This window comes from Osmia lignaria, chromosome 15, assembly GCF_051020975.1.
Source record: "Osmia lignaria lignaria isolate PbOS001 chromosome 15, iyOsmLign1, whole genome shotgun sequence".
NCBI lineage: Eukaryota > Metazoa > Arthropoda > Insecta > Hymenoptera > Megachilidae > Osmia > Osmia lignaria.
In genome coordinates, this window is record NC_135046.1 from 211083 (window position 1) to 283171 (window position 72089).

Genomic DNA, 72089 nt, shown 5'->3' on the forward strand with positions numbered 1-72089 from the left:
CGAGTAGCGCGGAGGGAAGGTGGGATAAGGAGGGGACCGCGATAAACTATCGAGCAAATGATGATCAGTCTTATGCATAATTTCTCGACGGTGTACCGAGAGATCGTACTTGAGATCCGATAAAAATTACATGATATAATGTGGACGGTTGATTCGTAGCCTGCAGCTGATCGGCATTGATTCGTATCGTGGCGTTTTTATCGAAGGCCTGGCCACGAAACACGATTACTCGATGGATCGTGTCTTTAAAGCCACTCTGCCGACCATGTTCCCTTCCCCGTGGACACACCGACCCCTGTAACGTACCCCATAAAAATCCTTGAACGAGATAAGAAGCTTGTTAATCGATGCAACCGTGAACCGAACGAACGACTGACGTGCAGATTGGAAAACTCTGCGACCGAATAATCATCGAGATGATGGATCATCTTCGTGGTTATGCGAACCTTATTTCTTATACGGGTTAAAAATAAGGATAAATAGTAGGTTTTTTAAAGAAGATTCTATCATTTTTAGCAGCAGTTGTATGGTTAGCAAAGTATTTTGCTTTTTGACATTTAGAAACAAAGATGCCTCGGGTTTATTGATAAAATTAGCTGCCATTAACTTCGCACAATTTTTAATATTACAAAGAAGAAAATTGTTTTACGCATCTTTGCAATTACCCGAGAACGTAATAAGCGTTCACGATTATCGATTTTTCTGAGACGTTGTAGTACCCGTTCACGTAATTTATTTAATGCCACAAGAAAAGTATACACGCAGACTATAGACGTTCCTTAATCTATATCGTTAGAGCATCAATTATCGTGTAATAGATTTTAGACTTTCTCGAACGATTTTGCCGTTTAGTTACGGTACTGATTGAAAATTATTAACAGGAAATGTCTTTGATGCTTCTGGCTAAGTGTAACCAGATTTTATGCTGCTTTTAAATTAACGATGGATATTCTATGCGCTTGTTAAATATTTCTTTTAAATAATTATCGGATAATTTAAATTTGTAAAAAATTTAATTATTAGAAATTCGTATATTTAATTATAATTTTCTGAGAACTGCAGTAATTTTTCGAAAGGGGTTGAAATATTTCAAGGAACACAAGGGTATAAAAAGAGAACAGGGATCCTTGTCAGAGCGGTGTCTGACGGAATCCATTTATCCGTGTGAAAATACGATGAAACCGTTATCGGTTTCAGGATAGCGGGCGCTTGTTCCCCGTGCTCGATTTTAAGGAAGTCCTCCATTTCAACTAACGAGGCTCGGATACGGTCATGAAATGCATAAACTGACTCGTCACGGTGCACACGAATATTAGCGATTTTGAGATAATAATCGTTAAACGTCCTATCCGGCGTAAATCGACGCTTTAAATGTTTTATCAATTCCGGGACGGTTTCAAACCTCAACCCGTGAACACTATCGCGAGCTTCTCCTCTCAGGTTGGAGATTACGAGGCGCAAAAACCCGCGCGTTGACGTCGTTGGGAGACTTTCCGCATTGTATTCTACTTCCGTTAGAAAGTCTCCAAACTGAGAGGAGAAGCTCGCGATAGTGTTTACATTACGCCCGGGCGTAACAATATATTCTTGTATGTGCGTAATAATAAAAATACTATAGTCTTTTCTATTATTTTTTAAGACCAAATATATAAGATTTTAAATTGCAAGGAAATTTAGAACTACTCAAACAATTTTGCATTCTAAATATTAAATTTGTAAAAGATTAATTATTTAAATTATTATATAGTAAATTTTATATTTAACATTTTATTTGATATTATTTCTAATATACCGTTGTTACATAAATATTTGGTGTTAAGACCATGTATAACTAACCGTAATACGCCACAAGAGTGGAAGAAATTTATAAGAATGAGCGTGCCCCAAGGAAGCAGGTGTGGCGGCCGACCGCGAACCAAGGCCCAAGTCACCGAGGCGCCGGCCCGCAAAGCGACCCGGCCACGCCGCGTCCAGACGCCGGCAAGGCGGCCACCCAGTGCGGAGCTGACACCGGCAAAGCGGACGCCAGCACCGTTGGCACCCGGCGACCGTCCGCCGAAATCACCGGCCAAAAGGTTGGCGGAAGCAGCAGCTTTGACCGCAGCACCGGATTTGGGGAACCCAGCACCAGCGACACGCAAACCGGCCCCAATATCGGCGGAGGCAGTGGCAGACGCGGCCTGGGCCAGTCACTGCAAATCACCATCACCGCAGCCACAGCCGACCAGGACACTGGCCGCCGCCTGCACGGTGGATCACGCGGACAGAACGGACCAGGCGGACACCATCCCGTACACCTTGGCGGATGGAACAGTAGTCCAGATCTACACCCGCATAAAACGACATCGTTTTACCCGCAATGGGCGCAGATGGACACTAAACTTGGACGACAAGGGAAGGGTCATCCGCTGCGTCTGCACAGAGGTAATTTTCCTGGCCATCCACATATTTTGCGTGACCAGCCGAATACGCCTGGTCTCCCCGGAGGAGGAGGGATCGCAGTCTTCCTTTGGACTGCACAGCGGTCCACCGATTCCACCTCCGCCACCGTCGATAGGAACGATATCCGCAGGATCATCCGCTCCGCCTTCTCCGCCACCACCTCCGACACCTTTCGGCGGAGTACCTCCACTGCCGCCTCCGCCACCTGGAAGCATACCTGCTGCACCACCGCCACCTCCGCTCATTGGAATACCTGGAGCACCTCCTCCGCCTCCGCTTCCGGCAGGAACCGTACCGACAGCATCTTGTCCTTTACCTATACCTCCGGAGGTTGGAACCCTGCAAGCAGAGCGTGTATGAGAAAAGAACCTCTATGTCCCGAGGTACCTATGAAACCTCTCTATTGGACGAGGATCCCGGTACCAGTGGTGCCCACGGAACGTGGCTCCATCGGCGCTGGATTGACTGTTCGCAGTTGCCTTGTCGATTCCGAGGAAGCAAACCTACAAAACCAGGATGGCCGGCATCGCTTGGGTATATCGCCTGAAGAAGAACCAGGTAGTCAACGAGCTACGTAGACGACACCAGCCAACGCTGGGAACGTGGGTCCAGCTCCGGACCAGTCTAGTAGACTACGTCCGAGAACACCAGGACGAGTTTCCAGACAAACCACAAGACAAGCCGGGATACAAGGAGGAAGTCGACCGTACCCGAGATTGCGAAGAGTTCCACGCGGAGATGGCGCGGGAATGGCTCCGGACACACCTGGGGAACCGTGCGGCCACGGCCACATCAACACCAAACCGCGGGGAAGAGACGAACGCCGTGACAACGGCGTCTCCAGCAGGTCCATCCGCTCCACCAGAGCCAGCCGTCCGACACCACGAAGACCGGGTAAAGACGATGGAAATCATGAGAAAATGGAACTGCCATTTTGACGGACGAGACCCGCATGCGTTCCTGGAGCAGCTAGAAGAACTACAAGATGCGTACGGCCTAACCGACCACCAAATGCGTTCGGGCTTCACTCAATTATTACGAGGCGAAGCCCAAAAATGGTACAGAAACGCAGCGAACAAAGTATGCTCGTGGCCGAACCTCCAGGAACAGCTACGAAAATTCTTCGTACCAGCCGGGGAAAAGAGGCTATTGGACCAGCAAATCGCCGGTCGCAAACAAGGTCCGGACGAGCCACTGAGGCTCTTCATTAACGAAATAACCACGTTAATGCGCCGCAGAGGAGAACACATCGAGGCAGAGCTCCTAGACGTGATCTACTTCAATATGAAGCCGTCGTTTCAGCTCTACATCAACCGAGCTGAAATTAAAGAAGTCAGCGACCTGATCACCAGAGCAGAAACTGTGGCCGAGCTCATGGCCGCAGAACAAGCCAGCAAAACAAAAGGCGAGGAGCAACGTGCTGCCAGGACGATCGCTTGAATCTAGCTGGCAGTTTTTTCATTTAAGTATCGTGTGGCCTTAGCGGCTTCCTTAAACAGCTCATCATGTGCATCCTCCGCACCTATATCCATTAGAAATTGCGACAGTTTGGAAGTTTGGAATGATGCTGCAAAATTGTTTATACATAAACTTCTTTATATAATTACATTCACACTCGCCAAATTTATCTAGTATGTATATATGTATTGTCATGATATTACGATATTATTGTGATATTACCTGTAATGCTTTCATTCGCTGTAAATTCATTCGCAGACGATCTTTCTATTTCTCTTTCTTCGTTATTACAAAACAAGGATATTTTATTTAATAAAATATCGAATGTCATTCTTTTCTGTATATCATTTAACAGACGATTTTTTACACGTGCATCAATGAGCATTGCAAGAATAATAGGCTCACAAGTATAAGTAAACTCGAACCTTTGTTTAAAAATTGTCGTTATATTTGTAACGAAATCTTGAAATAACTCATTAGAATGCTCTGTCGAATTGGATTGCATTGTTTTTTCTATGCCAATTATAATCGGCAAATACAATGGAAAAGTTGGATATTTTTCGACACTCATTATTTCGGTAGCTTCTTTAAATAGTTCCAATACTTCGACATAGTACTTTAATATCTCCCACTCTCGACTTGTTGAATTATCAGGCATTCCTTGTTCAGAAAGAATAATACTTAAAGGAAGCCTAAGTTCCATTAAATGTTTCAGCATAATATGTTGTGAATTCCAGCGGGTGTCTACATCTCCAATAAGCTGAAGTGGAACTTTATCTGGGTAATGCATCTCCTGTGCTTTCACAAGTTTTACCCGTGCGGTAGTAGATCGATGAAAAAAAGAAACGATACCTCTTAATTTTTTACACAATTCCTCAAGAATCGTAGTGTTTTTCACTACATCTTTAATAACCAGCTGAAAATGTTTGATAATTAGTACCTTGATTTTCTCGAGTTAATGGGATACGAACCCATTGCTCGGTAAGTCTTATAGCTTTTACCATATTCGCAGCATTATCCGTGATAAAGTAACAACTAATTTTATTTGAATCAATGCCCCATTCGTTCAAGGACTCTGTGAGTAATTGATTTAAATTTTGGCTTGTATGAGATTCCGTGAAATGGTGAATGCCGAGCGTATGTTTTTTCAGCACTTCAAAATTCTTATCGCAATAGTGAATTATTAATGAAATATATCCATCTATTGCACGGGAAGTCCATCCATTCGTTGAAAATGATACGATCTTCACATCGTCCTAAATAAATAAATAAGCAAATAAGCACATACGTATAAATATATATTTAGTGAACTAGAATAAATGTGATTTTATTAACAAAAAAATTAAAAAATTTAAGCCACTTCACTTGAAAGCAACATAAAAAGATAATTAAATGTAAAATGATAAAATCATACCCATTTTAAGTCGTTTAAAATGCTTCCCTTTATATTCTGTTTTCCCTTTAGGTACATTTGCGGTACGATATTTCGAGAGAACGTTGTTCGGGATGGTATCTCGTTCAGCAATTTTTACAAAATTTTTAAAGCCTTCATCGTCGACAATGCTGTATGGTTGAAAATCCAATATTATCATTTTTGCAATAGCATTTGTTAATGATTGCGCTCTCCGCGAATTTTTATCTAATATGGCTTTCGCAAAACTATTTTCTTCAGTCATTTCTCTTGGTGTCGTTTCCGGAGATGTATACTCGGATTCAAATACGTCTAGGTGTTTCTGTTTTATATGTCTCATAAGAGACGTACTACTCCCACATTTCGTTTTAAATGTACTATCACAGATTAAACAAATACTTCATGTTTGATCAATTTTCTTAAAATATTTCCATACATTACTTCCGTTACGGCGAACGCGTTTAAAATTGGTAATACTGTGACGGGTTACCGCCGGGGGTTTGCCGGCTCAGTCGGTAAGTCCGGGGTTCAGGCGAATGAATGAATAAAAGTCGGTGGTTAGTGGGTAAAATAATAATTATATTTCGTTAACTAAAGTACAAACTAACTTAAGACCACGGCCCTGGGGTTCTATCAATTTAAATGGCTTAACGGCTACGGCGACGCGGTACTTATATCTACGGTTCCTTATGTCTATGGTTACGGCGCGGTACTTAAAGCTAACGGTAATGTTATCGGCGGTCGCGAGACGGTTACGGCGCGGCACGGTTACGGCGCGGCACGGTTACTGCGCGGTTTCTACGGTTCGGAGCGGCGGAGGTAGCGGGATGTGCAGGGTAAGGTGTTCGATGCCTTCATGGGTGGACGGCCGTAGACGCAACCCGTCCTGCACCCAGGCAGTGAGAAGACCGTGATCCGCTGGAAGCCGTAGAGACGTATACGCTCGGTCCGGCGGTCGGGAAGCCGCCGAGAGAGAACTCTCTCGGCCGTGGCCAAAGACAGCGGACTGTATCGGAGGACGGCCGTAGACACAACCCGTCCTGCTGAACGCTGCTGGAGGAGTGTTTGGTTTTCCAAAAATGAAGCTGATCGTATCTCGTTGTCGCTCGTCGCGAGACTCGCTTCGGAGGATAGATCTGTTTTCTATCGCCCCGCGGCCCGGTACATCAATGCCCGCGCGGCCGGCTGCCCCGCCAGTTCGCGGTGCGTGCGGTCACCACCTAACGGTGGCGCCGGTACTAGCTCGCGCTGGCGGAGCCCGTGGTTTCGCGGCCTCGTATTCCTTACAATACTTTCATTAACAATATCACCTTCCACTTCATAAATTTCTTCATTTTCAATCACGATGTCGTTATCACTTGTCATTATGGAACGTTTTCTAATACTGTTACTGAGCAGCAGCATAGCTTTCGAACATTCGCGAATAAAAAAAAAACACTGCTCATTAATTATTATTTATTGTTTCGGAGCATGGTCTCGTTTGCTTTGGCCCGCTCGCATCTCGCCACGAGGAGCGAGTGAGAAAGATTGGCATAGAAAAAACAATGCAATCCATTTCGACAGAGCATTCTAATGAGTTATTTCAAGATTTCGTTACAAATATAACGACAATTTTTAAACAAAGGTTCGAGTTTACTTATACTTGTGAGCCTATTATTCTTGCAATGCTCATTGATGCACGTGTAAAAAATCGTCTGTTAAATGATATACAGAAAAGAATGACATTCGATATTTTATTAAATAAAATATCCTTGTTTTGTAATAACGAAGAAAGAGAAATAGAAAGATCGTCTGCGAATGAATTTACAGCGAATGAAAGCATTACAGGTAATATCACAATAATATCGTAATATCATGACAATACATATATACATACTAGATAAATTTGGCGAGTGTGAATGTAATTATATAAAGAAGTTTATGTATAAACAATTTTGCAGCATCATTCCAAACTTCCAAACTGTCGCAATTTCTAATGGATATAGGTGCGGAGGATGCACATGATGAGCTGTTTAAGGAAGCCGCTAAGGCCACACGATACTTAAATGAAAAAACTGTGCCAGCTAGATTCAAGCGATCGTCCTGGCAGCACGTTGCTCCTCGCCTTTTGTTTTGCTGGCTTGTTCTGCGGCCATGAGCTCGGCCACAGTTTCTGCTCTGGTGATCAGGTCGCTGACTTCTTTAATTTCAGCTCGGTTGATGTAGAGCTGAAACGACGGCTTCATATTGAAGTAGATCACGTCTAGGAGCTCTGCCTCGATGTGTTCTCCTCTGCGGCGCATTAACGTGGTTATTTCGTTAATGAAGAGCCTCAGTGGCTCGTCCGGACCTTGTTTGCGACCGGCGATTTGCTGGTCCAATAGCCTCTTTTCCCCGGCTGGTACGAAGAATTTTCGTAGCTGTTCCTGGAGGTTCGGCCACGAGCATACTTTGTTCGCTGCGTTTCTGTACCATTTTTGGGCTTCGCCTCGTAATAATTGAGTGAAGCCCGAACGCATTTGGTGGTCGGTTAGGCCGTACGCATCTTGTAGTTCTTCTAGCTGCTCCAGGAACGCATGCGGGTCTCGTCCGTCAAAATGGCAGTTCCATTTTCTCATGATTTCCATCGTCTTTACCCGGTCTTCGTGGTGTCGGACGGCTGGCTCTGGTGGAGCGGATGGACCTGCTGGAGACGCCGTTGTCACGGCGTTCGTCTCTTCCCCGCGGTTTGGTGTTGATGTGGCCGTGGCCGCACGGTTCCCCAGGTGTGTCCGGAGCCATTCCCGCGCCATCTCCGCGTGGAACTCTTCGCAATCTCGGGTACGGTCGACTTCCTCCTTGTATCCCGGCTTGTCTTGTGGTTTGTCTGGAAACTCGTCCTGGTGTTCTCGGACGTAGTCTACTAGACTGGTCCGGAGCTGGACCCACGTTCCCAGCGTTGGCTGGTGTCGTCTACGTAGCTCGTTGACTACCTGGTTCTTCTTCAGGCGATATACCCAAGCGATGCCGGCCATCCTGGTTTTGTAGGTTTGCTTCCTCGGAATCGACAAGGCAACTGCGAACAGTCAATCCAGCGCCGATGGAGCCACGTTCCGTGGGCACCACTGGTACCGGGATCCTCGTCCAATAGAGAGGTTTCATAGGTACCTCGGGACATAGAGGTTCTTTTCTCATACACGCTCTGCTTGCAGGGTTCCAACCTCTGGAGGTATAGGTAAAGGACAAGATGCTGTCGGTACGGTTCCTGCCGGAAGCGGAGGCGGAGGAGGTGCTCCAGGTATTCCAATGAGCGGAGGTGGCGGTGGTGCAGCAGGTATGCTTCCAGGTGGCGGAGGCGGCAGTGGAGGTACTCCGCCGAAAGGTGTCGGAGGTGGTGGCGGAGAAGGCGGAGCGGATGATCCTGCGGATATCGTTCCTATCGACGGTGGCGGAGGTGGAATCGGTGGACCGCTGTGCAGTCCAAAGGAAGACTGCGATCCCTCCTCCTCCGGGGAGACCAGGCGTATTCGGCTGGTCACGCAAAATATGTGGATGGCCAGGAAAATTACCTCTGTGCAGACGCAGCGGATGACCCTTCCCTTGTCGTCCAAGTTTAGTGTCCATCTGCGCCCATTGCGGGTAAAACGATGTCGTTTTATGCGGGTGTAGATCTGGACTACTGTTCCATCCGCCAAGGTGTACGGGATGGTGTCCGCCTGGTCCGTTCTGTCCGCGTGATCCACCGTGCAGGCGGCGGCCAGTGTCCTGGTCGGCTGTGGCTGCGGTGATGGTGATTTGCAGTGACTGGCCCAGGCCGCGTCTGCCACTGCCTCCGCCGATATTGGGGCCGGTTTGCGTGTCGCTGGTGCTGGGTTCCCCAAATCCGGTGCTGCGGTCAAAGCTGCTGCTTCCGCCAACCTTTTGGCCGGTGATTTCGGCGGACGGTCGCCGGGTGCCAACGGTGCTGGCGTCCGCTTTGCCGGTGTCAGCTCCGCACTGGGTGGCCGCCTTGCCGGCGTCTGGACGCGGCGTGGCCGGGTCGCCTTGCGGGCCGGCGCCTCGGTGACCTGGGCCTTGGTTCGCGGTCGGCCGCCACACCTGCTTCCTTGGGGCACGCTCATTCTTATAAATTTCTTCCACTCTTGTGGCGTATTACGGTTAGTTATACATGGTCTTAACACCAAATATTTATGTAACAACGGTATATTAGAAATAATATCAAATAAAATGTTAAATATAAAATTTACTATATAATAATTTAAATAATTAATCTTTTACAAATTTAATATTTAGAATGCAAAATTGTTTGAGTAGTTCTAAATTTCCTTGCAATTTAAAATCTTATATATTTGGTCTTAAAAAATAATAGAAAAGACTATAGTATTTTTATTATTACGCACATACAAGAATATATTGTTACGCCCGGGCGTAATGTAAACACTATCGCGAGCTTCTCCTCTCAGTTTGGAGACTTTCTAACGGAAGTAGAATACAATGCGGAAAGTCTCCCAACGACGTCAACGCGCGGGTTTTTGCGCCTCGTAATCTCCAACCTGAGAGGAGAAGCTCGCGATAGTGTTCACGGGTTGAGGTTTGAAACCGTCCCGGAATTGATAAAACATTTAAAGCGTCGATTTACGCCGGATAGGACGTTTAACGATTATTATCTCAAAATCGCTAATATTCGTGTGCACCGTGACGAGTCAGTTTATGCATTTCATGACCGTATCCGAGCCTCGTTAGTTGAAATGGAGGACTTCCTTAAAATCGAGCACGGGGAACAAGCGCCCGCTATCCTGAAACCGATAACGGTTTCATCGTATTTTCACACGGATAAATGGATTCCGTCAGACACCGCTCTGACAAGGATCCCTGTTCTCTTTTTATACCCTTGTGTTCCTTGAAATATTTCAACCCCTTTCGAAAAATTACTGCAGTTCTCAGAAAATTATAATTAAATATACGAATTTCTAATAATTAAATTTTTTACAAATTTAAATTATCCGATAATTATTTAAAAGAAATATTTAACAAGCGCATAGAATATCCATCGTTAATTTAAAAGCAGCATAAAATCTGGTTACACTTAGCCAGAAGCATCAAAGACATTTCCTGTTAATAATTTTCAATCAGTACCGTAACTAAACGGCAAAATCGTTCGAGAAAGTCTAAAATCTATTACACGATAATTGATGCTCTAACGATATAGATTAAGGAACGTCTATAGTCTGCGTGTATACTTTTCTTGTGGCATTAAATAAATTACGTGAACGGGTACTACAACGTCTCAGAAAAATCGATAATCGTGAACGCTTATTACGTTCTCGGGTAATTGCAAAGATGCGTAAAACAATTTTCTTCTTTGTAATATTAAAAATTGTGCGAAGTTAATGGCAGCTAATTTTATCAATAAACCCGAGGCATCTTTGTTTCTAAATGTCAAAAAGCAAAATACTTTGCTAACCATACAACTGCTGCTAAAAATGATAGAATCTTCTTTAAAAAACCTACTATTTATCCTTATTTTTAACCCGTATAAGAAATAAGGTTCGCATAACCACGAAGATGATCCATCATCTCGATGATTATTCGGTCGCAGAGTTTTCCAATCTGCACGTCAGTCGTTCGTTCGGTTCACGGTTGCATCGATTAACAAGCTTCTTATCTCGTTCAAGGATTTTTATGGGGTACGTTACAGGGGTCGGTGTGTCCACGGGGAAGGGAACATGGTCGGCAGAGTGGCTTTAAAGACACGATCCATCGAGTAATCGTGTTTCGTGGCCAGGCCTTCGATAAAAACGCCACGATACGAATCAATGCCGATCAGCTGCAGGCTACGAATCAACCGTCCACATTATATCATGTAATTTTTATCGGATCTCAAGTACGATCTCTCGGTACACCGTCGAGAAATTATGCATAAGACTGATCATCATTTGCTCGATAGTTTATCGCGGTCCCCTCCTTATCCCACCTTCCCTCCGCGCTACTCGGTGCCAGGCAAAATTGCTAATTTCTCTCCTCTTCCCTATTAAACTGGGCTTAAAGGGCTATTCTAGCGTAATTGCTTCAAAATATTGTCTTTTTTGTATTTTTAAAAAATAATTTTTGCTCTTTACGATGAAATTCAAAAAAATTCTTAAAATAAAAGAACTGATAAACCATGGAAAAATTTTTTAATTTAAATATAATCAATCGTTAAACTTGCGAACAAAGTAGCAGCGTTTGTTTGTCGAAAAAGAAATTGTATTTCAATGTAGGAAACCAGTGAAGATATACGCCGTGATACTTTTCGACCGCGTAATCCCTCGTTTCGGATGTTAAAGCGGTGTTTCGCGTGTGTTATTAGGGGCGATTATCACCGAGACAGGGCAACGGTGAACTCCGGCCGCGTCTTGGAATCGTTAGCCACGTAATACGAGGGCTCACTTGTTATTAATAACAATTCGACCCTGGACCAGACCTACTTTTCCACACTGCTGCTCGTAAAATTATGCTTTCCTTCCTTTTTCTTTTTCGTTCGGGAGGATGAAGCGCAGTTCATATCCGCGAAACCCTGGCTGATTTTCAGGGTGAATTTAGAATGGAATTAATTTAACAAAATGGCTAATTTTTTAACCCGATATTCTCCTAAGCGAAGAAATTGCAAATATTATTTCATTTCTCATCGTTTCCCAATTCTACCTTGTTTCTTGGCAAACGATAAGAAACGTAGCGATATCTCTCCGTACGTTTTAATTCAACAAATTTCCGACGGCATTAAGGGAAACCCCGTGGACATGGTGGTAAAAAGTTGCAACGATTACACCGTACCGAAACGCAGCCTGGTGGCAAGAACGCGGCATCAGAAGGAAAGCCATGGTTTTTCTTAAATATCCCCGTATTCGGCTGTCTTCCAAACGGATAAAAAGCTGCAGCTTTGGCTACGCGGGTCTGTTCGACGTCTCGTTGGTACGGTACTTGAGCTACATCGAGTGTACCGTGTGTCGATCGACACACGTGTCGAAGACGAGACGTCGAACGAAGCGAAGCCCCACTGGAGCCAATGAATAATACACAGCCTCGGCACAATTAGCCTTGCCGTTTTCAATTTAATTGGCGAATTATCAACCCTTCAGGGAACGACGACTCGTTCCCGCAAGAAAGGACTCCCTCGTTCCCTGTTCACCGCTACGAACCGCGGGGAGGACTACGACTCGCAGCAGGTAGCGAGACGCGCAAAGAAACAACGCGAACAGCACTCTTTCGCTGTCTCCGCCAGTTTATCAAGCCGATTTCATCGATATTATGATAATATAGCTAAGATTATCAAAGGAAATCGATGAATCGAACATTTCATAGCTACGCGTTCTATTTTTCAATGAAAATTGTTATTTTCTATTCTTTAATATTTCAACATGAATTTCTTTCTGAACGTACGAGAAGATGATCCGAATGCAATATTTGATCTCTAACAGCTGCACAAATGATTAATAAACGGTGCATGAACTCTTGAAGCGATTAGTATTCATTGAACGCGATATTTACCGTACTACCGTCGTCAATCAACCTAAGCACAATGAGTATTCTGATTACTTAATGGCTTCATACACGAACACTACTGACCTACTCGTTGCAAAATCTTCGACCGTTCGAATAAGTAAAAACAAAAGACGTTTGTTGAATAAAGAAATGTCATTTTTGAACATGGAATCAAGTGGACACGATGAGAACCCTCGTTCTATGCAGTCACATACATTCTTTCAATTGGCGCCGCTTGTTTGAAATTGTTTACGATTAAGTCGCGTTCACACAAAAACTTACGCGACTGTTTAAAAAAAATTCCTTTCTTTTTGCTCTACTAGTCTAATTATGCATAGGATGATAATCAACTGTGCATTCCTGACCTTTCATTTGATGGTATTAACCCTCGTTAATTATACCAGATCTACGATTACCATCGAATCGCACTTTTTTTCATTTAAACACGGTAAATCTATCGTTTCAGATAATCTAGATTCAATTTCAAGCATATGTACATTCTTAAATGGAATAATTCCTAGCGTCCTTGGTCTCTGGAACTGAAACTCGACGAATTTGGATAGGTGGAAGACGGGACGAGAGCGAAGTGTTAAATGCTTTCTCGGGACAGTTTAATCAGAAGTTCAGCCTAATCAGAGGTTCGCGCTCCGGCCGAAAGCCGCGTTTGCACGGACGCTCGTCTACAGTTGTACGCGAACGTTAATCGTGACGGTATGCGACGTCGTCGACGACGACGACGACGAACAGAGCCGCCCACACGGTCACTTGACCTCCCTACGCCCCCGTATCTCCATAGTTAACCTTATCAACTCGATTCAACTCGACCTAACCGGTGTCGGGCCGATGCGGCTCCAAAGCAGACGAGCTGCTTACCTACATTCGCGTTTCTCTCCTATCACCAGCCGTAATATTACCTGTAATCCTGAACAAATACTCGTCGATCGTGTTACGTTATTGCAAAGCGAAAGACAAAATTTCTCGCAATAATTTAATGTAGAATTCACGGAGCAAGCGAGCGGTAAGGCTAATATTTCAGAATGAAATCGCATTTTAACAAAGAAATCCGAGTCCCCTTGTTTCTACCAACCGTGAAATATCGCGACAACTTCGACATCGAGCTTGGTCGAGTTTGTACGCGTTCGAAGTAACGGCGCAAGGTTCCCGTCTGTCTCGTTATTATTTAATTTAATTTTTATTTAATTTAATATATATATACACGGGCATTGGCCCTTTTTTACGGGTAGATACATTTAGTATTGAATTGTTCAACCATTTACATTTAGTGCGGACACGCTGTTGCTGATCTTTGCGAAGCTGGTACAGTGTACAGAAAGAGATAGGTAAAGACAGACAAGAAGAGAAGAAAAACATATGTATAATATTGTAGTGGTTAATACTAGTGAAATCGTAGTGCCATATAACGTATGCGCTGAAGTTGAGGTGTTAGAAAGAGACTGATGCTTGCTTAAAGTGGGTTCGAAGCTTGTTTCTGGTTATTTCGGTTGAGTCTAGGAAAATGTCTACTATTGAAATATAACGGTTTACTGTAGCGCAAGCCCTGGCGATGGTGTCATGGTGCCCAAACCTCGATGTGTACAGTGGTGTATGGAAGAGATGCATGGATCGAGTAGGTCTGGATGGAGTGAAGAAATTGACTAGTTCTATTAGAGACGAACAGTCAAGGCAACCAGTGAGTAAGTTCTGAATGAATAATATGTCTGATATAGTACGCCTTTCATTGAGAGAGATGAATCCAAAGCTTCTCATTATGTGGGAGTAATTATGTTCGTCCCATCTCATGGGGCAGTTAGTTCTGCTGGAGAGAAATCTCAGGAATTTGTGCTGGACCTTTTCGAGCATAGTACCGTGTAAGTGCAACCTGGGAGCCCAGATGATGGAGGCATACTCCAGGTTGGGTAGTACGAGTGCATTATATAACCCACACAAGGTGTCGGGCCTGCGAAAGAGGCTACAAGTGCGTTTGAGATAGCCTAGCATTTTAGAGGCTGAGGCTGAGATGTGTTTGATGTGTTCGTCGAAAGTCAGTAGGTTGTCGAAAAAAACGCCAAGATCTTTGACACAAGCTGTTTCGACGAGAGGTGAATTGTTCAACGTGTAATTGTAAAGAATAGGCCTCGTACCCCGGTAAAATCTGATGTAGGAGCATTTGTTGGTGTTGAGACTCATAAAATTGTCTGTGCACCAAGATTCGAGGCGATGTATGTCGTCCTGTAGAAGTTCTGAATGAGAGGCGTTGGTTATCACTCTGAACAGTTTGAGGTCGTCTGCAAATAGTAAAAATCTGCAATCTCTGAGCACGAAACGAATGTCATCTATGAAAATGATGAAGAGTAGTGGACTGAGATGGGAGCCCTGCGGGACGCCTGAGGTTACTTGAATAGGTCTAGAAAGACAATTCTGGTATCTTACTAGTTGTTTACGTCCAGTGAGGTAGCTGAAGAACCATTGAAAAAGTGTGCCAGAGATGCCTACTCGTGCTAATTTATCAATGAGTAGGAAGTGATTGACCCTATCAAAGGCCTTCGAGAAGTCCGTGTAAATAGCATCGACCTGTAGGTTTTCCTCCATGCTACGAGCTAAGAAACTAGCGTAGCATGCAAGGTTGGTTGTGGTTGATCTGCCTGCAAAGAAACCATGCTGTTCAGGAGCGAGGTGTCGATAAATGAGATTGGTTAATTTCTTGCAAACAATAGCCTCAAAAATCTTTGATGTAGTATTAAGTAGAGATATAGGTCGATAATTAGTAACGCTCGTTTTGTCACCTGATTTGAAGATAGGAGTGATCAGGCTGAGTTTCCAGCGTGATGGGAACCTGCCAGCTTTTAGGGATAGGTTGAAGATGAGCCATAAAGGCCTAGCTAAAATGAAGTTGCACTGTTTGAACACCATCGCAGGGAGTCCGTCTTCTCCTGTGCTCTTGTTTATGTCAAGTTTGTTAATTTCAATTAGCACATCTCCTGGACTGATGTCAAGAGAGAAGATTTCGCTTTCGCATGAGTACAATTCGTTCAGATCGTGATGAGTAGCTGGAAAATTAGTGTAGTTTGATTCAAAAAAATCAGCGAACATATCGGAGATAGTAGCAGCGTCCCCAGCCTCAGAGCCATTAAATGTCATAGTGCCAGGTATCTCGTTTTCTTTCCTATAAGCATTGACATAAGACCAAAAGGCCTTTAAGTTGTGGTCAATTCTACGTTCACAATTGCGTATGTAAGATTCGTGGCAGTGTCTGGCTAGCTTGCGACGTTCGGCTCTGAGCTTGCAGAAGTGCAGATAGTCAGTGTAGCAGAGACTCCTCTTGTAGAACGCATGAGCTGATTTTTTGGACCTCGTAAGTTGGATTAGCTCCCGAGTGAACCATGGTGGGAAGTTTGTTTTGAAAACTGTCCTGGTAGGTACGTAGAGTTCGACTGCGCGGTTAAGTTGAGCATACAGAAAATCGGTCGCCCCATCAACCGTCGTATTCGTCATGTTGAGATCTCAATTGATGTTACCCAGAAAAGATCTCATGCCCAAGAAATCAGCGCGTCTAAAATCTCGCTTAATAACCGGTCGGGGAGGTGGAGGAAGATGAAAGGATATGTGAAGGGTGAGGTGGAGTGGGGGATGGTATGGGTCAGTGGGCAGGAGAGATTCATCAGGAGTGCGGACAGGGGTGTTAGGGATATTTGAGAAGAGGAGATCAAGTAGTGAGCCAGAGGAATTGTGGTTAAAATTCAGCTGAGATACATTACAAAAATCCATCAGTTCAGCTAGAGAGTTGTAGATACTGATGGATCTATAATCAGAGGAAGAGGGGTGGTAAGTGGGGGGGAGAGGAGGTAGAGGATAGTGAGGGGGGCGACCAAGGGAGGAAAGGGAGATTGAAGTCACCAGTTAAGAGAAGGATAGCAGTTGGGAATCTAGGGACAATCGAGAAGATACTTTCAAAGTGACTAAGATAGGAAGAAGTGGGAGAGGAGGGGGGGATGTAAACAGTAGATATGATGATGGGATGGGCACTGGAGGGAGGAGAGACCCTTACGAAAAGGTGCTCGAGGTGTAGTTCAGGAGGAATTAATCTAAAACTAGGGAGATGGGAGCAGACGGCAATGAGAACTCCACCTCCCCGAAGGTGCGGACTAGTTACATTGCTTCTGTCGCATCTAAATATAGTGTACCCACCCAATCCGAGTTCACTCGAAAGAATCCCGTCATGAAGCCACGTTTTAGTAAGAACTATAATATCATAATTTACAGAGCTGACAGCAATAGTAGTATGTAGTTCATTTAATTTGGTTCGAAGTCCACGCACATTTTGATAGTAAACCTTTAAATTGACATCTAGTTTTTTATCATCGTGTTTCCTTGGGGCCTGGTACGTGAGTCGACTATACGGGGAATCCCGTTTACGTAGCGGATGGATTTGCTGACGTCCCCTTGGTTATGGAGTGATTGAAGTCGAAGCCGCAGGTCTTGAAGGTAGGCCTGTTCAGCCGGTGTTTTGTCTTCGGTAATCTTAATGGTCAGTGGACCATTATATTTGGCCTTGTTAGTCAATACTTTTTTCGCTACTGTAGAATTAGCCAGGAAGACTTTAAGTGGTCTGCAGTGGGTGGGGTTACTCCTCCCAAGCCTAACGGTGGAAATGTTGGAATAGTCGATAGAGTGGACCTTGGTCAAGATTTCAGCAGCGGCCTCATTGTCGTGGGCTTGTTGCGATTGTTGGTTGGGTGTGCCAGTTACGTGTGACTCGGGGATCCCATGAATGATGAGGTTCCTAGAATGATTATCTCGTTTCACGCGAGTAATTCATTTTTATGTGTGTCGAAGTTTAACACGGTAATTCACGTGCGCCTCGTATGGTACACATTTCAAGCTGTTGCTTGGAAAGTGTAAAAAATTATTATACATCGAGAAATTATTTTTCTACCCTATGCAAATTAGACAAGGACGGTGTTCGCGGAACGGTCGTTGATCCTTGAGGATCAGGACAAAGTGCAAAGGGCGTCGAAAGGGCTCGGGGTATCAATCTAATAGTAATGGGCATTGATGCCGAGCGGAAGATTTTGAAATATACATTATGCGGGGATTATGTTTATGCATGCGGGAAAGGCGGTGAGAGCATTTTTCTTTTGATATGCCTTTCGCGCCCGCCGCGAGAAGCATCTCCGGTGCCGTTGGATGAGATTTGAATAAAAGTATCTGGGCCGAGTCACCAGCTGCAATTCGGGGAGCAATTCGCCAGCTGCTTTTTACAACTGCGTGCTCTCATTAAATATGTATAGATTCGCGCCCCGAGCATGTTCCCCCGATTCGGCAGCCTCCTCGATTTCTTTCTCTCTTCTCCTCTTCTTACGCTTCTGTCGATAATAGAAGCCGCGCGACGATTACGAAAAGCATATGTTTTAAAGATTGCACGCAGCCAGCCAAATATATCGTGACTGCTATCATTTCTCCGACGGTAACTCCAATTCCGTCCGATAAATCACTGACAGAAAATTGTCGTTTCTCTTATTTTATCCGAAGACACGAGAAAAATTGGAGTTAACCGAAACGAGTACCATTAAATTGATCTTCGTTAATTATCTTCGACAAAGGAGAGTACAATGAAGTTTTATTACCTCCTTCGTGTACGCCGATAAACCTGACGATGTTCGATCTCGGATTTCGAATAACTGCGAATAATCAACCGTGTGATCGAAGCTTTTTCATCGGGTATCGAACGTTTTCGAGTTCGATTAACTTCGCTAACCGGTCAGTCAATCGCTAGGTAACGAGGACACGTGTAGCTCTGTAACAGTACGCCGATTGTACGTATAAAAGGTATCGACTCTCGTATAGAATAGTCTCAGTGATCTTATCATCCGCGATTCCATGTAATGCTAATGGACGCATGGTGGCCTAATATGTACTTAAACCAAAAGGTTAATATGATAGCGAGATAATGCGCGGACATTAAGGAGAGAAGTACTAGCCAGGACGGACTAATTATGAGAAGAGAAGCGAACTCGACGAAACAAGATCTCGTTTGCTGGCCGAAGGTGAAGCAAAGAAAATGTACATCGTTCAGACAACTGTCATTGAGCGACCTCATTGGTAGAGATCGTTCCCTTTAACAGCGTTCTTCGTAAAATCGAACCCTTTTTTTATTCTTTCGAAAGTTGCCTCGGGTATTGAGAGATTATCAATCTTCGAAACACGTTGAAAAAGCTTCGATTCTGGCGAAAAAGGAGAAGAGAATAAAAATAGAATCGAAGGGAGCAATTTAACTTGATATTCGGGTTTAAGTGTTCTCGATCCTTTATTAAGATGCAGTGTCGCCGGTGGTTTCATTTCTTCGAAGAACAACTGGGCCGCAAGTTATCACCCCGAGAGAGAAAGAAAGCGCGACCCTTCCATTTAAAAAATGTAAATTTGTTAATGCAAGATAGTGGGGGCGTGAAAATTTGTTCGACTACCCACCCTCCTACCGCCCTTCGACCTTCTTCCGTTGGCTCGCAGGCACCCTATTACCTGACACTATTATCCAATACAAAAAATCAAATAAAGTATGCTAAGTTACGCTTCGATGACTTTAGGGAGTCAGAGAACTGTCGAGGGGTTGTAGAAACATTTTTTCTACTCCCTTCGCTAGGGCACCGGCTCCGGCAACACCCATCGGCCACTTACACACTTTTTTCGTCGCTTCCTATTAACTTTCAACAGGGTGTAAGAATTAAACGAGTCTTAGAGCCTACGCAGCGATTTATAGGCGGACGAACGCGAAATTACCTCCTCGAAATCCGACAAAATTCTGATACGTTTTTCGAACCGGAATTTCATCCTCCCTCTCATCATCGGACGAGATAATTATCGTGTTAGTGTAACAGACTTCTTTTCTCTTTGTCTCTTTCTTTGAAATTCAACCCTTTGATAATTTTAAATTTTATAATCTACTAAAGTCATTTATTATTTAAATAAAAACCTTACGAATTGGGTAAAGTAAACAAGTTGTGCAATTATTATATTCCGGATGACAAAAGAAATTTATGAAAGAAACGAGCCTCAAAACTATTCTCATATCGCCTAAAAGGATCTAACTTTCTACTAACAACTAGGTACGCACTGAAATATTGAAGTACCGATTTTCTATCGGTCGTTGCATAAGCTGTAATAACGTTGACGTAATGAGATCAGAAAAAGGTATCTGGTCCGAACGCTAAGAAGCACAACGTGAAAGTTTGATAAAAACTCACGTTTCACGCTTCAATAAGTTTCATTACTCATAGCTGGCACATATCAATCGATGTACTGTTACGAGAAAATGTAAAAAAGGGAGCATAGAAATTCCACCTTAGAAGCTATTGTCACAAAAGTCAACGCGATGTTTGATTTGAAAAACTGATTCGTACGCATTCGTAACCACACGTGAAAAATAATTAAATAAGTCAGGTCCTTTGGTAAATTAATGACAAATACGGTACTTTACGACTGAAAAGTTAAACCGTTTGCGAAATTGCATTCCCCCTGTCGGAACCTTGACTTCGTCGATACGGTTCTTGATTTATGGGAAATATCGAGCAACCAGCAATAATTGCTGGTATTTCTCGAGAATTTAGCTGGCATTAAAAAAAAAAAGATGTCTATTCAGTTACTGGTCCGCTTTCTTGTTCGCGTTAGGTATAAGCAGCCGTGGAATACCGGTAGCCAACACCGAAACAATCCAGTTTCTCCGGCTGTTTGACAAACATTTTAGGGGCACAGGGTGCTGGACGGTATGCGTATCGATCGATTCCTTCTTAGAATGTGAAAGTTTCAGGAACTTCGCTCAGTAGCGTGTAAACGTTAATTAAGAAACGGTAATGATAATAGGAGGAAGTATTAGAACGGGGTAGCAAAAAGTAATCCTAGCAAAGTTGTCGAATTATTTGAACAGAATCCCGAACGGTGAACTCTAAAACACCGCACGGCCTTGATACCAAAGTGCATCGAAACAAAACGTAGCAAAGAAGCGTTGCAAGGTGCAGGGCTCCCTTTTTCTGAATGGGCGTTTTTCAAATTAATTAAAGCGGATATTAAATCACTTCTGCCGCGCTCACCCATCGGTTTCACTGACGTACGACCCATTAATTAACGTTTCCGATGCTGAAGAATATTACTTATCTCCGTAGCTCAAGATTCAGTCTCGAGATGTTCTTTCAGTCGAATATGGTTCGCGAAGATTCAGAAGAACTTCCAACGACATTAATCACAACTTGTGTACCTTTCAGAAAGTTAATCAAACCTCTTCGTCGCTTCGAACGAATTATCATCCCTAAAATGTTTAGAGATCGCGTTTCTCGGCAGCGATCTCGTTGTCGATTCGCGCAAGGCTCGTTTTTCGCCGTAGACACGGTCGAAATTCGGGAAAAAGGAAACGAAGGAGAAGCGGCGCTGTACCGACAGAGGGCGAGGATCCCTTGGGAGGCACGGCACGAGTGGGTCAGTGACGTCGGGGACGGGACAGCGTACACATCGAGAGGAGAGGAGCATGGGCCCCCTCGAGAACGATCTTGACTCGAGGGGAAGGAGCGTGCGAGCGAGCGAAAGACGCGGCAGGGCCGCGTGCGAGTTGTGTAATATGAACGCGTCGGACCGCGGCGCAGTTTCGGCAGGCTATAATCAATTCTGATTGCAGTCCAGCATCGCAGCGCGATCTACTGGGCCGATAGCTGAGAAAAAAGTTCGCGCTTCCAACTACCGGGCTCCACCGGCTGCCTGGCCCGTCGACGGGACGAGGGGAACCGAGATAGACGAACGGCAGGAAAAAAAGAGACACTCGATTAAGAAGAATGATCGAGGCACAAGAAAATGGGGGAGAAAAGGTGAAATGGAAAAGATTGCGATATAAGTAAGGGTATAAAAACAAAAGCAGAAGATTCTCGAGGTTGTATCGCAGCGTGAAGAAAATAAAAATGATTGAATAAGACGGTACTCGTTTGGGGCACGTACCCTGATAGATACCAAGAATCCGTCCAGAAGGTCGGCGACGCACGGTACTAGACTCAGTTTCGAGGGAAACTTAGATTCTTAAAACAGAATTTGGACTTGGAAATTTTTTTCTTAGTCCTCAGGTTCTTCTTGACAACATGCTCCCCTATAGGTACCAAGAATCCGTCCTTGAGTTAAGATCCAACCCTTAGTTCTCAAAATCTCTAACTCATTGTTCCATTCCAAAAGTTGATGCACATGTGCATTTCGAAGAGGAACCAGTATTTTATTTATCGGTTGGCCAGCAGCCAGCCTGGCTACGTCCGCAAAGGAACTCTCCCGACTATCACGAGGATAAAAGAGAGACGAAGGAGAATCGGCCCGAGCCAAGCCAGGAGAAACCAATCCGGGCCGAGTGTCTCGGTTCTTCGGCTCTGCCTGCATCGAATGGTTCGGGGAACGGCGGAAGAATGCATCCATCGCATCGGATGCATCAGTTGCATCGATGCAACAACGGCAGGAGCGTGTTTCTTACCAACCCTTTTTTTCTCGAGCTGTCCTTCTCGCTAACGTAACACGGCTTTGTCTTTTCCTCTTTCTCTGCTGGGTCACCCGAGCGTCCAGCCCCATTAGCAGTTGGACGAGCCATCATTCAATAACGCTCTCAATGCCTGTGCGACTGTGTCTCTCCCGTGTACGTGTGCATATCTCGGACACGCGTGTCGTCGTACCGCTGATGATCGTGCACCAGTTTCAACTGGTAGGCACGACCATCAAATTCGGACCCTGTCAGCCCGATGCAACTGCGCTTGATGCGCCGATCTGGTTCGACCTGGTGCATCTTCGACAGAAAAATCGAAATACCTAATAATTGTCCAATTAACCGTGTGCTAATTTGAATACTTCGAGACTTCGATGATCTGTTTATTTACACTCGATTGATCTGAAGGTATCAATCAGAAACACAACGGAATTAGAAGCTCGATTAAAGATTGCGATACGATCGTTGCTTCACCAGACACTCGTTCGTTAACGACATCACGCTTCTCCCTGTCACGAAACTTTAAAGTCTGATGACGTCTCGCGTCACACAGACATTTACTGTTACCATCTCTGCTCACTGCGTCAATCTCCAGACGAACTGTCAGCAGATCCGTTGCGTACACATCCGAAGGCATGCAATTTAACTCCGAACGCTACGCGATCGACAAATGCAGATGAACGAATTATATATGCGTCAGATTACGATTTACATTTCGTATCTTAATTTGGAGTCAATGAAATGATCAAGCGAATGCTTTTAATCGTCGTACATCGATGACTGTTATTTTCTCAGTATGCTTCTCAGCATGGACGATATGTTACTATTAAAATTAGGTTTGTTTATAATAGCTTGAAAATCTGTGTCGAATATGGTGCGTTTGCTTGACTGATTTATGAACTGATTAAGCCTATCGTATTTATCATTTTGTCACTCTCAGCACGAGTGCAACCGGTTCTCCCTTACCAAGGATTTCGACAAATTTCGTGAAAACTGACAATGAATCACAATTTGAAAAACAAGAAAAGAAAGAATAAACAGCGTTCACTTAGGATTATTAATCAAAATTTTGCTCCACCATTCGATAAAGGGTAACATCCTAAAATGTCCATTTAAAAATTGATAAAGACATCGTCACTGTTTGCTGAATACGAGATGCACAGTTCACGGACGTGTCGCTCGTTGCTTAATCGAAATTGTTTAAAACCTGCGACTTCTGTACACCGTGGCACATTTCGACATCCGGCTAGGCTTCTGAGTAACATCATTATCGATAAGATCAAAGAAACCCGGTTTACTCGAGTTTTCAGTGGAAAGTAACCAGTCGAGTCAGCAGCAGTACACGTTTCTACGACAATGAAATGTCGCCTGTATGCGTAACTTGCTCGGAACAGAAGAAACAAAGAAACATTGAGCAACCTATCTTTTTAAAATAAACACTGAAATTCGAAGGTAGATTAGCCGAAGTATCGCTTCATCGCTACTTCGGACAAATAATCGAAAGCATCGATATCTGCTTCAACAGACTTCGTGAGACAACCCAATTAAGAAGAGGAAAGAGAGCCACGATTTTCGAGACTGTTTAGTCTAACGCGAGTATCGTAGCATTGCATCTGTCAATAGAGATTCGAAGCCATCTTGACTACCACGGGCTCAAAGTGTACTGATAGAGGTACTCGAGGTACGACACGGCAACAAGTGGTACTCGACTCACCGCTAGGTCAACATCGTCTGCGTACCCTGTCCTTCTCTGTTCGATCCGAAGACGGGTCTTCTTTTCACCAGACAACTTCTGCGACATTATACTTCGAGCACCACTTCAATTTAACCGTGAAACATTGTCGCGAACTCATCGACGCGAGCAAACGTTCTTCGTCTTCTCTGAAGACTCGTGTCTTCATTTTCTAATAAATTAAAAATTTTCGATCTAGATATTTTCTCTGAAGAAAGGTAACGAATCGACAGGTTTAGATTAATTAACTAGATGAAGAGTAAAGCATGATTATTTCAACAACGAGAAGAAAAGAGATACGTAGTCGAGGATGTAAAAGGAGAGAACATTAGTTATTTATTTTCAACAGTGGGGCTGCTGGATAATTGATAGCGGAATGCTAATAACCTGGACGAGGCACGTATTATAATAAGTTTCTTGCCTGCCGCTTCTTATGTCCAGTTGCTGTTCTCGCTAACGCTGTCACCAGCGATCCCCTTCTGTCAGCTTATCACGCCGATGCTAATTAATCGACCAGAATCTAGCCGAACGAGGACAAATGACGGGGTAGTTTTTCATCTTCAGTTTCTAATATGTCGTACCCGACGATTTTATAGGGTGTTCGCGACAGCGTTTAGCTTTTTATTGGGAACGTTTGATGAAATCTTTCGAGAAACAGCAATATTCCTGTTTTTCATTAGGAAGATTAATGGCCAATGATAAACTACGAGATAAAATTTTGTACGAAAGGTACACTGTGAGAATGTTGCTTCTAATTGGAACGTTTAATTATTGGTTCGAAAGACCAATAATTAAGGGATTTAATATCATTTATCTGTACTTCGAATGAAACATCTTTCACGAAAATTTTCTAATTAAAGACAAAAGATCGGGTGGATTGTAATTGAGCTGGGTTCAAAGGGTCGCGTTTACGTTGTTTCGGTGTAATTTATACTCGAGGCGAGCAACAGGTTAATCGATTCGGAAAAATCGCGAGAATAATAGACGATCGATGCATAAATGATACAGGGGAACGATTAATTCAGTACTATTGAAAACATCCGAAGCCCATTTGCCGGTACACGTTTCCCATTCGCTCAGCTGAATGGATTTACGACACGCGACGTCTGAAAAATTCGTAAAAATCTTAACACAATTTGCTAGGAGATTAAGCCAAGCCGAGTGTATAATTACAACGAACCGTTCGTATACTTCCTTTTCAGACCGGCCACGGGATTACGTATCGCCGTGTACTGCATTATGGAGTGTGAATAATTATAGTACACGGTGCAACTGATGAACGAGTGTGCGCGACGATTAACAAAGAACAACTTCGCCGCTTTTCGAAACGCTTCCTCCTCGTCCCGTGTAAAAGGAAAAGAGCAGGGAAAGAAGGAAAGAAAAGAAAAAAAAAAGGAAACTGCTATCGTATCGAAACCGGCTATCTCGATTAGATCTTGTATCGAGCCCTATCGATCCTCCTGTCAATTACGCAGAATCGTATATATCGAGCCGCGTCAATTACGGAATACACGCCTTACACGTGAAATAAACATTGTGCAGTTCAGACGAAGCTGTGAAAAATGTAATTGCCGTTGCAAGTTGCTCACTCGGTATAGCACCGTTCGCGTGCGTCCCTTCCAGTGTAATCTAGAAAATTGATAACACTTCCGAACAGTTTGCATGCCTGCATTACGGCCCGAAAATTGAAAGTTGCTTCTGATCGATGAGAAATTGCCTGGCAAAAATTTTGCTGTTTTTTTTCTTGAACTATTTCACAGTGTCTTGAATTCAATTTTATGGAAATAATCAAGTTGGAACTATAAACCGCACCGTGATCGTCATTTATCGAAATTAATGTACAATTAAGCGAATTGAACGAATCACCCTTATTTTACCTCCGATCGTTTCATCTGAAACTTGTCATAATTAATTGCAGCCTCGTCTGAAAGCGATCGAATCGTTTCGATACAAGATAAACTTGTCCGTTCGAAGTTTATTAACGCACACGCGGTCTGAAAAGGAGTCGGCTTTATAAATATTATAGGGGACACGCGTGTGCAGGCTCTGAACAGGTTTCGCGGTACAAGAGGTCCCCGTCAACTTTGCGTTATCAGCTAACCAGTCAACGCAGACGAAAAATTTCCAAACCTTTGCTTTCAGCTTTCTAAACCGCCATCTTTCCACCTTTCCGTCGAATCGTCGAAATCTCGGCGAACAACTGGTTACGTGTAAATTACAACATCGTGGAATGTTCGTTCGGTGACAACCGCTATTTGTCGGTACGATACGAAAAGAAATAAAAGTTCAGGATCGTCACGCTCGTTGGTGCGTGCGATAAACACATTCCGGTAGATCGGTAAACACACGGAACTGAATAATTTATGAAGCTCGGATATAATAATTAAAGAAGTAATAGCTGGTTACGCGGTTTGATGCGCGAGCATTTTGCTTCGGGTTTAATAAAACGTGTACACTGCGTAAACCAACTTTCCACGCGAACTTGCAGCGTTATTACGTGAAATGATATGTCCCTTGATCGAGTAAAGTACATGGCACATGCGAGCTTCGCTCGGTTCTTTCGGGAGATATCGAAATTGAACCTTCGTTGACCGGGCAAACTAATTATAATTATTCATTTTTCAATTTAAACTTTCCGTTTGCTGTCTTAACAAAAAAATTAACGTAATATCAGTCTTTTATTATTGAAACAAGATTTCAAACGCTGGATAGCAAATTTGGTAAAATGGTACCAGAAATGATGGCTAGATATTAAGTTTGGAAGTCTGAAGAAAATTATGAAATTTTCTTCCTTATCAGTTATTCAATTACTATATTAAATTTGTGGTACCGATCATTGATGACTCGCACGATAAGTATTCAAGGTGTTAACGTATCCCGTAATATAGTGACCATGCTCAACACGTAGTCGCTTTAACATAATTTGACACGCGGTAAGAATTCTCCACTGTGCATAAATAAACGAGTGAAAAATCGAGAGAATCATCGCATCGCTTCTTTTTTTTTTTTAGATGACTCGTATTTTCCAACCGTGTTGATTATTATTTAATGATCGATCCGATTAAAACGAGCTACTTTGTAATTAACTCATTATAAAACGCGACTCGCTGACAGGTGGTAATTTGCCGTAATAACGAATGATTTTAAGGAGATCGAAGTTCGGTAATGTAACTGCGAAACGTCAACGAACTTGATCATCGGTGTAATAGGAACTAAAGGGTCCGGTATTTAAGCAAGGTGTTTGCTCGAAATGGGTAAACATGGGAGTATTCGTTTAGCAGAGAAATATTTACAAGGTAAATTTCCAGACCTAACATTGCCTACCTATGCACTTATCCACGCATCAAATCCGATATGGAAACAAGGAACTATACGAATTGTAAAAGGACCAATCTGCGTATTTGCTTGTGTCAAATGAAACCTCTTCGAAAACCGACGAGTTATGTAATATTTGAAATTTTAGCGAAAATTCTTTTTTGTTACCATCGAGGTTCAAAGAACCAAATACCGAATAACAACGATTTTTATAAAAGAAAAAGAAAAGTCATTAGTGATGTTCTCTAACAGGTGTTACGATTTCAATGTATAACTTCCCTAAGAAAATGTTGTATTAGTGGTTCGACTAACCTGTAGTAAGAAAATCCTTGTTGAACGTGAACATCCATAGGCATGGCGGGATGCGTTGTCCCATGATGTGCCGGCGCGGGGGTGTATTCGCCGCAGCGGCCGCGTGGGGACCAGCGAGCGGTGCACCGGGCATCGCCGACGGATGTTCCAGCTCGAGGCTGCAGTGACTCGTGAAGGGTAACGCGCCACTTCCGGCCGATCCTCCCGCGATACGAGCGGCTGCAGCAGCACCGCTTCCGGCGACACCGCCGCCGCGGTGCATTCACCAGCCCTCCACCACGAACGTCAATCTTGTCCGTTCGTCGAAACACCTTGATCGCTCTTCTTGTTTTCAATCAGCCACCAGTTTTTCCTCCTACACCGAGGGGATGATCCAACGGACACGCGCACTAAAATCCTCCTCCTCCTCCTCTTTTTCTTTATCCTGCTCGTGTTCACCACGCTTGCGTTTACACAACAATAACAAGAACAAAAATGAATGAAACCGTGTACGGCATCACTTGACACACTGTCGATGACACATGACGATCGGTGATCCAAGGACGGCGCGAGCCGGCGGCCTCTCCGAGAGCCTGCCACCGGCCCCGGAACACGGCTCACCGGGCACTCTCGCGATCCACTCGCGAGCAACCAGCGCGGATGCAACTCGGTTCTACACGCGAGTCTCCCTGATGATCCACGTCGTCGTCGCCGGCGCGCTCCTCGCCGAATGTTCACGGTTACGCGGGGGAGACAGGTGTTCCCTAAGGTTCCTCTCGCGAGCCGCTGCAGCTGGACGGACCCGGAGACTGGCACAGCCTTTAGCTCGGCCATGAATGACTCGCCGTGCTTCCAGCTACTTCGCGGAGGCGGGGCCTACTCGCGCCCGCGTGACTCCTACCGCCTCCACCCTCTCCCTCTTCGCCGCCCTTCGCCCGTCATCCTTCCTCCTCCTCCACCCGCTCCCTGCCTCTCATGCTCTGCTAGCGGCCTCTCGGCCCCTCTCTCCACGCCAGCTGCCACCTCCACGTCGAAAACCACCACCACCTCCGACGTCGATATCGTTCCTCCTGCAACCACGCGACCATGCCGTCCTCGATTTTCACGAAAACAATCGGGATTTTCAACGATCGAGGATGATTTTCGATCAGGGTGAACAGAGGGTGGTTCGTGGAGTAGGAAGGCTGGTTAATCATTTCTGTATAGGAATAGAAAATTTGAATTAGAAAATTTCCAACTTTATTATATGTAATTTGAGTGATTGGGATAATAAGTTTCCAGGTGCTTTTCGCGCGGAAAAGTCGTGAAACTCGCGAGGAAACGCCTCCGATCGGGAGGCGAGGAAGGAAAGAGCACGTCGACACCCCCCGCGAATCGACCGAACCCTAGACGCAAGCTCGTCCCGACGTAACACTTGTTGAGCCGATTCATCCCTCGCGGCCGACATCGTCCCACGGTGGACATGTCGCAAATGACCTAGGGATGTCCGAAGGAATTTCTGTTATCAGCTTGGATCGGAACATACGGGAGACGACTTCTTGTTCGAAGATGATTTATCTATACCTCGTGTGAAAAATCAACCCTAGTACATCTAAGGGCAAACTCGTTTCTACCTTGCACATCGAAATAAAATAAAGAATAAATTTAAAGATTCGATATTTTCTTAGTTACTTTTCTACCAATTAAACCGAAACAAACAAATTACATCAACTTCGAATCTCCCTGAGAGAGGATATACCAACCCCTTTCTCACCCTTTTTCAGCCCCATTAATACCATTCTCCGGCTACGTATCCGCGATAAGCGTACGCGCCAGGCGAATTATTACTTCTAATCAGAGATTGAGGTACGCGAATGGAAAATAAAAGCGCAGGCCAGCCGGCAAGGTTAAATCACCCGGCACTCCGTGTCAGCTCCCTCCGGTTGTAACCGGCCAGGCTACAATAAACAATTTAATCAAAATGCCCTCTTGGTAATTTACAGCTCGCCCAGTCCTAACCTTTTCGACTGGCAAGGGTGAAAGGGGTTGGTAAGATCTTTGCTCGCCTTTAAACGAAGGGCACGATAGAGAGAAGAAGAAGGAAAACCCCGTAGGAGTCATAGAGGAGCGCGACACAGACCATTTGCTCGCTTGGGGGGTGGTCCCCGTAAAAAATAATACTTCTTGTCTTCGCTCATTTGCTTGCTGTTAAAGCAGCGATCTCATCACTTGTCTTATTTCTCTCCCTCTTTGCTCTTCGTAAATTACGAATTAAATTACAAATAAAATGCTCTGGATGAGGCTGTACGTGTAAACACGCTGCATTCATATCTATTAAAAAAATTTGTTCCTCTAAAGTAAATTCTAGATCCGACTGTATAAAAACAATAAAAGATTCTTACGAAATAACAAGTGTACCGTTAAAACGTGAATTAAGTACACAGAAGAGCGGAAGATACCATTCGACACGATGTTGCAGGATGAAATCTAAGATCGTTTTTCGTTTCGTTTCGCGAAAACCTATTAGAATGCCGCGAATGTTTTTAATGGCCGGCAAAGTAGATAGGTAATCCCGTTTGGAAATTGCAACGTGTTACTTGTCGCATGATTAAAGGGCAATATCTATGCAGGTCGGATTAAAGACCGCCAGTCGCAGTAATAATTTATTTACAGGTTCGACTTACGATATCCTGGAACCATTAAGTAGATTCCCGGAGAAAAGTTTGGCCGTGCTGGCCTACCTTGGCTACAGGTGTGAGTCGTAATAACATAGCGGCCGCGCCCTTTAATCTCTAATATCCCTACCTTCGTACTGACTTCACTAACGCCGCCAGAATCGACCCCGCACAGCTACACCGCAAACATCCTCTACCTCTGTATCAATTGCCAGCGAGTTATTACTGCGGATACACTTAGCATTGCGCTTTCTTTCTGTTACTTTTGGCACCGCGAATATACCCAGCTACAAAGTTTCAGTTACCTGCCTTTTCGCGGATTCTCTTGCTTCTTTTTTTCCCGAATGATTTCAACGAATGTTAATACGTAAATTTAACGAAACCTAGTGGCTTAAATATTAAATAATTTATTATCCGGGAGCTCGAACTTATAGCTAAATTTATCCTGAAAAAATTAATAAGGATTACAAAGGAATTAAAACAGGAACACAGGTGAAACTATGGAGAATCTAAGATGCGATGGAAATTGATCTGAAAGGAAATAAAAGAGAAATAAATGTTAACTGGAGACGAACGACTGTAAAATAAAATCTGTAAAGAAAATTGAAATTTATTTAAGATTCCAAAGAATGAAAATAATATTTTAATAGAAGGATATGAATGAATCGCGCAGGCTTCTGTAACAGCGAATGAAGAAAGTCGTGGTGTTGTCCAAAACTGTAATTTATTTCTCCACAGTGCCAAAATACACTAGAATACTTGGTAATCGTAGAAAATATTATCGGTACTGTTTCAATATAAGTATAAAACGTGATAGATTCAATGATGCGTGAACGATGATTGAATGGAGTGAAAAAATTTCATACGAATGGAGCGGTACATCTGAAATGGAGTGAATGGCAAACTCGCGCGCAAGTCTGAGCAAATAAAATTAGTGCTACTTATTCTAAGAGAAATAAACAGTTAGAGAAACCTAATGGAAAAGCGTTCGTTCAATGTTGAAATTTTCATCTCTCTTTAATCACTGTATGGGCAATTTTTATTTTAATCTATCAAAAACGCAAAATCTGAAACTTGTAAAAAAATGAAGACATCATTAATTAAATGATAATATTAAATTCTGTAATTTGAACGAACGCGTTTTCCTTACGGTAATAAAATTCGGCGCTGTAATTGACGCAAAGTTCTCACATTAACAGTCGAAGAAAACCTGTGGGCAAAATCTATGGATAAATTTAAAAAGAAAAACCTTAAATGTTGATTTTCACTCACTGTCCTAAGGTGTCATGCAGTTACTCAAAATTACGGCGCCAAAGTCACAAAATAAAATATAAAACTTCGATAATTAAATTCGATCGCGTCTTCGATGAATTGTAATTGAATTTCATCAATACAATCAAGTTCAATCCTCCGTGAACCAAAGTCCAAAAAGAAATGAATACTCGTTGTCCGTCAAGAAAGGTAAAAAATACTTGTGAAAAATAAAATATATACTGATCAATAATACTACTCAAAGAAACGGTTCATGGAGGGTTAATTTGTAAGTAAGACGCAAGAATCCAACGAGGCATCATACTCACGAAAGTAGAAATTTCAAATCAAACTTTCTTGCAAAAATGACCTGCAGTTTCTTCCTCAACGAAATGACCATATTTAAATGATTCATTTTACCATAAAATTTTACCATGAAATTAAATTTAGAAATCGAAACTACAAGCCGCTGTAAAAATCTAAATTATCGTATAATATAACCTGCAGCCTGCAAGTAAACGTACATAAATTCATATCCTTTATACCATTTTTTTCATTTTTATCGATTTTTCCCCCAAAATACATAACGATACGTTCGTACACTGACCTTATATCGTAGCATTCGTTAAACGTAAAAACCGCATGCAAATTAGAATCTAAATAGTCGTAATAGCAACGCAAAGATGAATACATTTCGCGAGAAAAACCAAGCTCGTTGCAAGCACGACACGATCGAGATTGAAACGGAAAAATCATTCTCTTTCAATGTATATATACGTATATAGATATATAAGTAATTATTTTGATTTCTCAGGTACTTTATACATATCATCATAGGTAAATAAGGCAGGTGAGGCAGGCCTCGTGTTCGTCGATTCCAGTTTTTCCTTCGTCATTCTACAGTAACAATTTTTTGCCAAAAATCTTGGCTCTTAGTCACTAAAGAAGATAAGAAAATCTAAATTCGACGAACAAGGACTTGAATCAAGCGAACCTCGTAACAGGATGTCCTGTGACGGATCCTTCAAAGTGCACGAAAATTTTCTTGCACTATACTTAAGTAAACAGAGTGATTTTCGACGTAGAATAATTAGAAGAATTTAATTAATATAGAGGATGAATGCTACCACTGCAATTTAATGGACTAAATGTTTCTTCTCTTTTAAATACTGTCTTAAATTTTTACAATTTAATGCTCTATCTTATTGATCCATGAACTCCAACAATTCCTCAGGCTAATTACCAAGAATTATTACAGAACGGTATATCCAGCGACGAAAATCGCTCTGTTTCTTAAGTTCTCTCTGTTTAACGACACCGAAGGGGGTCGTCATCTTTACTGATCTCGATTAAGCTCCTTTGATCCCACGGGATTGTTCGTTTAATAAAAAATCAGGTATTCAAGAGAATACAACTAGCTGTTAAGTTGTGTCTGTATGTATGCGTGTAAGTTTGTGTGGATCTACGTGTAAATGTATCGTCAAAAACACGTAAGTACAACAACGTTAAAAAAATGGGTGCATCGAATGCGACCCATTATTTCGCTCATTCATTTCCATTATCTTTTTCCTTTTTCAAGCATGCATCGTCTTGGAAGAAATATTCATATCCAACATTTCTTATTTTTTTTTCTTTTATGTATCTTTCATCGTAAAGCAACGTTACGATTGATTTGTTTCGATCAGGTTGATCGATTTGGGAAACCGTTTTCTGGTAATGTTCTCACGGTTTCCACTAATGTTAACTAAGGCGAGTTAATACAAGCCAAGTTTACACAGGGTCGGTCAAAGTCTGCAGTAATATAAAAATCCTGCTTGCAAACTTCACGGACTCATCTTGTTCGTGAACAAGATACCTTCTGCCAGAAAGGTCCGGCAGAGGTGTACTATCGCTACTGCTAAACACAAAACACACTCGTAAACGTGTACGCTTACACGGTAAGCATCGTGCATCAACTGCGAAAGCCTTCACACTAACAACTCTGGCGAATCGTTCGTCTTTTTTCGAAAAAATTTTTATTCTCTCGCGCTATTCTTTTTTTCGATATGTTTCCTTGGATTATAGGGGTCGCGATAGCCCCGCAAATCTTTAAGGCGTGTTGAAATAATTTTTTGAAAATTTATAAGCAAAATCATCATCAGTGTTTCAGACGTTTCACATCGAAGCGTATGATAATTGTGTATATTCTAATAATAAAATTGAACGAATACGAGTAAGTTTCTTCTTATCGCCTACAATCCCTTTCCTTAGCAAAATATCTCACAAATAGACCTCTCTAATTTCCTTTCCCTCTACGAAATGATATAATGCCTATGTTTCTCTTCTTTTTTTTAATGTTTTTTTGTTTAGAAAAAATATTGATCATTCTTATAGGTGCGATTAATTCGTTTGTTTTATATACGCACATATTTACATGAATTATTCACCTCTCTAGTTTATCTTACATTTTTCGAATATTAAAAGTTATAAAAAGTATGCGAATTGGAGAATTCAAAACGGCTGTGCTTTTCATAAAAAAACATCCGGCACAGAAGACGAAACGGAAGCTCGCTGTTTCGAGCTGAAAATCAAACGAATCGTTGTGAACGTTCGTTAAAAAGCAAACACTGAACCAATGTTGTAAACTACCCGTTAGCTTTGACAAATAAGAATATCCTCTAAAATGTAGAAAAATAAAATTCCAAATTTTCACCGATATTTTGATCACCGGTTATCCTCTATCACTCGATATTTCGTGCAGTCATCAAACTGATCAAATTAATTATTGTCTCTATCGAAGACCGATTAGCATATCGATATAATCACAGCAATCGATATTCAGCAATTATCTTCGATAAAAATCTACTGTCCGAGCTTTATACAAGCTTACAAACAGGGTGTTCCATTTCAATCCAAATTCATGTGTAAATATAAATTTTTATCACTTAAAATATCACTCAGATGATTTCTTGAAAAATTGTATAAAAAATAGTGAAAATTTTTTAAAATAAAAATCCAACGTCAAGGTGCAATTTTATTAATTGATTAAAAGGGGACACCCTGTATACATATTATGAAACATCACCAAACCATTGTACAATTTAATAGTCGTAAGAATAAAAATCCTGTATCATGCAAAATATATAGAAATGATTTTCTAACGTTCTCCTTTAACTCCTATGAAAACCTACCCCTAATTCTAACACCATTCCCATGGTGCAATGTACAAATTCATACCTTTCAATTATCATCATTCCTCCCCCTGTTTATTTATATTCATTGATCGAGCATTCACCCCCATGATCCTCATTGCAGAGGAATCATGCTGCAAAAGGGTGTGTTTCAATCGAAACATAAACAATCCTTAACAACCTTTACTCGTAAGTGTACTCACGAAGAGCAAATATTATGCAACACTCAAGCGACTCTTCGTGAGTGGATTGATTAAAAAAAAAAAAATCTGTCGATGGAATTCGAAAGTACTCGAAGGTTCTTCGAAATGAGAAGGTCGCGAGCCAAGTTTCTACGTAGAAGATGCTACGTAAACGATATCGAACACGACATCGCCTGGCATTTTAATGAAATTATCACTGGAGACCAGTCGCACGAGCCTGTCAGTCCGATGTTAGTTTCATTAGAATTGCAGACTTGTGTGGCTGCGAATCAGAATGATCGAGAGTTTCTTTTTGGCCTCGAAGCATTTGGGCCGTTTGCAACGAGCAAAAAGATAACCCACTGCGCGAAAGAATTTCATTTAATACAATCTTGATTGATACTTACGCTATTAATAACAAAGGAAAAGAAATTAAAAACGAAAAAATTTTTTTTCAGGTTATATTAAATTAAATCCCATCGCAACCTCCAGGGTGGCATTGTTTAATGCCACCCCCTTTGTTCTCGTAAGCTGCAAACAGCCATCGTAAAAAAAAGAACAAAAGAAACAAATCACTGAAAACAACAAAACGGTATTACTGTCATTCAACATCAGCATGCAAATGATTGGAAATGAAACGTCTGCACTTCAGCAGAGTTTCCGGTATATCTGTTTCCCTAGCAACACCATAAATGTCACCTCATCATGATTGACGTTAAATTATGAACAATAATAATACATGTATATATATAATTTGCAACGTATATAAATAAAAATTTATACTATATAACAAAATCGTCACTTATTTAGTGAACTTTCGAAACCTCGTTAATTATGCAAATAGAAAAGATTATTGATCATTCAGCGATCAATTTTTCGTTTCGTTGTAAATGCTCTCTGCATAGAAGATAAAGTTTTCTCTTTATAAATACTTCTCAACCTTATCTCTCGTTATCGAAGAGGTTTCTATTAATATTCGAAGATCAATGCATTTGATCCTGCATTTGGATAAATTTATTTATCCTCTTCGTTTCTAATGCAATTACACAAAAGATAAATATCGTAAAAACGTATAAAAAAAGTATCCTCACTGATCATTATTTATCTCTTTTTTTTGACCTAGTGCTCATTGTCATCTATCTACGTCGCGCCTCAGTCACTTTTACGTATTACATTTGTGTATTTTTTTTTTTCTATTCTTTTTTTTTCTCTTTTATATCACAACTTCAAGCGAGCGCACATTTTCTTCGCACAGGTCGTTGCATCTCAGTCTGTAAAAGAGGAACCAAGTCCAACGGTTTCAACGATAATAGAGGAACTCGTTCTCTCGTCGCATCTTTGAGCTTGCGAGCAATTGACAGGAAAGTTTGGCAGTGCGTGAATCAGGGAAATTTCGAAGAATGCGACGAGACCGAAAATTATGCCAACGGTGCTTTGAAATTAACACGGCAGTCAAACTTGCGACACAAGATAAAACATATGTGTGTAAACGTTGATATGAAAAGAGTATAACTTTGTGCAATTCATTGAGATATCAATTCTCAAGTGTTTCTTCAAAAATGTAGATGAAATTTCATGAATTCTAAGCAGTGTTCTGTGGAATTTGGACAAATTGTATCATCGAAGTAACTTGAGAAAATCTGAATACTAGAAATCAGAAATATAATTATTTTTACTATCAATATAAAATTGCAAAGTGTACTTGATAAATCCCTGTCAAATTCGATTATTTTCATGAAGAATTAATTATAATACATTCAATAGAAAAATATTTCTAATGTATTGTTCAAATTCCGCACAGAACACCCTGTATGCAGTCTACGATAAATCCCAAGTGGTTCATTGAAAAACAGGAACCGAAGTAAAATACTCGATAATAAATTTCAATAACCCGGCAACGTTGGCAGTGTACCAGCTAGCTCGATTTACCGAAAATCGTGCGCTCCTCGTGTCTAACAACGATCTACCACCCCTTTCTAGATCCTGCGTTCGTGATCGCGATCAACGAATCCGTTTTTCTCTCTCTCTCTACGAAGCTACAAAGTCAGGTGACAGGAGAAATTAGTCGATCCGAACGCTGTTTATCATTAGAGCTTCGGCTCTGTTCAACGTGTTCACCCAAATGGTCGAGCGTTGGGTGGCTCAGACCGGTGGTGGTCCCCTTACATATCGTAGTTGAGGGGTGAGAGATAGATTTAGAGTGTTGGCAGCCTCGCAACAATGAGGTTCCAAGAGGCAAGCGGCACAGAATAGAGCGACCAGAGCTAGTTGAAAGGGTAATGCCGCCCTCAGGATACGCCAGACCCAACTTTGAGGTAGTCCTGGCTCGTTGTCGGGATCCCCGGCATCCGTCACGCCACTTTTCGCAGTGATCATCGTGATCCGCTCCGAATTTCCTCTCGCCATCTCCGTCGGGCTGGTTTTTTTACGCTTGCTGCAGAAATACACAGAGGAAAAGAAAAATCGTGTTTATTAGAGAATTCTCCTGGGCACCTTCTCGAACGTGGAGGATCTGGAAAAGGTTTGAACGAGGATCCTGGCCTTCTGGCGGAAGAGGTTGCTTACGGAACTGCGGATAATTCATACAAATATGCGTGCTTTTTAAAATTAAGCCTTTTTCGTAACACAGTGATCTGGAAGACAGGTGTGCAGATTGTGACTGAAAAGCATAGAAATTAAGTGAAAATTGAAGCGTAAGTATTAATTGGATGAATAAATAAGATGCGAACTCGTGCATGCTGGAAAAAGGAAAATGTATATAAATAATTATAGAGGATCTGGAAATTCTAAAATATGAGAATCTCTATATAGTAAAAATAAATTAGTTATTAAAAGAAGCATTAAGATTTGTGCTGTAAGGAATGAGAGGAAGTAAATAAGATACTTGATAATCATATTAGTCTCCATGTTCAAGATTAAATTAATATCAAAACCTAGTACCAACAACATCCCGCAGTGCGGAGAGTCGAAGGTGTTGCGTTAATCGAGCTAATTAATTTACGGCATCCCATGGGCGAAACCCAGAGCGGGAAACGAGTAAAAGGTAAGTTTTCAAGGAAAATCGCATTTAGATACGTGTCTTCGCGGATACGCAGCTTTTTAAAATGAAAAAATAAGTGACAAGGTGTCAGAAGGTGTTTCTATGATTAAAATGGGGAAAAGAGGGGGAGTGCGCGAGGCGAGAAAAAGGGGCGACGAGCTTTTACAACTTTTTTTACGATGCATTATGGTCGGCATTCTATGCTACAGCGAAAACTAAACCTATTACTGTAGCCAGCGAACAGTGATTAAACGCGACTATAAAAAAAAGCATTCTTCGAACAAAGTTAAATAAGGTGGCCCGGTGATAATGGGAATTCGTAGTAATTGCGATTGAAAGAGCGGATCGGGAAGAAAAGTAAAACAAGGAAACACACTTTCTACTTTCCTTCGTTTGACGTGGAAAAATTTATAAATTTGCAAACGTACACTTTCAACTAAAATAGTCGCCAATAACTTAGAGACCTCGAACGGGATTTTAACGGGATAGGAGACAGACAGGGAGGCGTTCATTCACAGCTAACTTCTTATATTCAAATGAGCGAACGCGTTATGGGAGTAGAACTATGAACGGGTCGAGCTCTTGTCCCCACGTCTAAATAGACGCCTTCATTCTTTGCTTCTCATTTCGACGTTATGCAAATGGAATGCGAGCCGAGGAGAATCATTCTTTATTCCCTCGAGAGTCTCGAAGCGTCTGAATAAACTAAGAAACTACCAAGACCGTACACCAAGAAAAATGTTTACCAATAACCAGCTTCTTAACCCGTTCGCTATCGTGTATGCACGAAATTCAGGGTGTTAAAGGATTCATTTTTAAGCGAGGGAAATTAATGAAAAAAATAAAAGAAAATAAAAGGTACTCACTCTGAGTAGTGATGGACCTGGCTGTTGCTCGTCCGCTTGGAGGCCCGTGCTTCGACACTTGCCGCAGTGCGTACGATCAGTTCCCGGCACTGTTTCTGAAGATCACGGAGTCTCGTTTCCGTGTCCTCGACTCTTTTCCAAAGCTGGCCGAGCGCCTCGCTTCCCGGTGCCAGTTGATTCTCCAAACTGCGCGTTAATCGACGAAGTGCAGCCAGCCTGCGTTCACGTTCGCTCAGCTCCTGCTCGCTTCCGCTGTCGGAGATGCCACTGTCGGACAACGAGCCATCTTCCTGGGTCAGACTGATCGGCGACGAGTCGCCGAATTTCGTCGACGCCCCGCTGCTCACCTCCTCCGTGCTCGAGTCTTTCAACTCGGTGCAGTTCTGCAACAAGAACACCGCGAGTCGCATTTTTAACTCACCCCGAACAACACCGCTATTCTTGTTCTTTCCTTTGGCATTCTTTTTCAACATGGCTCCGCGATAGATAATACGTCTGATGATAGAAAAATTTCGAAGGATTTTTCCACGTTAATACTTGAAATAACAAATTTCATTTACTTTCGAGCACGCCCGTGCTACCGATCTCCCGGCGATCGATTACGAAGAAAAATCACGAAAGGATGTGCTTAAACCATTCTCCTGATTAGATCGCGAGATGCTGATAGGTATAAATACACCCCGGGAGAGAATACGATATCGAATATTGCATAATCCAGTGTCGGTTATTGCCGGCGGGCAACCGGAAGGCGTATAAGACGATTATATAGTCGAAGAAGGGGCAGATAGGGTGAGTGAAAGAAAGGAAGCAAAGGGGGCACTCGGGGCTGTGCGATGACAACTAGAAATTAAAATGAAACTCAAAACTCGATGAACACAAAATATGTTATTACATTTCTAATCTTTGTTACATCTTTATTATATAACTTTTAAAGATTCTATAATCCCGCGATACTTTCTCAGTTAAGAACCCATAAAACAACAGTCGGAATCGAGAAAAGGTATAAAGGAACATCGTACACGTCGATCACCGTTCGATTTTCCCAAAAAACCACGGTTCGCGATATTTCTCTAACCACCCCCATCCAGCGCAACTGATACCTGTGTCACGTAACCGTTTCAACTTTGATATGAACTTGTTCCCTCCGCGAGAGAAGGAACGAGAGGAAAAGCGAGAGGGATACGAGAGGAAAGGAACAAAAAAAAAAGGGACACAAGGCCGCGACACGAAACGTTGATACCAGACAGCAGTGGTAATAGTAAAAAAGTGGAGTGGAGCGAGGATCAGAAGGAAGACAGGAGCGAAAGGGTGAGTGGGTGGAAAGCAAGCGAGAAGAGAGGGCGGAAGAAAGAGAGGGTTGGTTTAGGCTGTTGCAACGGAAGAGAGGGAGGAGAGGGAGAGAGGCTCCGGTAATGAAAAGCGCGATCCGCGTACCAAGTAGCAACCTTCCAGCTAACCTATATATAAGTCGGTATACTCTTGTGTAACGGATAGTAGGTACGAAGTGAGTCGAGTGATAATCCACGTTGCCCGAAGGACCAATCACCTAGAAGAAAACTGAGAGAATTCCTTATTACTGCCCTACGACGACTGAGCTTCGAATTCTATAAGTTCTTCGAGTCCTGAAATTCTTTCGCTTTTGACGGTATTATAAGAAAATATTTCGCTAACTATTTAATAAGTACTCGGATTTTCTTTAAAGGATGAGATAGCATCGATGAAGTTGTATGTTGCATCGTAGAGAGATGTCAGGTTTACAAATTGCCCCCATCCGCTCTTATAATTAGACTAATCTAATTCGATCGTGGCGTATAATTAGGACTTGGCTCCGCTATCGGAGGATTAAAATGTGTGAGAATTTAAGTGATCTAAATATGTCACATTCAGCGTAACCGGAAAGGTTTTTAGTCGATGTAAAAACGTGGTGGTGGCTCGTCGACACCGCTATATCCGCAGGCTACAACTGGTCAGTCGAACGATCCACCGGCGATATTAAATTTGTATTTTTACGCTGATTCCACGGCCCATTGCCGTACGTGAGTGGAAAGGGAATCGTTCGGGCGATTAACGATCCCGGCTCCCTGGGGAGTCGCTGCTTCTGAGATAGCCAACACCCCTGGTCGCCCGTACGCGATCCTGAAACTTCCCTTCGCCCACCACCAACCTATTCGCTAATATTTTATTTAATGCCTATCAAAATTTATGGATTTTTCACGCTCAGACCAACCATCACGAGTTCGTATGAAATTTAATGTTCGCGCAACGTTTTCCTTTCTGTGTTTAAAGGAGGACTTCCGGGAAAAGAAAAATATACAATGTAAAAGAAAAAGCACAACTAATTGAAGCTCATCGTCCCGAGGAAATCTAAACGGAAGAAGAATCAGCATCGCGGTAGAAGTTATTACATATCTCGAGCCACCCCCTTTCGTTTTATCGTTCCAATCAGAATTCCTTGAAACAGAATCAGCGAGAGACGAGGGATGAGGGTAAGGTCGTATAATGTCGAGCGTTTCTTAGCTCGCTAAAAAGGGTCGTCGTATCGGAAAGAGGAGAAAGAAAGATGTAACGTCGAGTGCATGAAATTATCCCCTCGAGTGTTGTAGATCGACGAAACCGAGCAGTCAGCCCGGTGGATTACTTCGTCTTGACGGGACTTTGAATACGCTCGCAGCGTCGCGTCGCGTCGGTCGAACAGCTTCCTACGCTGCTGCTAACGCACCCCGGGGTTGCCACCCCCCGTTCCTTACACGTTTGTTAGGGTAAAAATATCGTGTCGCGGGCCATACGTCTTTCAGACAGGCGAAATAAGCACGGGGACAATTGGAAGTTGCTCGGCTCGCCTTGCTTTTCTCTACCTCTCTCACTTTCGTGTATCGCAGGATGACTTATAAATAAATAAATAAATAAATAAATAAATAAATGATTTCATATGAAGACAAAATTTTAGAACTTAATTAACAATCTATCTTCTTTCAAAAATCTTAATTTTTCTCCTGTTAATTACCTTTCGCTTTTAATTAAACAACGAGAATGTTTGAAAGGAGATGGAATAATTGACTTCCGTTGGTCACGTATCCGGCCGGGAAGCAGTTATTCTAATCGCGTAGAGGGTAGAGTTAAAAAAATGAGCAACGTCGAGGTGGAAATATCGCGTGGCGGGCGGCACGTTTCTCTAACAAGAGCGTAGCACACGGCCAGGCCAATCGGAAGTCGTGATAACAAACCTGCCACCTGCTTCACCTCCAGCTACTTTTCTCCTTAAGTCCATAAAGCGGAGAGAGCGGACGCGAGCCGAGCTTGCCAAGAGATTTACTTTATATGCAAATGCAAGACGGATATGGTGGAAATAGGGGGATGCGATGGCGTTTAACCGAAACACGATATCGACAAGTGTCATCTGTCAAACGTACCCTCTAATCTCACCCCTTCTCTCCCTCGTTTGGCTACCTCCTTCCGGAAAATTTAGATCACTCAACTTGACCCTGAATACGACTTTATAAATGTAAATATTTAATCACTTTAAATTACTTTTAATTCATTTCGTTTATAAACTGAATAATTTCCATCTTAGATTTGAAATATTTCTTTTAAATATTTTATCTGCAACATAAACTTCGAATCCGTTATACCAAACGCAAACACGTTCTTCCGATTCCTTAGGGAGGACTACCCTTGCTTCTTCGACCAGAGGAAAAAAAAAACAAAAGTCGAGAAAAGCTTTCTCTCAAAGACGAACCAATAAACATGATTCGTCTTATAATCTCGCCTTTCCTTACGAGACCCATATCCCCAGAGTTCTTCCATCTCAGCCAATCTAAGCGGGGAAATGGTTTCATTCACACAAGTGATACCTACGGGGATCGTTACCCCATCCAAGGACGTTCAATAATTGCTGGCAGCTATCTAACCGACTGAAAATCAAGGATACCGTGGGAATATCGGCTAAGATTTCGTCCACGTCAATCATTTCAACGCCGAATATTATTCCCGATCTATGATTACTGAAGATCAACAAAGTATTCGCAGAAAGCACGAAACGCAGGAATCTATCCTTGGATCGATCAGTTTTCGTGCGTGAATAATGGCGGAGGTAATCTCGCTTGTTCGAACGTAAGAGAAGGCAAGGGTGGGCATCGAGAGCGGGAGATCCGTATAAATGGTAATAGGCATTATAGGCAGGCGAAATAAAGGAGAAAGGCGTGATCGAAGTACGAAAGGAATAAAAGAAACCGAGCGTGGACTCGAGGATAGCCATTATCCGAGCGAAGACGTGGATCACGATGCAAAACGCTCGCACTTAACGGCCCTCACTCGCCTCTGAATTCTTCTCTTTAGCCATTCTCGTGCCTCTAATCGTCACACATTACAGATCGACGACGCATACGTCCACCTTGTAATGGAATCGAACATCCCGGGATTCAAAATACCGGACCATTATCATTTTATAGCACAATTTTATAACGATTCGTACATGCAGAGGGTATCTTCCTATCGTTTTCAACTTTCGTACAAACGCGAAACATATGATTTTCTAATAAGTAATTTTAATTCTTACCTGACAATTCATGTCCTGTTTCTCGGACAGTAACCTGGCAACGTGACGAACAGACGAAGCAACTTCCGACGTGGCCCCTGCTTGCAGAGCAACGTCCAAAACGGCAAGGGTGTCTTTATCCCTTCGCAATGCGCACTGAAGCTCCGCCAAACGTATACTAAACTGCTGGACTGCTTGCAGGGCGCACAATTGTTGATTTCCCCTGAAAAATACAGTTAAGATACCTTGAGTTCCATGGAGGGGTTGGGATCATGAACCGGGCTGATTTTATGCCTCTAATTGAAAATCGAGGAACTTTAAGCCTCTTTGAAATACCTGGTCAGAAATGGTCAAGTTTCTATAGGACACGACTGAATAAAAATTTTATACCTGGAAATTTTATTTATTCCTAAACTAATTTGTAAATAAATGTACGTTTTTATTCTTCGGTCGATGAAGTATCTATTTCATCGGATAGATAGTTATCCCCGATTCCCGAGATCGGTGAAAGCTAGCAGGAAAATTGAATGGAAAAATCGCAGTCTGGGTCAACACAATAAAAAGTAGAACGAGAGGCTTTGCCTCTCGGCAAACAGTAAGACGTCAAATTATTAGTGGATCTCCCCAATGGCACTATCGGCAAACAGAAACACTTTATCCGAGACCAATCCGAACGCCCTACAGAAAGACTGGTCTGCTCGTTTTCCTCCGCATTGGCGTGCGAATCAAATAAGTGAAAAATCGGAAAATAATGAATACAGAAACGGCGACGGAAACGTTAAAAGAAACGAATCGGTTGGGTGAGAACGGTCGATTTGTACGTCGTGTATAAGAAGAGTGGTGCGCGTTCGTGCAAACAATAGGAATTTCAGTACCGAGGGATAAGAGTGACCTTTGTAAAAGCCCACTGGGTCACTGGTCAACCCTTTTGCATGGGTCAGACCCCTATCAGACAGGGGAATCAAGTGCTCATACGGCAATTAAAACAAGGTTTCGACCAGTGCGCCTCCCCCGCAGAAACACATATCAATTTCAAGATTTGTGATTTGCTTCATCTGGCTCGAGTAACATTACCATGTATCTGAATATGTATGCAAACGATATCACGTGTATAATTTGAAAATAAATTAAATGATTAATAATTAGGTTATTTCTCGATGACGTAACATTAGTCTTTCAACCTTTCGAGCTTCTATAATGTAGTGGCAAAACTGGTCGCCAGGGTATACATTGAAAAAAAACTGTTCAAATAGACGTTTCCTCTAGGTGGCGGTCACTTTAGAAATGTCCAAGCTTAAACTGGCGATCCCGGCTAAAACTAGTAATCCCGTGACACGGGTCGAAATCCCAAAGATCCGAGCCCTTGCTGCCTATGGTGTTCCACGGGGTTCCCGGTGTTTGCTTTCCTGGCTTCATTGCCTCTCATAATATTTGCCCAACGTCACGCGTCGACCAACCAACGGTCAGTCAATGATCCTAAAGCAGCTATTCAAGCGGACCGTTCGAAACTCGATAATCGCGTCCTTACCAGGAAAAGAAACTCGCCGTAAGAAATATCTAAAGTAATTCTAATCTTCTTTATTCTGAATGCTTAAACGATTACTTAATAATTAAGCGATTATAAAAAATTTCATACAAGGTACTCACTTTTGGAAGGTTTCGTCCCAAACACGATAGAGATCCGCCACGCCGTCTTTGAGAACCGTGAAGATCAAGGAGGCCGAATTACCGAGATCGGTGATCAGTCTGTGCGTGGAGACGTTCAGAGCCAGCATCGCCGCCTTGCGATCCCTCAACGCAGCCAGTTCGGTCTAGAACATTAAATATACATTTTTAGTGGTCGCCCTGTTCGGTTAGCTCAAACGAATTGCTCGCTCGGTTCTCGCGCCACCGAGCGAGGGGTGCAAGTGATGTATAAACTGATCGCAGTGGTAGGCTAAAGAAAACTTACCGCACTACCTGAATCCTGACGTACAACTAGGATAAAGAAGCTTTGTTCACGAATAATAGTACCGACTGACCGATTTCTCAAATTAACGATACTTAAATATTTTTCCCAGGAAAGAAAAAAATTGAGCTATCATCCGTTGAAAAATGATTAACCCTCGTGATTGAAGAAGCATCGAAGTCTCTGTAACCCAAACTACCCTCTTCCTCTACGTCGACCACGAAAATAATATGCAGGAGCGGATAGGTCGGCATCAACAACGAAATAAACGTACGTTTATCAGGAAGAACATAACCGAAGCTATAAGGGTTGTAAGAGCGCAAGAGATAAGACGATGGAGTAACCACGTCACGTTGTCACATTCCCGTCGTCCTACTGCAGCGGGCGACCGACGAGGGCAGCATAAATAAAGCCAGGTTTACGAGGACGACGCAAGACGTAGGAGAACAAAAACGGGAGCTTCTAGTTTCTCCTTTCTCCTCGTCTTTCCTACCCCTCTGTGTCTCGTCATTTCTCTCGTCGCGTGACGAGCAGAGCCGGTGTTCGAGGGAGGATCGTAAAGATCGTCCTACTTGCGGTCATCCAGCTTACAACCCGTACTCTACCGAGTAATTTCTGCCGAAGAAACGACAAGCTTTACTACTCTTTCCTTCTTGCATTTATATTGTACGTCGATCTTCGAACGAACACGAATTCCTACCAAAAGCTAGCTCCCGCTTTCTGGTAAATTGAAAGTTCAGGGCGGTGAATCGAGGGATGAAAAATCGAGGAACTTTTGGGACTGACGGAATTTTTTTTTTTTTTGAAATGTAACGTTTTTGTTTCTAGTGAATTAATAGGAGAGAGTAGATTGTTTTAATTACACAATAGTAATGAATTTTTGTTTCTGTCGTTTAAACAGGTTTTGATAAAGTGGGAACATTCAGTCTTGATTTAACACTTTTATCAGCCTTCATCGATCAACGGATTTCTCTCGACTGCATCGAGAAAGCTTAAGATTTATGATGTCGTCGATGGGATTTGATGAGATCAGATTTATGTAACACGCATGTCACGTACCGTTTTTCATCCGTTACAGCTACCGTGATCTATCATTATCATTTGATTTCGATCTCTGCACCTTTTTCGTATACACAGCAGCAATTTTTTTTCGCTTTCTTTTTCCTTCTTTTTTTGTAAAAGAAATTCAATTGTAGAAATGGGTAACCGGTTACTAACGCGACCTCACCGAACGCTTTGATCGTAGCTCGAAGTAAAGTGTTCGCGAAAGACTCGACGGCGAATCGATATTCTTCATGGGAGGCAATAATTTATGCAAAGCCGAGCACGAGTAAACGACGGATACAGGCGTGATTCCGGGCACGGTATCAAAGAGGTCAGACGCGTGAAAAGCGATGGCGAGACGCGATGGTTCACGCTCGATGTGCGTACCAGCATGGACAGTCGGCTTGCTCTTGGAAACTAGAGAAGGAGAATCATGGGGATGAAGAGAAAGATGGACGCTGTCCAACAGCGGTCGCAACGAAAAGTGGTTGGCATTGATATTCCAGGCACATCGCGAAGCCAGAAGCAGCCCGCTCCATACCCGTAACCACCCACCGCATGAACCCCCCCTCTCCCTATGGGGCCCCAGTCCAAAGCTCCACACCAACCCTCTACCCTCTACCTCTTTCCCTCCCTCAGCCTGCTACCCTTCCTGCTTTTCCCTACTTCCTTTTCCCAGCCCGACCTGCCGCAGACACGCACATTCCGATCTAATTCAATTTCCAATCAACAGCCAATCAATTGATTCGAATTCGGTATATAGAGCGGTCGGCTGGCTGCCGTTCGGTCTCTGCATGCCTATGAGGCTACCAGACCTGTCTCTCTTCATGGCCACGCGTACCCTGTTCGATCGGAGAAATTAGCTTTTTACCTGTCTTTCCTGCTGATACATCAACTCTATGATTGTTCAGAAAATTTGCCAACATTTCAATTAACCATTCAACGAAAAAAGACTCAAGAACAATAGACTGAAGTTCTTCGATACTATTCCTAAACCTCTTTGTTTCATTCTTTTTAGGAAAAAAAAAGGTACACGATCCTGAACGAAGCACTTTTCTCACGGTCGGAGCTTAGAACGCGTCCAGAGGCGGATCACGCAGAGTAAAGCGGGAACGAGCGCTAATGAGCGGAATATCGAAAGGCAATGTTCGTCTGGAATTACGCAATAACGTAATCAATGGTCCAACACGGAGAGGCGATCGAGTCGCGGGCACGATTGTCCGGAATAGCCAGCCACTGGCTTCGATCGAAGCCTGTTTACGAATGCATAATACACGCGGTTGTACATACCATGCTGATTCGCGCGACAAGCCGCCGTGCCACTCGCTCATTCCGTCGCGCTTTTCCTCGTACGTCGTGCATGACAAATATATTCGTCGCCGTCGCTGCACCTGTGAACGATCGCGGTTAATCGATTCGTCCACGATTTAACGTCGAATCGGCACTCGACACGGAACTGAATGCGACCATTCGATTGACCGGCTTTCAGGTCAATCGTATCGTTGCTTTAGAAATAGATAAACGGCGTTGATTAGAGGAAAAAGTTCCATGCTTCGCGTCCGTGCGAGCCAAGTCTGCGAACACTGAAAATGGGAATTAGGTACTCTATCGAATGCAGATTATTTGTTACGTCTCGCAAGGCTGGTACAACCCGCGGAGAAACATGTAAAACAAGATGGATCATGTCAGGTTTGGTGGCCAGACATCCTCGCGTCTGGGTTACCTGCTGCATAATGCAGCACACCGACCAGTTCAGCCGGCAAATGTTGGACGCTAATACATCTTGATGATAGATAGGGAGCATGTGTTTGGTCTTCGCAATGAGGCCGACAAGGATAATGTCGGGGATACAGGGGAAGCCGGATACCCGAACAAGAAAAAGATGAAGGAAGGAAGGAAAAAAGTGGAGGACGATGGATCGAAGGGAAGAAAGTGAAGAAGGCGAAAATGAGAAGGAGAGTCTTCGGTGGAGAAAATCGTAGAAAATAACCGACAGAGAAGGCGAGCGGAAGGTGGAGGTGTAGGGTGTTCCAGAGGTTTCCAGAGAGGGCTGGGAAGTTAGGCAGGGATGACTCTCGGGGGTTGGAAACTCAGAGGATTGGCTAGGTTCGCTCGGCGTTCACTCGCGAGTTGCGATGCCGAGCACGTCGCCGTCAGACGAGCGTACGTGCGACACGACTACGCTTTTACGCCACTCTCTGCCTCTATCCTTGCCTCCTGACTGCCCTCCCTCCTCTTCCTCTGCGTCTTCCTTCGCTGCCACCCTCTACGCCCACTTCCCGACTTCAACCCTCTACGCTACCACCCCCTTTCCCTCTTTTTCTTACTTCTATTTCGCCTACTTTCAACTCGTCCCACCCTACTTGCGCCGCGACCATCTTCCCGCGATGGTTTTAATAATGCCGAAGCTTGTTCCGCATAGATCGCTATCAAATTCAATGGTAATTAAATGTATCTTGTTGAAAATGAATTAACAATAAGTTAAAGAAATTTCAGTGTTTCAGAAATTTGCTGATAGACAAATTAATTTGAAGAAGATATACTTTTAAAAAAAAGTTAAATGTTTCTTTTCTAATACTAGTCGCGCGCTTGTCTATTTCCCACTTTAAAAAACGGAACAACATACCGCCATCTACAGGTCGCAAACATGGTAAAAGGGTTTCCTGTTTCATAGTTGGTATAGTGAATTTCTGTTCTAGCTCCGACCGGTGAAGGAAAACCTACTTCGCTTACCGACAATAGAACCATTACCGACATTGTTATACTAGACACGAACCAGAAACGTTTGAAAGAAAACGCGCGAAAGTATGCGCTCTTATATCGAATTCAAATTTTTTATTCGCGCAGACTTTGATACTCGAGTCTATACGAGAGCTTAACGAGACAGAACTGCTACGTGCAGTGTTATTTGCATCGTAATTAGCGATTACACAATTCTTACCGTGATACGATTGATGCGCTCATCCAACACGTGCGGCTGTTCCAATGCGATTTCATAAGAGAAGAGCCTGTCGTGTGCTGCTTTGAATTCCGTTTGCAAAGCTGTCAATTCGCGATGAAGCGCGCTCGCCATTTGTGTTTCCTCGACTCTGGTCGTAAGGGACTCCCATTTCTCCAACATACCTGAAAAAAATAAAATTCCATAATGACACAACCGTTCAATTCAGAGGAAATAATTTTATTTTATATTTCGTAAATTCTTGATAAACATTGCTAGCTCCTGGTGAATGTTACTTTCGAAAGTAGCTGATCTTTATAACGATAAAATTTTTTTTTCAGTCTCTATGTAACGAAAAAGTTTTGATTATTAATACCGAACACGATACACGTGTCTTTTTTTGGCATCGCGTCATGTCAGTAGGAATAATCGAACAGACATTTCAGGTCAAGCTGCTTATATCTATACGCATATTCACTTCGTACGGCTTCAGTGACCCCTTTTTTCGTTTATACTTTCCTCCGGTACTTTCTTCTTTCGAACTATACACCGTGCCCTTAAAAACGAGTACGCACACGATTTCACAGACGGAGAGATACCGAAGTCTCGCTTTCATCAAACTAGGATATTCTAAAATGAATTTTTTTTTTTTTTTAAATGTATGAAACTCTGATACAAAGTGTAGAAAGTGTACTTAATCCCCTTAACATAATTTAGAATCTAATCGATAATTATTTATTAAGAACACTGATCCAGTAACAAATTACACAAAAACTGTAAGACTCACAGAGAAAATGTCACGTTATTTATTACACTTTCTCCGTGGTATCAGTTCTATCTCGTGTTTTTCTTACTCTATATAATATCCAGAATGTTTTCACATAAAATATGAAAGCTTTAAAGGTATCATTATAAAAGAGCATTTAAGTACGAGATAATTACAGTGATATGCTTTCTTCGTCGAATTAGATTGCTTTTCATACTATGTAGAAATATAATCACGTGATGAAAAGTTGGTAGGATTTAATTTTTCCTTTTTGCAGAGTAGCGGTACGTTTCAATTATTTCGTGAAATGCGGTTACTCGGTTAATATGAAATAGTTAATTTCCTTTTCTTATTCCCACGAAATATGCGCTCATGAAAGTGTTGAAAAATACGGTGGTAAGAATAATTAGTGTCTTATCAAGAGCAAATGAACGCGCGACCATTCGATAAATAACACCGGGACCCTACTTTCGTTCAATTAAACACCGATTCGTAAATTGTCTTTGGAAGAGGCAGATAAATTATTCGGAGAAAGCCGATCGAATTCTCTTTTCGTCGTAACATAGTAACCGTGACCAAAGCATCCGAGTAATTATGCTCCCGTAAATAGAGAACAAGAATTGGAAGAAAGTGAATAGAAATGGGAAGGGGAAAGGTGTGTTGTACTTAGAATCGTAAATCAACAGCCCTCTCGAGTGTAATTAGCAGCCACTAACGGTTTAATAACGACCAACAATTATTGCAGTTTTTAACAGCACAATATTAACGAGATATTTAATACGACATCAATTTGGTGGCAAAAACGCATTGATTTACGACGACACAAGGAATAATATGAAAGTTCGACGTGTAACTTGTAATTATGATAAGAAAATAAAAATTGGAACAAGTATTCAGAATGGTGTGTCTGTTTTTTGGAATTAATTTGTATCCTAATTAGCAATTGCGAAATGTATCACTGAAAATGGCTCCTAAGGCCCGTCACGTTTTTCCCCAGACATCTCTATATTAGATTTCTAGAACGACGAGAAAATCCTTGCTCCGAGATTTTCACGGTTTTCTTGGAAAAAACAACTTTCACTTTGTCACGGATGGTTCACAAAAACCGCTGTGCAACGAACTGTACTTATCAAGTGAAATCTCGAATTCCGTTGAAATGGTAAAAACGAGTCCGATTCTACTGGTCGTTGAAACAAAAGAATGCTTTTAACATTTTCATCCTTTCACGGATCATGTTTTTGCGCGATAAAATTCCTGAGCACCGATTAAGTGATGCATTAAAGAAAGCCTAGATCCGCGATAGCTTATTTTGTTTTTAATAATTATACTCTAGAAAGTTACACCTTCGACTTCCTTATCCCATCAAATTTCTCCGTACCCAACCACGAATCTTTCATTACAAACATCCTGCGCAACGGTCAAAAAAAGAGCCCGTTCTGTTAATTAAACGCACAAAATATAACCATTGGGTTCATGCGAGGGACAAAGGATATCGTTACGGGAACATGCTCATTGACAAACGTTTCCGAGGACAGGCACATCTGGTGCAGGATAAAAAAAGAACAAACGACACATGTCGGAAAACATCAGCGATGGAAAGCAATGAATTTCACACTGACCTACAGGAAATGATGGAGAATGTGCGGAATAATTGCGGCCGGCGTAGCAAGACGTATCGTGTATTACATGTAATATATTATACATCCTATATTATCACGGTCGAACGATTACGCTCAGTAGAGCAGAAATTGGTAGCCGCTATACGGACTGTCTCAAAAGCAATACATTCAAAATGATATTTTTCAGGCACGAGTATTTTAAGTTAATGGAGCGAAGGAAATTTTTTTTTATAGAAAAAAGAGGATTAAAAATTAAATTTAAATTTAAGGGTTAAAATTCAAAGAAATCAAAAATTATTTTATAAAATCGATAGCTTTTGAAATAAAAATGGAACATCCCGTATACAGAGATCTCTATGCAGATATTTTTATTAATAAGCGCAATCCACGATTCTGCGTTATTAATAAACTAAAACGAAACTTGAAATAAGCCTCAATTTTTGCGCGTAATCTTCTCGACGATACGTGCAATTATTTTACACATTCGCCAGCAAATTCAGCCAGCTAGTAGATCATTTAAAACGACTCTGTTATTATGTACCGTTTCCCGAGGATGGGAATTAAATCATGTTCCGCAGGATTTTGATCTAAGCAAATAATTCTTTTTCGGTACAAGATATAATACTATCTAAATTGAGCTAATTGCCGGATCACTTGGACAGGGAGAAGATTAATGAATAGTTGCAATCTAAACGAGGTACATTTTTGTAAGAGGAATAGAAATACACCGATACTGTTCGAATCGAGTGTTATCGTTTACTGAATTGAGACGTGTTGATCGAAGAAGAGGTACACAAGTTCCAGCATTTTCTTTAACTATGGGTGTTAATTAATCGTTATAACGCGCGTGTTAGCGTTACGGAACCTCGACAGCACCTTTCTATGGCGTGATAAATGTTGAAACCCGTTCGGAGAAAGTAGTAATAATACGTATTGGACGGTCGTGATTCTTGTCCAGTAGGATACTCGTAAATTTAGGTATCCTTTAATCTAATGAACTCTGGTATCACTAAACTAGCGTGTGAATTCATGACTGATAAGCGTTCTTAATTTTCTTTTTATTTAAAGAAAATCACAAGGCAACGAGTGAAATATTAAAATCGAATGATCAGACTGGTAGACTTATTTCTTTTGATTAAAGCAGAGATTGCGCTAATTATTCTAACGTTGTTACGTATACGATGACCTTATAATTTATTCGCAATTCGTAGCTCGAATCAATATCGACAGCTTTCCTATCGATCTGTCACGGGTAACTTACATAATTCCTGCCAATATGATAATTCAGTTTGGTTAATCAGGTAACATAGTTGGACGCGATGCGCGCGTCGAATGAACGAGCGGCAACGTTCAAGTTTCACACATTTGCAAGCTAGATAATGCAATTAGCCGGGCCATAATTGTACGTAGCATCGACGTATACGCGTACATTATACACCGATGAAACCGTTATGGAACGTTTTCTAATACTGTTACTGAGCAGCAGCATAGCTTTCGAACATTTGCGAATAAAAAAAAAACATTGCTCATTAATTATTATTTATTGTTTCGGAGCTCGGTCACGTTTGCTTTGGCCCGCTCGCATCTCACGACGAGGAGCGAGTGAGAAAGATTGGCATAAAAAAAACAATGCAATCCACTTCGACAGAGCATTCTAATGAGTTATTTCAAGATTTCGTTACAAATATAACGACAATTTTTAAACAGAGGTTCAAGTTTACTTATACTTGTGAGCCTATTATTCTTGCAATGCTCATTGATACACGTGTAAAAAATCGTCTGATAAATGATATACAGAAAAGAATGACATTCGATATTTTATTAAAAAAAATATCCTTGTTTTGTAATAATGAAGAAAGAGAAATAAAAAGATCATCTGCGAATAAATTTACAGCGAATGAAAGCATTACAGGTAATTTCACAATAATATCGTAATATCATGACAATACATATATACATACTAGATAAATTTGGCGAGTGTGAATGTAATTATATAAAGAAGTTTAAGTATAAACAATTTTGTAGCATCATCCCGAACTTCCAAACTGTCGCAATTTTTAATGGATATAGGTGCGGAGGATGCACATGATGAGCTGTTTAATGAAGCCGCTAAAGCCACACGATACTTAAATGAAAAAACTGTGCCAGCTAGATTCAAGCGATCGTCCTGGCAGCACGTTGCTCCTCGCCTTTTGTTTTGCTGGCTTGTTCTGCGGCCATGAGCTCGGCCACAGTTTCTGCTCTGGTGATCAGGTCGCTGACTTCTTTAATTTCAGCTCGGTTGATGTAGAGCTGAAACGACGGCTTCATATTGAAGTAGATCACGTCTAGGAGCTCTGCCTCGGTGTGTTCTCCTCTGCGGCGCATTAACGTGGTTATTTCGTTAATGAAGGTCCTCAGTGGCTCGTCCGGACCTTGTTTGCGACCGGCGATTTGCTGGTCCAATCGCCTCTTTTCCCCGGCTGGTACGAAGAATTTTCGTAGCTGTTCCTGGAGGTTCGGCCACGAGCATACTTTGTTCGCTGCGTTTCTGTACCACTTTTGGGCTTCGCCTCGTAATAATTGAGTGAAGCCCGAACGCATTTGGTGGTCGGTTAGGCCGTACGCATCTTGTAGTTCTTCTAGCTGCTCCAGGGACGCATGCGGGTCTCGTCCGTCAAAATGGCAGTTCCATTTTCTCATGATCTCCATCGTCTTTACCCGGTCTTCGTGGTGTCGGACGACTGGCTCTGGTGAGACCTGCTAGAGACGCCGTTGTCTCGGCGTTCGTCTCTTCCCCGCGGTTTGGTGTTGATGTGGCCGTGGCCGGACGGTTCCCCAGGTGTGTCCGGAGCCATTCCCGGGCCATCTCCGCGTGGAACTCTTCGTAATCTCGGGTACGGTCGACTTCCTCCTTGTATCCCGGCTTGTCTTGTGGTTTGTCTGGAAACTCGTCCTGGTGTTCTCGGACGTAGTCTACTAGACTGGTCCGGAGCTGGACCCACGTTCCCAGCGTTGGCTGGTGTAGTCTACGTAGCTCGTTGACTACCTGGTTCTTCTTCAAGCGATATACCCAAGCGATGCCGGCCATCCTGGTTTCGTAGGTTTGCTTCCTCGGAATCGACAAGGCAACTGCGAACAGTCAATCCAGCGTCGATGGAGCCACGTTCCGTGGGCACCACTGGTACCAGGATCCTCGTCCAATAGAGCGGTTTCATAGGTACCTCGGGACATAGAGGTTCTTTTCTCATACACGCCCTGCTTGCAGGGTTCCAACCTCCAACCGGAGGTATAGGTAAAGGTCAAGGTCCTGTCGGTACGGTTCCTGCCGGAGGCGGAGGCGGAGGAGGTGCTCCAGGTATTCCAATGAGCGGAGGTGGCGGTGGTGCAGCAGGTATGCTTCCAGGTGGCGGAGGCGGCGGTGGAGGTACTCCGCCGAAAGGTGTCGGAGGTGCTGGCGGAGGAGGCGGAGCGGATCATCCTGCGGATATCGTTCCTATCGACGGTGGCGGAGGTGGAATCGGTTGACCGCTGTGCAGTCCAAAGGAAGACTGCGATCCCTTCTCCTCCGGGGAGACCAGGCGTATTCGGCTGGTCACGCGAAATATGTGGATGGCCAGGAAAATTACCTCTGTGTAGACGCAGCGGATGATCCTTCCCTTGTCGTCCAAGATTAGTGTCCATCTGCGCCCATTGCGGGTAAAACGATGTCGTTTTATGCGGGTGTAGATCTGGACTACTGTTCCATCCGCCCAGGTGTACGGGATGGTGTCCGCCTGGTCCGTTCTGTCCGCGTGGTCCACCGTGCAGGCGGCGGCCAGCGTCCTGGTCGGCTGTGGCTGCGGTGATGGTGATTTGCAGTGACTGGCCCAGGCCGCGTCTGCCACTGCCTCCGCCGATATTGGGGCCGGTTTGCGTGTCGCTGGTGCCGGGTTCCCCAGATCCGGTGCTACGGTCAAAGCTGCTGCTTCCGCCAACCTTTTGGCCGGTGATTTCGGCGGACGGTCGCCGGGTGCCAACGGTGCTGCCGTCCGCTTTGCCGGTGTCAGCTCCGCACTGGGTGGCCGCCTTGCCGGCGTCTGGACGCGGCTTGGCCGGGTCGCTTTGCGGGCCGGCGCCTCGGTGACCTGGGCCTTGGTTCGCGGTCGGCCGCCACATCTGCTTCCTTGCGGCACGCTCATTCTTATAAATTTCTTCTACTCTTGTGGCGTATTACGGTTAGTTTCACATGGTTTTAATACCAAATATTTATGTAACAACGGTATATTACAAATAATATCAAATATGTTAAATATAAAATTTACTATATAATAATTTTGTAACGGGGTCGGTCGGTTCGGTGCGCACGGCGTTGCGCACCGCGGCGGTTTTCCCCGTGCCAGGGTTCGCATGGGAACAGGTCGGTAAATAATGAGTCGGTGTTAGTAGGAAAAATAAATATTTATTCGAGAAAGGGGGGGGCATCTAACGGCGGCTGCCCTCGCCGGCTGGTCGGGCGGTGCTCTCCTGCCTCGGGAGCTACAATCAAAAATGTCGTCTGGTGGTTAGACGCGTGGAGCCAAGCTTAAGCCTAATGTACAGGACTTATGAACTACGGTCGGAACCCGGTCCGTCACAGAAAGTACGCGGCCTTAATTCTAGCGCAGGTCGTAGCCATCGCTACGCGGTCTTACATGCTAACGGCGCGATGTCGGAGCGCGGAGTGAAAGCGCTGAACGGAGCGCGAACGCAAACAAACGCAAACGTACGCAAACGTAAAGGAGGTAGAGGCGGGATAGGATTGGCCCGGTTGGGCCGACGGTGTTTTGCGCTGCGGTGGAGTTGCTGCCCGCTTGCCTCACGCGGCTCGTCTTTTCGTACGCCGAGGTAGAACCGAACAGCGAACGAGTCGACGACCAATCCTGGCCAGCCTGGGTAACGCCACAAAGCTGGACGGAATCGGCTGCCAAAGGCAAATTGCGGTGCCGAGTAAGCTAGCGTTCGGAATCCCCGCGGAAGCACCAGCAGAGATTATGAACGCGCACTAGCTTGGTCACCCCGGGTCAACCACGGGACTGACGAGGCTAGGCGCCTACGGCCGCTGGACCTAGGGGAGCTGCCAGGTCGTAGCGTAGTGCAATGCTACGGCCCGTTGGCCAGAGATCTCTTCGCCAGGTCAGCCATGGCGTCGAGAGCTCTGGTGCTCCGGTCCGGACCTCCGAGGAGGTCCCCTCGGGGCCGAAGCCCCGAGGCAACTCATCGATCCGCGCATCGATCGGTCCTACTTATAGTCTAATTACTCGGGAGTGGGGATGCCGCCGCGGCGGGGGCCCGCGATGCGCGACGCCGATCCGCGGCTGTCGTCGCAATTTAAATAAATAATCTTTTAGAAATTTAATATTTAGAATGCAAGATTGTTTGAGTAGTTCTAAATTTCCTTGCAATTTAAAATCTTATATATTTGGTCTTAAAAAATAATCGAAGAGACTATAGTATTTTTATTATTACGCACATACAAGAATATATTGTTACGCCCGGGCGTAATGTGAACGCTATCGCGAGCTTCTCTTCTCAGTTTGCAGACTTTCTAACGGAAGTAGAATACAATGCGGAAAGTCTCCCAACGACGTCAACGCGCGGGTTTTTGCGCCTCGTAATCTCCAACCTAAGAGGAGAAGCTCGCGATAGTGTTCACGGGTTGAGGTTTGAAACCGTCCCGGAATTGATAAAACATTTAAAGCGTCGATTTACGCCGGATAGGACGTTTAACGATTATTATCTAAAAATCGCTAATATTCGTGTGCACCGTGACGAGTCAGTTTATGCATTTCATGACCGTATCCGAGCCTCGTTAGTTGAAATGGAGGACTTCCTTAAAATCGAGCACGGGGAACAAGCGCCCGCTATCCTGAAACCGATAACGGGCACCGCGCTGAACGCATTTCTTCGCGGATTGCCAGATGAGATAGCACATGGAGTGCAAGCGCAAAATCCGAAAACCTTGGCAGACGCACTAAAAGCTGCTCTGCAGCTTGAAACGCGCCTTGAAGATAGACTACCCATATCGTACGATCTACATCGACCATCTTACCAACGCGAGTATCGCGGAAATGATGATTATGATTACCGACCGCGATATAACGATAGTCCAAATAGGAATCGCAGCTACGCGTACCCTCGGTATAGTTCGCCCATTCGACCTATGGAAACGTCGCGTAACGTGTCATATTCACGCGATAGAACGCCGAGTCCTGTTAGAGTATTGCACAGGAAGGAACCAAGTACGGAGGAACGAAAATGTACGTGTGGTGCGCGATCGCAAGCGGACGACAAACGGGAAACGTCCCCTGCAAGGACGCGTGATTCACGGCCGCGTACACCACCTTCACGCAAGCCGACTGCTGGACCATCGAGCCGAAGGTCACCGTCGCCAGCAGCACGGGAATCTTTAAACTTGAATACGACTCGTCGTACCGACGCGACGACGAGCCGTCAATCGCCGGAGCGTCATCCGCAGGTCACATTCCAACGGAAACAGTATCGATAGAAACTAATCGTGAAATACCGATAGTCAAGATTTCGTCCACAGATTTTCAGTCAAAAGTCGCACATTTTCTAATAGACACCGGAGTAGAAATTAATTTAATCAAGTTAGACACATTATTGACGAATATTCCGATAGCCACGCACGAGGCTACATTAATAACGGATATTACTCCGCAAAAGGATGGAACAATCGGAACCGCGATACTTCATTTGCAAGGAAAACCAGTTCGATTCCATGTCGTACGCTCAGATTTTCTGTTAAACATCAACAGGATCCTAGGGCAGGAATATCTTCGCCAAGAGCAAGCTGAAATCTCGTTCGTGAATAATACCTTAGTCACGAGCTCAGATACGGTTCGACCGATCCGATTCGTCGATCAGCGTTCGTTAGATTACAGTGAACGACGAAAATTAGAACCGCGTACATATATCGTAAAGGCTCGTACAAGACAACCTATCGCGATCGATGTCGTTAACGACAAATTAAAAGAGGGCTATTTGCTGCATTTAACGACAGTTGAGGGCCTGTATGTCGGCGAAGCTGCTGTTTCGGTTACTAACCAGGGCGTTTGTGATGTTTTAGCGATAAATTCGCTCAATGAAGATCTCGAACTAACAATACCTGCACAGGAACTGATACCTTTTGATTATCTCCTCAGGCTGTTCCCCGTATGGAGAAGCGTGATTCGCCTCCGGTTATTAAAACGATTAAGAGATTCCTACGTACGAGCACGCTTGTCAAATCAAACAATGCGCGTCCTGTTGCGAAGCCCGAGGTCATTTTGCCGGTTACGGATACACCCGAAACGTCCGGTTTCGAATTGGCGCCTGCGATTGTCAAACGCAAGGTAGAAAGCCTGTTAGGATCGAAAACAAAACCGAGACCTCCACCTACTCACGATCCAGAAGCCATCTCCACTCGAACTCGGGTTAGATCTTCAGACAAACCAACTTCTCAACCTTTATCTACTACACCCCTTTCATTACCAAAACCTGTAATCATAATCACGTCAAATACATCAACAGACATAACTGCAGACAGTAATACTTCCGATACTGATTCAGATGCGTCCGAACCACCGATCTTCGTTCGTCGTAGGAGCGTCCTACCGAGCCTGGGGTCATGGCCGCGAGCACTGGGAATACCCCAGACCTTAGGACTCGAGCCGGACCTCGCCGATGTCGACTCCGATAAAGAACTTTTTAAAACACCCTATTCGGATAGCGACCACGAATTTTTCGATTTTTTCCCTGAGGAAGGAGGATTAGAGCAAACGCAAGTCGCTAGGAACTTAAACACGGAGACTGACGTTGACGACTTACACAAACATCTAGACGACTTGACGCAACGGACGCATGACGTTACACAAGACACCATAGTATACAGACCTCAACACCAATCACAATTACCTACTACTCCTCCATCTTTACCACCCATAGCTTTATCTACACCACGAAATAAGACAGTTTTAGAACCAAATCCTCAGGTACAGAATGAAAACGCATTAATACCGACCGACGTGCTACCACACACATCTTTCGCGAACGTACCCATAGATTCGGAGGATCTACATTCGGATCCGCCTCAAAAGATAGAGGTTCCGAGAACGGTAACTTTCGCGTCGGAAAACTTGACCTACTATAGAGACAATTATGTGCATTTTCTTACCAGTGATTTACGATTGACACCGGTTAGTGAGCTACTCGTTGATATCGGCGTAATGGATCTGGAAACGTTGCGAAAATCAAATTTAAAACCGGGAAATATTATCGTGGCGGACCGCGGTAAAAATAAAATCTTCAGCGTCGTAATAGGAAAGAACTTCAATGACGAATTGACAATCGTGAAATTAGAATCGGTCTTACGGAAACTCAAGCAAAAGTTGTCCGAGTTGGATTTAGATTCTTTCCGGATCTCGCGGTTTGATGATTTTACTGATACGTTACCGCGGGATGCGTTACCCGGGTTGTTGAGAAAGATTTTCAAAGACGCCAACGTAAAGGTCACCCTTTGTTACGGTCGCATGCAACTACCACCTAGCGAAATTAGAACTGAAATTATTGCAGAAATGCACGGGAGCCTCGTGGGAGGACACAAAGGCGTGACGAAGACATATCAACGGATACGCGAACGATTTTTCTGGCCGAATATGCGTAGTCAGATAGAAGACTACATTCGTGGATGCACAAGTTGTCAGACGCGGAAGATATCGAGACATAAAACGCGCGAACCTATGGTTATCACGGATACCCCCGTGGAACCCTTTGCGAAGGTAGCAATAGACACCGTCGGACCTCTTCCAATTACACCTGATGGAAACAGGCATATATTAACGATGCAAGACAGTCTCTCGAAATCTGCATAGCAGTTCCGGTTCCAAATATTAAGGCGGAAACAGTAGCTCACGCGTTGGTAACGCATCTCGTTTTACAATTCAGTACTCCTATGGTTATTCTGTCGGATAGAGGTACCAGTTTCTTAAATAAAATCTTTTCTACCATAGCAAAGATGTTTGGTATCCAACATGTTACTACATCCGGTTACCGCCCGCAAACTAACGGTGCCCTAGAACGTAGCCATGCCGTATTGGTTGATTACATTACGCATTATCTTGGAGATTTCGACGATTGGGACAGACTAGTTCCCTTGGCGATTTTCGCGTACAACACCTCCGTGCACGAGGGTACAAAATTTACCCCGTTCGAATTAATTTACGGGAAACGTGCGCGATGCCCTACAGCATTTTCCGCTAACGACGATCTTCCGACTTATGATGGTTACATACGAATCTCAACGATCCACAGTAGTCCGGATCGAGAAAATTCAGTGACATTTTGTTAAAATGTTGACTTTTTCGTATCGATTTCTAACGAATTTGTATAGTTTTGTAAATGTCTATCAATATTGAAATTGAAAAAATTAATGCAACTTAGTAGAAATTATAATTAGGACGAAGTCATAAACATGGACATTTTGGAGGCAGTATTTTTCACCAAAAGAATTGCTTTTTTTTGGGAGCGCCCTGCTTACCCCGTTTAATATTTCCCTTCTCTTTCACTCTGTGAATAAAGAGTAATCCTTTGTGTTAACAATGAATATCATCAGTTGAGGATTATTGGTTATAATTTGTTAAAAATTTATATTTAATGAAATAAAGAAAATTCACGAACATACTCACAGTTTGTAAGAAATATCTTTCAAGTTCCAAGGAGTTCCGCATTCGGACAAATTGGAGCACTTTCATTACATTTTCCCCTAAATAATTATGCAAGAATCATTTCCGCCTTCGTCCAACTTTTCAAGTTATTACAGTTTGAAGCCATCAATGTTACGTTTCATCACACTGAAACCTTCGTACGGAACGTCACAACTTTATAAGGAGTTCCCTCCACGGTATTGTTTTGTTTATAACAATGCATCTTCCGTTTTTTGTTTTCATTCTGTTAAAACAGTGTCAGTCAAGCCTGCATAGTGAGAAGTTCTAACGTTTTTAAAATTTACTGCTCAGTTTTTGCTTCCTTTTGTATTTTCTTTCGAGTTTTATTTTGCTGATATATTTTTTAAGTTTAGTTTTCTTAAGTTTAAGTTATATTTGTGTTGTTTATTTAATTTTACATCTATATTATATTTAATTTTACGTGTATATCATATTTAATTTTATTTTTATTTGGTAAGTACAGAATAACGTAAACAGTTCGCTTTCATCGAGTCTTTACTGTATTCAGTTCACATTCCTTGTGGTGATTCCAGGTATTATTAGTGCAATGTGCGAGTATAAAAAAAATTCAGATCTTTTTGATGCGTTGAAAAAACCTTGCAACCCCAATAATGTGCGGATTCTTACAGATTTAAGTTTGACTAAGATCTCAAATTCGCCATCCCAGCGCAACATTGAACTCTTAGAAGAAAAATTGAAATCATTTTGTGCTTATCTAAAGAAAAAATGGATTATAGGTGGTTATTCAAAAAATAAGTTTCTTCAACAAAATGAAGGTTGGTTATCGAATAATTTCGTATATCCTGACGAATTTTTCGGTTCCTCCCGACACCACACTGCCCAATCGAAACCATTTGCTGAATGTTCAGATCGGCATAAAATGCGTAGAGTGGAAGAATTAAGGAGATATTATTCAGGGGAGGAACTACTTTTTGCCGCGAAGATGAATTTGTTTCAGGAAGGTTGCAAGATCAAAGCAAAGATCATTGACAGTTTACTTAAGTACCAAGAGGGTTCCGAGGAGATTAAAAAAATGTGCGATTATGATGGCCAAATACTTGAAACCCTAATGCTTTCAAATGAAAGAGCACTTGCCCTCATCACGGCTCTGAATTTGTCTAAATCACAATGTAGATTTTTGAGGGAGGTGGTTGATGAAAAAGGAACACATATCTTACCATCCTATTACCAAATTTCCAAAGCCAAGAAAGAATGCTATCCTAACAAAGCTAGTATGGAAATAACTGAGAGAGAAGCAAAGATTTCCCTTCAAGCACTCTTGGATCATACAACTTCAAAAATACTTATGATCCCCTCTGTAAAGGAGCACGTACCGAATCGAAAAAATCTAACGCTCATCTCTAAATGGGGACTAGATGGATCATCCAGCCAAAGTGTGTATAAGCAAATTTTTTCTTCGCATTGCAATCAAACCATGGACGATTCATCGTTGTACTTGACAACCCTAGTTCCAATCAAGTTGATCGACCAAAACAATTCATCGGTTGTTTGGGAAAATGCTAGACCTTCATCGATTCATTTTTGCAGGCCTCTAAGGTTCATGTTCTGCAAAAAAACTCCAGAGGTCATTAAAAAAGAATGTGAACGCGTGGAATCGGAAATCGCTTTGCTAGGTCCAACACACATTGATGCGTTTTTTATAAGTCATCAACTTCATATGATAATGATCGATGGGAAAACCATTAATGTTGTGACCGAAACTAGTTCTTCCATGCGCTGCTATATTTGTGGTGCTACACCTATCCAAATGAATGATTTGGAGAAAATAGCAATTAGAATTCCTAACGAAGGTTATTATAAATTCGGGATATCTTCACTACATGCAAAAATTCGATTTTTCGAATGTCTGTTGCATTTAAGCTATAATTCGGACTTCAAAAAATGGTCCGCATCAACTAAAACCTATAAAGATCAACAGCAAGAGAAGAAGAAAGAAATTCAAGAAAAGTTTTATACTGAGTTGGGCCTTCCTGTTGATCGTGTTAAGCAAGGGGTTGATACTTTTAATGACGGTAATATGGCGAGGAAGTTTTTCAAAGACCCGAAGACAACTGCAAAAATCACTGGACTCGAAGGAGAAATTATTAGGAGGTTCGCTGTAATTTTACAAGCAATCTCGTCGGGTCAGGAAATATGTCCTAAGAAATTTGGATTGTATGCCAAAGAAACTGCCGAAATATTCGTCAAACATTATGGGTGGTACTACATGCCAGCCACAGTGCATAAAGTACTTATTCACGGAGAAAAAATATTAGAAAACTTCATAATTCCTTTAGGGAAATTCTCGGAAGAAGCTCGGGAGGCCCTAAATAAAATCTTTCGACATGCAAGAGAGTTTAGATCCAGCAAAATGAACAGGTTTTCAACTAACGAAGATATTCTTCATAATCTCCTGATTAGCTGTGACCCACTAATTTCTAGTTTGAGACCTAGAAATTCTCAAAGCTCAACACAAGAGCCTTTGTTACCAGAAACTCAGAGACTGCTCAAAGTTCCTCATGTTTTCGAATATCAAGAAGACGAATTTTCGCCAGACTTCAATTTTGATTAAAAAACAAAAAATGTTATGTTTTATTTTTCCCCTTTTTCTCTTCCACCTACTGTCAGACTTTCAACCAAAGTTATGAAAGAAAATCTAATTTTTTTAATTAAAGAAAAGTAAAAATTGTCGATAAAATAGTGTGTTAGAAGTATTATTTAAAAAAAGAAAATTATATGTAGAGATATAGGTAAGTACGAGCAGGTTATACAATGTAGAAATATAGGTACTGTTAAAATTATGCGTTCCCAGGAGTTACAACATGTCATTATTATGTTCGAAGTTAATTTTATTGTCAAACTAGCTGTGTTACCCGGCGCTGCCCGGGTGGTATTTTGTCTGTGAGTGTATGAGAAAAAAAGATGAATGCTGAATGCGGGAAGCAGCACCGACAACGCCGCCATCCATCCCCACCGCAGAGGCACGAAGGTATTCCCACTACTATGTAAACACAGCAGCGGTGGGGATTAGCAGTTCTGCTGAACTGTTCTGCGCTACGATTTACACAAACGAAATAAACAATATTTTATACGTTTCTCGATGCAACAGCGTAATAAAACTGAGCCTATGTCCTTCGCAAGGTTATAAGGAACACATAAAAAAAATCGGATCAAAATCGAAGCAGTAGATTTGCAGATTACCCCGAACAAAGAAAATGCTTACAGCTTTATATATTAATATAGATTTCAAAAATATTAGGTTTAAGGGAAAGATTCGTCATTTTCTCTATTTTCTCGTGGAAATTTCCCCATTCTGACTTCATATTTGTGTTCTTCGCCCTTGAAAACATAAGATTACCAAATATCAAGTTATTCTGACGTCTTTTATATGCTGTATGTTAAATGTCTACGAAAACACGCCTTTCGTCCCACTGTGCGATCGTTTGAACGAAATGCAGGAGATTGCGGGAAATAATCTGAATCGAGCGAAAATCAGGTCGAAGTCGTATTATGACGCGAGAGCACGTCCATTTAAAGGTAAAATAGGAGACATGGCATACGACCTGTTTGAGCCAAGGGAAGTTTGGCAAATGGTATCACGGTCCCTACGAAATAACAGAGATCACGCCGAAGCATAACGTCGTACTGAAAGATGAAATAGGTAACCTCTTTTCCAGGCACATAGATAAACTAAAACTCTGGAAGACAGGAAAGACTTGATTACAATGCATAGTCGGCCTTTTGACTCGCGAATTAGAACCAGATGATTCGACGAAGAGGCAACCGCGATTCTGTGGAAGGGTCGACTGGCGCATTGCGTTTCTTTGTATATTTTCTTTGCAGGAACGGTTCACACGACGAATACAACAGCGTTTATTGAATTTCTATGTTTAAATTTCGCGATCATTATCCATGTATTTTGCACACCCAGATCTAACAATGACTACCTACAACGTCCGGAAGGAGGACAATCAAGGACGAAGAATATTCGTGGCCAATTTGGCCCCGTTCACCCGGAACAAAACCTTGCTGGAGGTGTTTGACGAATTCCAGCGCCAACACGCGGCTATCATCCGGAAACCGACAGGGACGGCAGCACAGGCAAGCGACGCTCTCGCTTGGGCTAAGAAAACGGGCCCGACTCTCCACAAGCGCAAGCTTTCAGTCAGGAAGGCTGACTTGGCATGAGTCCAATCTAATTCGACCGAGACCTCGCGTCGATCCGCTCCCCGGTTTGCAGCGGACCTATTCGCCTACACTGCCGATCGAGGTAATAACTAGGATTGCCAGGCTTCTTCGATTCAGCGATCGGGCAAGAATGGAGGGAGTTTGCCATGCCTGGAGGCAAGGTGCCCTTGCCTCGTCTTCTACGATCCAGCAGCTCGATTCCAACGACTGGCGGTGGCCGGACGGTTGGGAGGGAAAGAGAATCATCACCGAGGCGTTTTACTGGGCCGTGCAACGCATGGGTCCGTACGTCAGGAGCCTGCTGTTGGACGACAACAACGTGACCGACAGACTTCGGCCCCAAGTCCTCTCGATCGCTGTCCGCGGGTGCCCGTTTCTAATGAGCGTAAACCTAACTGGCGCGACCATTCGCCCTCCCGCAATCCGCGACTTAACGCCTTCCGCCGCGAACCTACGCGAACTTTGGGTAGGGAAGTGTCACGGACACCTAGACACGGAACTAGAAAGGTTATTCGCGGTAGCGTCCCAACTCACCACCTTCGCGGCTACGGGAACGGAATTCCAGGGCAAATTGATGCCCTGGATATCGCGATCGCTCAAGGTATTACGACTCCGAAACTGCGCAGCGCCACATTGGCGTCGTTGCGGTGTCTCACCGACCTGGAGTTATCACAGTGCCAGGCCTTGACCACCGTAGAACCACTTCAGGCTCTGATGGGGAACGAACTGATCCATACTACCTTGGAGGAGCTGAGGATACAAGGCATAAGCTTCGACCCGGCCTACCTTGATCCAGACGTGGAGGACGTGGACGTCCCTGAGGACCTACAGATGCCTTATGTAGAAGTGAATGCGAGGCCGGCAGACGAAGGGGCAACCCTGGCGACGGTGTTTCGCAATCTACGGGTCCTTGAGCTACGATTCTGCGGGTGGGTGGCCAACTCGCTAATTATACATATTGGACAGCACCTCAAGAGACTGGAACACCTGGACTTGTCCGGTTGTTCAAACATCCGCGGCCAGTTTGCCTTAGAGCCGTTGGAAGCCCTCACGATGATCCGCCAAATTCATTTGGTGAACCTCCACCCAAGCGTCGGGATCCAACCACTGGCGTCAATACCAACCCTGGAGGAGATACAATGCCGAGACTCGGCAGGGATTACTGACGAAGAGGTATGTCAGGTAGTCTGCGGATGCCCAGGATTAACGAGGCTAAACATAGAAGGCTGCCAGGGAATCACCCAGCAAACTGTGAACGGAGTCATCGACATCGTCCGCCGAGAAGGTAGAGCCGCGGTACTGGGCCTCTGGGTGGGTGAGACGTTGGAATGATTGCCTAGCCGAAACTGCGTAGTTCGGAAACATAGAAGGTCGAAACCGTTAAGGGAGAGGTATCATAAACATCCTTCGCCGCGCGGTTAAGCAGTGCGACGCACTTGGAAATTTTCCAGTTAACCGCGTCGTACAAAGAAAATTTTTGTTCTACCCTGCTAGCGAGATACCTCTCCTACCTGCAAAGCATGCGTCAGCCGACCTTTCCACAAGGAATGAATGCAATTAAGAACGAAAACGATTGGTATCAAACGGAATGAAACTGTTTGAATGATTATGGAATGCGAAGGTTTGCGTGACAACCGCTGTAGTTTGAAATTTGTCGCCCGATGTTCAAGAACGATCGAGACAAAGATCGACCAAGGCAATAAACATCGTCAACGAACTACTGCTAAACGTTAAACGTAGAACGTTTCGAATATACGTAAATCGTTAAAAATTAATGTACGCGGAACTAATGTCAACTAAATGCAACACGCATATATCCGCGATTCGACGATGATTATAAAACACCGATTCCCGTTTTAAGCAAACCGCCAAAACACGAATAAGAACGGAATAATTCATAGTATTCAATTAATAGTCATTCAGTATAGTAATTTAAACAGCTATCATAATTAAACCTTTTTCGATACCGGAAATATTAGCTAGGAGAGCCTCTTTGATTAGCGAATTCGAATAAAATCAAGTCGTAATAGATTTCGTATATTCCAGAAGCTTTAGAATTGCGACGCATGGAATTCGCGTAGCGTTAGAGGGGTAGAAAGAAATAGACAACGTTAGATGAAGGCAGAAAGAAAGCTCAAGAAGGGATAAGAAACTAGGAAGAACGGCCAACTAACCCAATACGCACGAGATTTCCCCTCCGACACGTACCCTGATTTGCCAAATGATGTCCCCACTTTGAGCCCATGATCGCGGGTCGAACCCTGAGACACAGTCGCTTGACTGAGGCAAATCACTCTTCGTCGAAAAATCGTGAGGTACGTGACGGGGAGCCCGTGTTCGCGTCGAGCAATAGTTTTCGCGTGAAAATTGTAGTGATTAGCTGACCGGCAAAGTCCTTGAAAAAGGTAGAGTGCTGGGAGATTGCGATTCTCGTTTTCCGCGTTAAAGTCTCTTACGAATACGTAAAAATTTCATACTTTTCAAATTTCAATTTCAGTTTTAAATCGCCGTTAATTAATATTTTTCTTTTTCCGCGTCGCGTCGTTTTGAAATCAGTTTTCGTATCGTCTCGTAACCGTAACACCGTGAAAAGGCTAATCGCGAACGCGTAGTGCGTGTGACAAGTTTCTCATCTTTTCTTCGCCTTCCAGATATCCAGACAACACCAGCGACTACTAAGCAAATTCAAATATCTTATCGTATATTATCTAACATCGAGCTTGGTAAGTTGTCCATTTCATTCTATTCAGTACGACGGATCTGGGTTTAGTGAGGCAAAACAGGCGATCTACGGAACCGCGTGTTCTGGTAAATTTCCCACTGAATCGTTCAGTTCAACACTGCGGTTTAAGGTATCGAAAACATTAATACTTCTAATAAAAATTCCGATCGCATTCAAAGGAGACGGCCCCACGAAACCGTGGTTTTGGTAGTATCCCTCTGGGACCGTTCTCTCTTTTCGCGTACTAATTGTTCACCGAAGATCGTCGCTCGAATTATCTCGAATCATCCCGATACCGAAAAATAACGAATCTTGTCGAATAAAAAATCAAATAGTTCACTTGTTACCGGTATCAGATCCTCAATTCAATAGATCTCATTTTTATATAACTTTATACTTTTCTTGCTATTATATATATATTCATTTATTTCTTTTGTATTTCAAGCAGCTCGTACTTCCTGTTAACTAAACCATTTTATTGTTATGCTTATTTTTCCGAAATTATACTTTTTGTTACACATAACCAGTATCTAATGCATTTGTATTTCAAACACACTTCCTTCCTTCACGTTCACGCCTACCATCCTCGCACAAATTCATACGAGGGGCCCGTATGGGACCAGAGCATTGACGAACTCAATTAATCTACAGATTAATCGTACTAACCCTTTTTTTAAAATTTTTTTTATTGTTCTAATCGTGAGTCATCTAACATCGTCATAAGCGATTAGAACTGGTGGCAGCGCTAATACCGTTCTCAACCGCGTATTAACCATTCAGAAAGTAATGGAAATAATAATATAACTATATATTTCTCTTTTCTGTTTTTTTATTTTGTACGTCGCGCGCCGTATTTCGCTCGCGACGTAACAAGAAATACTAAGAATTTAAAAAAACATTTTAAGTAAAAGTTGTAGATCTCATCAAAATACATATTTTATGTTCTATCTATTTTTCTTCTAGGACTGATAGTTTTTGAGAAAGTCATTGATGTAGTATGATGTCTCACGCTCCACCGCTTGACTGTAGGCTCTCCCCACTACACGTTATCGCATTCACCGCTGCGACTAAAGCGCCGTTAGAAATGGTGTTTCGCTGTCTCGCTGCTTTACTGTTTCGCTGTTTTGCTGTTGCACTATCTTGCTTTTTAAGCAATTTGTGCGGATAGCATAGCGAGTATTAGAGCCCCCGCAGACTGCAGACTTTCTGTCGGCCGATAGTTTGGTCAGGTTCTTAATCAGTATGAAGATGTATGCAAGTGCGCATATTACAACGATTCGGTATCGGCCGATAAATAAGTTTGATGGGCTACACAATTGCATTCAAACTGAACTATCCATCTCTTTCCACCCTGTTTCTTCTTTCCCCAACCCGAGTATTTAGTTGACCCAGTGTGCGCGTCAACCGGCCAACCCAACTAAACTATCGGTCGATAGAAAGTCTGCAGTCTGTGGGGGCTCTTAGGGTTATTTATTACAGATTCGGTTAGGTTAGGATACACTAATATCCCGGCCGCCCCTGGGTGGCCGGCTACGCAGGAAATTCTTAACATTATTGAAATTAGTTAATTTCGAATTTAAGCTCACCCGTTATATGGTCGGTAGCCAGGCCAGAAATAGTAGAAAAGCGATGGTCACTTGCGGACGAACACACAACCGCGGATGTATATTCGTACGTCCAAGTGAAATTCAAGTTCATCGCAACTTTCAACCCCTATATCTTCGCCCTCTTAAGACTTAGACACCTGGAATCACCATATTTGTGATCCTTATCCTCCAAACTATCCGACTATATATATACTAAATCGGAGCCCAGATTTAATCCAAATATAAATGTAGAGTATCACGATATATACCTATAAAAAGTTAATTGGAGTCATAACAGTAAAAATAATAACTTTTTTTGTAGGGCTCATTAAGTGCTTTAGTTTTTGTTTGAAACTTTTTCCTCTAAAATCAATATTTTTGAAGATATACAATAAAAACGTTTCAAACTTTGAAGGGGTGTGGGGGACAAACCAGGCTTTATCGCCAAAAATCCTCTTAGGGATTTTATTCTCGAATCAGATATAAGCTTTGGTAAAAATCTCATCCAAATCAGGGGTGACCCTTTTTCGGAAGTCCATCCAAAACTTGACACAGGATGTTACATAGAGATCCGGATTATACTAAGGCTGCGTTCGCTTTGGGCGCTCACGCGCTGAAGTGAGCGTGGCCGTTTACAGATCGTTGTAAGCAATTTATAACCATAAAAATGGCGTCCAATATAGTAGTGATGCTGCAAGATTCGGAATACACAATAAGTGTAACCGTAGAAGAGGCGGAACTAATTAAAACTGGCAAGTTTATTATTTTATTTGTATTATTAATTGAATTATTTGAGGCTATCAGCGCAATAATGGGTTAACCAACATTTTTGTATTGCGCAACGTAAATCAACCAAATGCTGAATGTAAAAACATGTTTTTATGTGTGAATGTTCTTGAAAAGTTGCTTAGCCCACTGTTGAATTGTTAGTTAGGTCATTTATGACAATATGCATGATTACAGTTTGCAAATAAAAAGAATGAAAAATTTTGTTATAAATTGTTCTCTTTTTCTACTTTAATAGTTAGTCTATACCTTCTCTCGGTTTGAATTTCTTTCAATCTCTTTTTCATTCTCAGATGCTGGTTTTGCAGCTATGAAACTGCATGAAGCGATGGAAATGTCTTACGTAAATGAAAATGAAATGTGTTATGTAAATGAAAATGCAAATGAAATGTCTTATGTAAATGAAAATGAAATGTCTTCGGGTATGCTTACTGATACTATGCTTATCTCACTTTTTATTTTTAATAAAGTAACATACTGTATTACACAGTGTGTTATTGCACAGTGTGTGTTCCTGAAAAGCACCTATTTATGTAGCCATCTGTATTGCCAAACTCTTGCACTGTGTCTGCCAGTAATATATGTAAAAAAAAAATGGTGTTACTTCTCTCGCGATTCTGGGGTAAGTGCCATGCCGTTCCTCATGGTCCTCCTACCAGAAGATGCAAGTTCTTCCCCACTCCGTGGCCAGATCCTTCTAGAAAATCCTTATCTTTCTACACGTGCCATGCAGCACCATGACTTCGGGTCATTGGCCACACGCGCGTTCCTTCGAGGATCGGCGATCGAACTCTCTATCGCCGTTCCATGAACAAAACGTCCGCGACTCTTAGAATTCGTCGCACCTCAAGTACCAACTATCGCCGGCCTAAGTCCGATGACAGACGTATGGCTCGGGGTATCGATAGCCTAAGGAATCCTGAGAAATCCTTGAAAAGCAGGTCAAAGCCCCAAATGCAATGACCCTGCCACGTGTCAGCCCTTGAATACGTACTGACGCTAACATATATTATTTGGTACATGGCATATGTTAAGTTGTATCAGCTCTGAATGCAATTACTTTTATCGAGTTCTTTTCAACTTTTATTATTTTTGTAACGCGTTACTTTTTAATTGTGGTATATCCATATAAATTTTTCATTTATTTATTAATATCATATTATTCAAATTAAGATGATCCTGGTGACGTAGCAGAGAACAGAGGAATTTTACAAGAAATAGATGAAAATATATCATAAGATGTTGGAGATATATTTTTAATATTTGATTATTGATAGGATTGATTTTTATCCGACTTCGAAAAGGAGGAGAATACTCAATTCGATCAGTATTTTTTTTTCCCCCGCTGGCTTTGTTCGCCGATTACTCCGAGATGGATGGACCACCCGGAACGAAACCTTTTGCATCTTCTAAAGTATGTATCCCGATTGGTCCCGTTAAACAAACATTTTA

The 72089-nt window shown here is 42.9% G+C and overlaps 2 protein-coding genes across 2 annotated transcripts; both read right to left on the minus strand.

Moving 5' to 3' along the window:
* Positions 1–42351: 42351 nt before the first annotated feature.
* LOC117611279 (uncharacterized) lies at positions 42352–49655 on the minus strand. The gene is made up of 5 exons (XM_034339233.2): positions 49625–49655; positions 49252–49433; positions 44966–45129; positions 43340–43541; positions 42352–42384 (listed from the first exon to the last, which is right to left on the minus strand). The coding sequence occupies exons 1-5, from the start codon at positions 49653–49655 to the stop codon at positions 42352–42354; spliced, it is 612 nt and encodes a 203-aa protein (XP_034195124.2).
* A 4132-nt stretch (positions 49656–53787) lies between these two features.
* On the minus strand, positions 53788–54216 carry LOC143306130 (activity-regulated cytoskeleton associated protein 2). Its single transcript, XM_076692757.1, has one exon. It carries the CDS (start codon positions 54214–54216, stop codon positions 53788–53790), a length of 429 nt encoding a protein of 142 aa, XP_076548872.1.
* Positions 54217–72089: the final 17873 nt, after the last annotated feature.

What these genes read in the sequence shown, in the direction of transcription:
- LOC117611279 (XM_034339233.2), bottom strand. Translation starts at nt 49,655, where the DNA reads ATGCCAAAAAAAGACACGTGTATCGTGTTCG. An exon ending in AGCGCATCAATCGTATCACG is followed by an intron (nt 45,130 to 49,251) that starts GTAAGAATTGTG and finishes TTAATGTTCTAG; the next exon opens with ACCGAACTGGCTGCGTTGAG. An exon ending in TGGGACGAAACCTTCCAAAA is followed by an intron (nt 43,542 to 44,965) that starts GTGAGTACCTTG and finishes TGTATTTTTCAG; the next exon opens with GGGAAATCAACAATTGTGCG.
- LOC143306130 (XM_076692757.1), bottom strand. Translation starts at nt 54,216, where the DNA reads ATGCGTTCGGGCTTCACTCAATTATTACGAGGCGAAGCCCAAAAGTGG.